Source organism: Cupressus sempervirens, chromosome 2, assembly GCF_028749045.1.
Source record: "Cupressus sempervirens isolate cs-2001-9-10 chromosome 2, ASM2874904v1, whole genome shotgun sequence".
Classification (NCBI taxonomy): Eukaryota; Viridiplantae; Streptophyta; class Pinopsida; order Cupressales; family Cupressaceae; genus Cupressus; species Cupressus sempervirens.
In genome coordinates, this window is record NC_143119.1 from 541,533,858 (window position 1) to 541,605,946 (window position 72,089).

Sequence of the window (72,089 nt, forward strand, 5' to 3'; positions counted from 1 at the left end):
TTGGAGTGGAGTTTGACAGGAGGTACTGAAAGGAGAAAGTATCTCCAGATTTATGCTATTGTAATCCCTTAGGGCATGTTCTGAAGTTTATTTTCTCTGTACTATTTGTAATAGCTTATTTTATCATTTAATATAATTTTCCCTTTCTGTTGTGTCCATTTTGTTCTTGGGTTGTGTCCCCATCAAGTGGTATCAGAGCTGGTTTTCTTGAGTGTGTAGATAGAACGCCGACTGTGAGGCAGTTTGCACCAGGACTGTGTGGTTGTGGGTTTGAGTTAAGAAGATGCCTCCATGAAGAGAGTGTGGTGGAAGGGCTAGAGCTATTAATCTTGAGGAGGTTAGAGCCCTCCAAAGGCAGGTATAAGCATTGCAAGAGGAGCTTCGTAGAGGAGCAAATGTTGTCGCAGGTGACGATAGTGAGGATGACAATGAAGAAGAAGAAATGGGACCAGAAGGGGAACTTGACGGGGAAGTTTTGAATCCTGTAGAGGAAAGGCTTTTTAGGGCCATTACTAAGTTTGGGAAAAGACCTACAATTGAAGTGGGTGTATTTTCAGGAAATCTGAAACCAGATGAGTTGATCGATTGGATCAATGAACTGGAAGAATACTTTGAGTATGAGGATATTAGGGACCCAGATAGGGTTAAGTTTGCAAAGGCCATGCCAAAATCTGGTGGCAAGAGGTTCAATTGGAAAGAAATAGAAGAGGAAAGGAGAAGATCACAAGATGGGATCGCATGGTGGAAAAATTGAAGAAGCAATTCATTCCTGTGGACTACAAGCTTGATCTATTTAAGAAGATGCATGGGTTAAAGCAAGCAGGAAGATCAGTCCAAGAATATACAGAGGAGTTTTACCGACTCTTGATTAGAGTGGGGCATGCAAAATCAAATAAGGAGAAGGTTGCTCGTTATATCAATGGGTTGCGACCTAGCATCCAGGAGGAATTAAGTCTGGTAAGAATGACCAGCATTGAAGAGGCATACCAATTTGCCCTACAAGTTGAAGAGAAGTTGAATAAAAGGTTTGAAGGAAGAAAAAGAGGGTGCGGTCAAGGAGGAAGGGGAAGCAGTAGATCATCTGGAGGCCGCAATGAAACCCAAAAGAAAAATGAAGATGTGGGTACTAGCAGAAACCAGAGGAATGAGGGTTTCAACCGCTCCCATGATCAAGACTTTAGAAATCAAAGAGAAAGAGGTAGAGGATGTGGACAAGGAAGAGGAGGCTTCTGTGGTACCTGTTTCCATTGCAATGAAGAAGGTCATCGTGCCTTTGAATGTCCTCAACAACAAGGAAGGACAGATAGGAGAGCTGAGGGCCAAGCTAGGGTTGCTCATGTGGATGAGGATGCACAATCATCACATTCAGAGGATGCAGAAAGAGGAGAGACCTTGGTAAATGAAAGAGTCCTACTAAGTGGTCAGATTGAACCAGGACAACGAAGGAGTTTGTTCTGTACCAGATGCAAGTGTGAGGATAAATGTTGTGACATGATCATTGATGGTGGTAGCACTGATAACTTGGTATCAGAAGAGATGGTCTCTAAGCTAAAGCTCAAGAGGGAGAAACATCCCCAGCCCTATCGGATTGCTTGGGTAAAAGATGATCATAAGGTCCTGGTAAGTGAACAATGTTTAGTAAAATTCAAAATTGGGAGTTACCATGATGAAGTTCTCTGTGATGTTATTTCGATGGATGTTTTCTATCTATTGTTGGGTAGACCATGGGAGTTTGATAGACATGCAAACACATACTCTCTGACAAAGGATGGAGTTCACCACAAATTGAAGCCCATGAAAAGGGAAGGTGAAAAGGTATGTAGCAGTGCTAAGATTTTTCTTGTTGATGAAAGGAAGTTTTTAGATGGCATGAAACATCAGCATATGTGCTATGCTTTGATTCCTAGGAAAGATAAAGAAGGTAGTAGTGAAATGCCACTTGAAGTTTTAGATTTACTAGGGGAGTTTGGAGATATTATCTCTGATAATGTTCCAGATGGATTGCCACCATTAAGGAAAATCAGTCATTAGATAGATCTAATTCCAGGAGCTAGTTTTCCTAACAAGGCTACTCACAGGATGACTCCTACTGAAACAGAGGAGCTAAATAGACAGGTTCATGAGCTATTGAGGAAGGGCTTGATTCAAGAGAGCCTGAGTCCATGTGCAGTACCTATAGTACTTGCACCAAAGAAGGATAGAGAGTGGAGGATGTCTACAGATTCTCGAGCTATAAATAGGATCACCATCAAGAACCGATTTCCTTTGCCAAGGATGGATGATATTATGGATTGCTTGAGTGGAGCTCAGTACTTCACAAAGATAGATCTAAAGAGTGGTTATCACTAGATACGGATTCGAGAAGGAGATGAGTGGAAAATAGCCTTCAAGACCAAGGAGGGTCTTTATGAGTGGTTAGTCATGCCCTTTGGATTGACGAACACCCCAAGCACCTTCATGCGGCTCATGAATGAGGTACTTAAGAAGTTCTTGGGAAAATTTGTTATTGTCTATTTGGATGATATTTTAATTTTCAGCAAGACTTTGGAAGAACATTTATTGCATATTCGTAGTGTCCTTGAAAGGCTAAGGGAAGAGAAGCTGTTAATTAATCTGAAGAAGTGTAACTTTGCAAAAAGGGAGTTAGTCTATTTGGGGTTTGTTATATCACCTGAAGGTCTCAAAATGGATCTGGAGAAGGTAAAATCCATCTTGGAATGGCCTACTCCAAGGTCTGCTACTGAGGTAAGATCATTTCATGGTCTGGTTAGTTTTTACAGGAAGTTTATTAAGAATTTCAGTGGCATATGTGCACCCCTAACTGATACAATAAGAGGGGATAGAAAAGAGTTCAAATGAACTGCAGCAGCTACGAGAAGTTTTGAATTGCTGAAGAAGAAGGTGATAGAATAGCCTGTGTTGGCACTTCCAAATTTTAGAAAGGTTTTCCAGGTAGATTGTGATGCTAGTGGCAGCACTATTGGGGCTGTATTAAGCCAAGAAGGTAAGCCTATTGCATATTTTAGTGAAAAATTGAATGATACAAAGAAGAAGTATTTTGTTTATGATCAAGAGTTCTATGCAATAGTTCAGGCCTTAAAGAAATGTAGGCATTATTTATTGCCAAAAGAATTTGTTTTGTATACTGATCATCAGGCATTACAGTACCTAAATAGCCAAGGTAAATTGAATCAGAGGCATATGAAGTGGGTAGAGTTCTTGCAGAGCTATACATTTGTGTTGAAGCATAGAAGTGGAAAATCTAATAGGGTCGTAGATGCACTAAGTAGGAGACAGTTGTTGCTTACAGTAATGCAGGTTGAAGTAGTTGGGTTTGATGAACTCAAAAATTTGTACCTCGAGGATCTTGATTTTGCTGAAGCATGGAAAGCTTGTAAAGAACCTGTTGTTGTAGATAGAACCAAGTGGCTAGACTATTTGATTCAGGATGGTATGTTGTTCAAAGGTAGTCAATTGTGCATTCCAAGGAGTTCCATGAGGGAAAATCTAATTAAGGAGAAACATAGTGGAGGGATGGCAGGACATTTTGGTTGAGATAAGACCATTGCCATTCTTAGAGAACATTATTTTTGGCCTCAAATTTCACAAGATGTGAAGAATTTTGTACAGAGTTGCCAGGTTTGTCAAGTTTCCAAGGGGTTTAGTCACAATACTGGCCTATATCAGCCATTGCCTATTCCATCAAGGCCATGGGAGGACATAAGTATGGATTTTGTTCTTGGATTTCCAAGGACACAAAGGGGTAATGACTCAGTATTCGTGGTGGTTGATAGGTTCTCCAAAATGGCACATTTCATTCCATGCCACAAAACTCATGATGTTGTCCATATTGCAGACTTGTTTTTCAAAGAGGTGGTAAGACTACATGGTCTTCCAAGGAGTATAGTTTCTGACAGAGACACTAAATTTGTGGGGTATTTCTGGAGGACATTGTGGAAAAAGTTGAGAATAGACTTGAAATTCAGTTCCACACATCACCCGCAGACTGATGGCCAAACAGAAGTGGTAAACAGAAGTCTGGGCAATTTGCTGAGATGTTTAGTTGGGGATAAGCCCAAGGGATGGGATTTGATTCTACCACAGGCAGAGTTTTCTTATAATAACTCTATAAATAGGAGTACTAGAATATCACCATTTCAAATTGTATATGGGAATAGCCCAAGGACTGCACCAGAATTGAGGAAGATAGAACAAGGGGAGAGGACAAGTGCTGAAGCTGAGGAATTTTCTGAACATATCAAGCGTCTACATGAGGAGGTTCAAGCATACATTACCAAGATGAATCAAGAGTATAAAGCTAGTGATGATCAAAGGAGAAGACATAAGGAATTCCAAGTAGGGTATCTAGTCATGGTGCACTTACAAAAAGAAAGATTTCCAGTTGGTACTTACAACAAGCTAAAAATGAAGAAATTTGGCCCCTGCAAATTTTTGAAGAAACATGACTCAAAAAATGCATTTGAGGTGGAGCTACCAGATGGTATTCACATTTCTCCCATTTTCAACATTGTAGATTTAACAGAGTATCATGATGATGGTGTAGATGAGGAGTTGGTGTTAGAGCCATGTCCAATTCCTGCTTCTAAGAAGGAGGAGATAGAAGACATTCTAGATCATCGTGTGGGTAGGAGTACCAGAAATAGGCAGTATGAAGAGTATTTGGTCAAATGGAAAGGACGGTCGATCGAGGACTCAACTTGGATTTCAGCAGCTGAGGTTTCCCATTTGGGATTTCCTCTACCATCCATAAAGTGACAGGGTCACTTTTCAATCTACCCTGGGTGTCTGATGCAGGAGCATCCAGAGGTATAAGGGCAATCCTGTGTCACCCAAAAAAAAAATTACTTAGACTTAGTTTCCGTTTCATGTCTTTACATTTTTGGATACCCATTTGGGTCAAATAAAGGTTCCAACTCTCACAGTTCCACTATCAATGCGTTTGAAAATCCTAAAAAAATAGGAGCATATTTGGGCCATCATTTTGGTAAACTAGAGGGTGTGAATTGGCCAGATGAATTTAATCATGATTTAGAGCATTCCAGAAAAAGAATCAGGTCAATAGGCCCCACGGTTTAAAAGTTATTGCAGTTTTTCGAGTTTTGGAGACCTCCTAAGAATGCTTCAAAGTCAGGTTTGGGGCATTAAATGACTTTGAAAAGGGTCTAAAAATGGGGAATGAGAAAATCTGGTCCATAGGGCTATAGAGCACTTCGAGAGCTTTCCAAAAATGTAAATGGTTCGTCAATCAGAGCTACGGTTCAAAAGTTATGCCTCCCGGAAGTTCGATTACCATTTTTGGATTCTTCTAGATTTGTACCGACTTCTAACGCAGCTTCTAGAACCTTCTATTTTGTCGGTGGATGCCTACTAGCACTTTCTAGAATGTACTCCTAGTCCTTAACCCTCTGGGGTCTATTTAAGGAGATTTTTGGCATTGTAAAAGGCAGTTCGGAGTGAGTTTGAGAGGAGGTACTGAAAGGAGAAAGTATCTCCAGATTTATGCTATTGTAAGCCCTTAGGGCATGTTCTGAAGTTTATTTTCTCTGTACTGTTTGTAATAGCTTATTTTCTCAGTTAATATAATTTTCCCTTTCTGTTGTGTCCATTTTGTTCTTGGGTTGTGTCCCCATCACCATTTGTGATCCATTGTGAAGCTCATGGTTAAGGGCGTTAAATGTTGTAATTGTGTTATTTATGTATTTGTGAGTTTTGGTGTGTATGTATCACATTTAGCCTTCGTTCTCCAAGCTTGGGGGCAGTATTATAAAGACCTTTGATGGGAGGTGACCTCTCCATGGTTACCTTTGTTCTATTTGTATATTTGTCCCATTGTTCTAATTGTGGATTTGGGTCTCAGAGTGCAAGTTGAAACAAATGGAATTATGGCTTTTGTTGCATAATTTCAAGTAATTCTATTGGTTTAATAAGCATTGTAAAAAAATAAAATTTAATTCATGTATCATTTATTTCAATATGGTAGAGGAAAGAAAATGGATGTGATGTACACATGTTGGTTCATGTCATATTAGTGAAAAAGTGAGTATGTTGTCATATGATCTTGAAGTATTTCATGTTTAAATAAGAATAGGGGTAAGATCTAAGCTACATGGTATTAATGTGAGAATAATGGCAACAATGTTACTAATTTTTGTATCATAGTGTTGATTATATGTATTGTGAAGAAGAAGAAAAGTACTTTCTTAAAAATAGACCTTGACTACATCATGTTGCTATTTTTTTTAATATGTGATTTTATACATTTGACTCAAGGTTCAGGTTCAGATTTAAGTAAATACACTCATCACCTTTTTTATACTAATATGATGATACTCTCTCTTCAAAACAATCTTTGTAAAATATTTTGCTCCACTCAAATAATCCATTATATCATTCATCCATGGCATAGGAAACCCATACTCCATTTTTATCTTGTTAATAGCTCTAGAATTAGTACACATTCTCTGATTACCATTCTTCCAAGGTGCCAATACAAAAAGTACAACACATGGACTCAATCTTTATCTGATCAAATATCATTTCTACAACAATTCCTACACTTGCCTATTAAGTTCTTCATTTTTAGTAAGTGTCAGTCTATAAGGTGATTTATTCAGAAAAAAAGCTCCAAAAACCAAATCCAAATAGTGACGTATACTCATTATTGGTGTCAAACCATCAGGTACATTCTCTAAAATAATCTCCTGATACTCAATGAACAACTTTTCAACTTCTGCCAGAACTCGATCAATACTATCATTACTCAATGCACTAGGAATCACAACAAAACAAAAAAATTCTTTCCTCGTATCTTTCAAAAATCTATTTCTATTAACCACACAAACTCATATTGGTGTACAATGATTTTTATCAGGTGCCTCTATCAAAGATAACAAGACTTGCCTTTTCCATTTACCCAAATAGTATATTGATTCAATGTTCGATCATGCAATGATTGTCTATCATACTACCATGGTCTAACCAAAAGTATATGGAAACAATCCATAGGCATAATATCACACATAAATTCATCATAGTAATTCCCAATCATTAATTTCACAAGACATTTTTCTCTTACTAGTAATTTATGTTCATCCTTTATCCAAGCAACTTGATAGGGTTTAGGGTGTGTGATCCTCTACAACTACAACTTATTAACCATATTCTAATGCCAAATTCTCTAAACTACCACTGTCAATGATCACCTTACAATATTTTCCTACAATCTTCCATTTGGTCTTCAAAGAGTTCTCCTCGAGAGGGATTTTTTAGCATTTCTCTCATACACAAAGTTCTCCTCACCAACAAATTTTCTCATTTTTCATATCCTTTTGGTGGACTCATAGATTCTCCTTGGACTACAACATTTTTGTTACTACCTTCACTTTTCTTGTATTCAAAGGCTCTATGTCCTTCTTCCCCACATTTTAAATATGTTCCATGAAATCCTCCTCTTCCATAACATCTCTGTAAGAACTACCACTTGGTCTTGCTTTTCTCATCACTTTTACTCACATATTCCCTTATCTATGTAGTATTCTTAGATCTTGTATTTTCTCCATAATATCTACCTCTTCCTCTTTGAAATCTTCCTACTCTACCTCTTTGTCTTTTTTCATACTTCTTTGTCAACATCTCCTCAACTTTTAAGGCATATTGATATGCTTCTTCCACACTATCCAATTTCACAAAATTGATCTCATCTTGAATTGCAGTTCTCAAATCATTTAAATACCTAGCCACTTTCTCTACCTTATTATCAACATTTCTAAATCTCATGCCCAATCTATATAAATTTTTTGTATACTCTTTCACTCTTATAACTTTTTGTCTCCAATTTTGTATCTTCCTCAATAAGTTGACTTAGTAATTAGCAAGGAGGAACTTTTTCTTCAGTTTATTCACCATCTCCAGACATGTCTTAATCTTCTCTTTATCCTTTCTATGTCTATCAATTTGAAAAGTTTCCCACCAAAGTGAATTATGGCCCTTAAACTTCGCGATTTTTATCTTTACCTTCCTATTATCAAGAGTGCCCTTAGCTTCGAAGAATTTCTCCATCTCAAAGATCCAATCCAACAGAGTGTTGGTGTCCATCCTTCCATCATATCGTGTAACCTTAACATTAGGCTTAGAAGGTTCCCTAGATAAAACTCTCAATAATCTTTCCTCATAAAATTCCACCTCAGGTTCAGGGTTTGGGTTTGGTGCTCCAAATTCTCCCTCACCATCACTAACATCATCAATATGTACTCCTCTCCTTTGGCCCATCTCCAAAACATCAAGTTAGGTTGTAATTTGTCTCAACACATACATAATAACATTATCAACATTTCCTCTACCATGAAAGTGTTTGACAACAAGTTCCTACAATATCATAACCCTCTATAAGTTTTAGCTAAAGTCATAGATATGTCATCCTATAACCAAATCTACTTAGGGTTCTACCTAATCCAGTTGCCACAATGATGAAACCTTCACTCTGATTCCACCTAACACAAGGTGGGGTAGATAACTAGGGCCAAAGGCATGCCTACTGATCAGCCAACCTTGTTGAGTTAACACAACCAAATAAAATCATGAAGAAATAATGCCAAAAAGGAGAGAGAACAAGTAATCTTTCATTATTTCATCAAATTTCATCATACATGTCTAGTTGTGAGGCCTTCTAGGTTACAACCAATACAAAGATTTGAATACACAAGAAATAATCTCCAACATGCAAGATCTATGATCTTCATTACAGATTCTAACTCCTCTTCATCGATTGATACCTAGATCTAGACCAATACTCTCTATTTATACTTGTCAAAATGACTTATAGAATATTCTAGATCTTCATATGGAGAAGGTCGATCAGATAATAGTCTACTTGCATCCCAATGATCAATCTAATACATTAAATTATGGCCTCAAATTAAATACACAAGTTAGCTTGCAAATGAGAACCAAACAAATAAATCAGTGAAAGAAGAACAAGACACAACTGAAAAAAAGTAGCAAAGGTCATCAAGGCACTTGGTGAGTGCAATAGAAACACTCATCAAAATAAGAACCTGAGCCACTAGGTGAATGAAGGAAGAAACATCTCCACTGAGCCAATACACAATGAAGTGAACAAGAAGGTCCATAAGTATAACTAAGAACACATCTACCAAGTATGATAGTAATGCAATCTAGGATGCTCCTACATCAAAATCTTTCTTACATTAATTGGTTTGAAGTTGGATCAAGAGAATATGTTCCCTAATGAAATGGTGAATGGAAATGGGTTTTTTTTGTATTTTCATGGTTTTGACCATTAACTCCCTTTTGCACACATTTTTGGATTAGTAATAGAGTTTTTAATATTATTTAGAGCCAAATTATGTAACTTTATATGATCATTAACAATTAACTGCACTTTTAGCATTTTGCCAACACCTTAACTAGCCATCATATATAGATATTCACCTACTATGTAGAGACGCAAAAAAACTATTTTTATCTTTTCTTCTAACTTGGCATGAGTAACATAACTATGTTTAAATATTTTTCCTAAAACTTCGAGCCTGGATAACATTCTACAAGCTAGGATAAAAAAAGAGGATTTACAAAAATCACCCTTTACATGCCTGATTCCACCATTATCAACTTAATAAACTAGTTTATGATGTATCAATTATAGGCTCACCTAATAAAATCGACAAAATAACAAGACTATAAACTAAATAGTCTACTCCTCTGGACACTAAGGGGGAAATTTACTAAACATCAGGTTGAGTAACTACCGTTAAGTGGGCATGTCTTCCACCATGTTGAGTGTAACCATGACATGTAACTTGGACCGAGAAATCTACTCCAACACCCTCTTCAACTTCTACAACTCCATTTTTAGACCCAACCACATCTCTCAACATTCTTCCAAGTATGACTCCCTATCATATTTCCACACCACCTTATAAAAGGGATAAAACCATACTCTTTGGCATCTTCTTCATCTGAAAAACATTTTGAAATAGCTATGCCCTAACCTTAAAAAAATCATTCTAGAACTGAATCCATGTCCAATAACACATTATCTTTAAACAATGAATGTATAGCCCATTTCATGGTGTCATCTTCTTCCTCAGACTACATAACCCACACCAATTCCATGGAGACTATGTCAATGTCTATCTTTCATTTCTAGTGCTCTTGAAACTTATTCCCTAACACCTTTCTAACCACATTCACCACCTTCCTTATTTTAATATTTAATAAAACTGTCATTCCTTGTTTGGAAATGGGTCCAGGAAGTGATTTCTGTTATAAGTTAGTGGTTACAAAGAAGTTAACTTCAATTTTTCTAATCAACTCGTCTCACACATGCTAACTCTATGATTAGTCTTAGAAGAATTATAATATACCCTCCCAATTTAATGATGTTGTCTGTGTCTAAAAAATAGGATGTGAGCTATAAAATCACTCATGTCCCATGTGCAATGAAAATACATTATTTTCTTCAAGAAAGCCATGCCAAATATTGATGCTACCATTTTCATGTGGAAAGCAAAGTTTTTATAATGAAACATATCATCAAGATTTCCAACATCATTACATAATTAATATTTTGATGCTAGGTCCTAATCTAAATTTATCATCAATATCCTCGGCCAAGTCATCACTCTCAAACCATGTCATCTCTTAGATTTTTGTGTAGACTAAAAGAGTCGTTGTTACCCAACATTTCAAATTTGAACTCATTTATTCTAGGAAAGAAATATCCCACTTAGATAATTTATCAACATCAATGTTGTCTTCCCAACAAATATGAAACACCTTACAATTTTGAAACTTGAACAAAGCATCTTTAAATCCATCAACAATAGGTTTTAAGTGTCAAGCCAAAATAGAATCTCATTCAATAGAATCCATTATGATCAATGAATCACCTTCTAAATGAATTTTTCAAACCCCATCTCCTTTCCACAACACAATGCCTCTAAAGTTGTCAGCACTTCATCCACATTGTTTGTAACATTGGCTAGTTGAAAAGCTCCAAAAGCCAAAATGGTTCCCTTACAATCTCTAAACATGAATCCAACCCCTACCTTGCCATTATCTTAAATTGAGGCCCCATCAAAATTTTATTTGGTCTATCCTTGATCATGTTTTAACAATTTGACCTTTGATCTATCCAATTTCCTTATGCCTTTGGCTTCCATTTTGTTGATTTTATATTTCACGCTTGGCCATGTCGTTTGCTAATCTCTATCCAAATTTGTAAAAGCAATATGAGCTAGGGTGGAGCTAGCTATAGCATTAAGAATCTCTTTAATTAAGTTATAAATTCTCTACAATATCCCACCCAAAGGCTCTTCAACCCCTCTAAAAATGTGTCAGTACACTCCTTCCTTAATTTCCACACTATGATGGAAGGAAAAACGTGCCAAATTCTAGAGAAAACAAATTTATGATTTTTATGTGGCCAATAGCAACAACAAAAAAAAATCCATCAAGGTGTTAGGCAAGGGACCATGCCACCATAATTTTCTTTGAGTTGTAGTCCAAGCCTCTAAAGCTATCTTATAATTAAATAGTAAATTATCAACATCCTCACATTTCTCCTTGCATAAATTGCATCTTGATGGGGCAAGAACTTCTTTTTTTCCTTCTATCATCTATAAGACTAAGAATCCTCCTTTTACTTTTCAACCATGCAAAGGCACCGACCTTTGGGAGGCAATGTTTTCCCCAAAATAGATTTATTAGCCTCAACTCATCTCTTACCTCATTAATTAGGATCTGATAAAAAATCTTTACTGAGTAACCCCCACTTCTTATAACATGACATATCAATTAATCCTCTTTGTGAGTCTTCAATGCCTTTCTTGAATCCAAAATATCTTGCAAATACACCTTTATTTGATTAATGATAATCAATCTTTACTGGGTAACCTCCACTTCTTGCAATGCATCATATCAATTTATCCTCTTTGTAAGTCTTTAACACCTTTCTTGAATCCAAAATCTCTTGAAAATACACTATTATTTGATCCACCAATCTAGACCCAATGGGGTTTCAACTTGAACCAAATAATTGACGACCTTAAAACCCCACTGTTGTTCCAAAATCACACAAACCTCCCCAAAATCTTGATCCAAGTATAGAATTGGATGACTATCCAAAGAATCAGTCTATAAGTTCACTTGCAAATGATCCCTTACTTGTTAAGTAAGGTGATTGGTGATCAATGGTCTATATTATAGAAAAACGTTCCAAATGGATGGACCCCTTGGTGGATCCCTTATAGTAAGGATCCAATTATCCTATTGAGACTCTAAGGTATTTTTCCTTAAAAACTTATAACCCATAATAACTCCAAATTAGCACACACCATCCACACAAGCTTCACTCCCAAAGCCCCATTCATTAGATTCCAATTTCTTAATTATGACTCCCCAAGAGATTTTGGTTTACATATATGTTACCAAGCTAGTAAAGACATGTCTCCTCCTTACTGCATCCGTTCCAAAATAACTTCCTCATTCTTCCTTCAATTTTGTCCAAATTTTTCTTAGGGATCTTAAGACAACTCATTGAGAACACATGGATTGCATAAATTATTGATTTGATTAATATTATTCAACTTGTGGAGGTAAGTCATTTTGTCTTATTTTTGCCACAAGTTAGCCTTAGAATCCCCTTAAAACAAAGGGATCCTCAGGTATTTACTTGGGATTTTTCCAATTTGTATGCTTATAATATGATTTATTTCTTATTGAAGCCCAAGAGAAATGTTAAAGAAATAAATCTCAAACTTGTGCCAATTGATTATTTTACTTGAAATTCTACTATTTTCATCCAAGAGGGATATCATCACCTTTTCCACCTAGTAAAATAATCACTTGAAAGATAAGTTTCATTAACAAATTGTAACTATGTGAGGGGATCTATTCCTTCAATAATTCTAATACCCTTCCATGTACTGTCTCTTCTATATTTTCCAATTATTCTACTTAAAACTTCTACTATTGTGATAAATAAGAATGGTGATAATGGACCCCCCCTGTCACACTCCCCTAGTTGATTCAAATAATCCTTGAGGGTTTCCATCAAGTAATATAGAAAACCTAGGAATATAAATGCACCTATTGATCCAATTAACCACAAAATCCAAACTTTTCCACACCCAAATAAGAAGCTCCCCATTGACTACATCTTATACCTTTCTAATATCTAGCTTTTTCATCATCTTAGAATGTTTACATGTCTTCGCTGTGTGTATTACCTCATGGGAAAGGATAACCCTTCATAGATAGACCTATTAGGGGAGAAGCCACTCTACTCCTTAGAAATGATCAGATTTAAGATTTTCTTTGATATGTTGAGAATAACTTTAGCAATACTTTTATATATGGTTTCGCAAAGAGAGATGGGCCTAAAGTCATCAAATAAAATCCTTTCCTCTCTCTTATGAATTAAAACAATAAATCTTTGTTAAGATATTTTAGAATGAAACTACCAACCCTAGAGTCCTCCACCACTTCCCAAATGTCCTTACCAAATATAGTCAAAAGAGTTTGGAATAAATTTGGTGGAAATTCATCAAGTCCTTGAGATTTGTCTCCTTCCATGTTGAATACTACTTTACTACTTTCCTTACTTCCTCCAAAGAGATAGAAGCATAAAGGGATACATTATGTGCATCATAGATAACCCTCATAATGATCTCACCTATATTTGCAAAGGATGTTGGATCCAAAGGGGGGGGGGGGTTAGAAGGAAACTTCTGGAAATAATTGACAATGCCCTTGTCAATTTCCTCACTAGAGGACAACTGCAAACTATCCAAATCGATAGAGAAATTCTATTATAGGATCTATTAACCTTGATTGATTCATGAAACAACTTGGTATTCTGATCCCCCACATCCAACCAGGTGTCTCTATATTTTTGACACTAATTTATCTCCTCTCTAGCCAACATCTCCAAATATTCTTTGTTTAAATCTCTTTTTTCATTAGAAAATTCCACCTCCCTCATTCTCGAGTGTATAATCCCAGAATTGAAGTTAACTAGTGCATTCTCAAGCTTGAATTTCTCCACAATTTGTTTTTGAAATGTCTCCTAGTTCCAAATCTGAATTTTTCTTTAGTGAACTATAATTTCTTAAATAATTTGAAAGTATTCTTCCCCTTTTTGATAGGAGAAAGAGTCCACCACAATTGAATAAGGTCATGTAGCCATCATATCTTGACCACATTAATTCAAATTTAAAGTAGACTCTCTCTACTGAAGAATCGTCATGAATCTACAAACTATAAGGCAATGATCTAAACCTATGATGGGAAGGATTTATGTAGAGCACATCCATTATGTGGCAACCCACTCACTTGATAGCAAGAACATATATGACCTCTTTAAAATATTAGAAAATCCACACCTCCTATTTGTCCAAGAGAACTACCCATTTTGCAGTTGAATCTCAACTAATCCATTATTTGTGTGGAAGTTTGTAAAGTCTTCTTGAGCTTGACTAGCTCAACCTTTCCACCTTTCCTTTCTTCTAGCTTGAGTATGGCATTGAAATACCCTCCCATCACATCATGAGATAATACTTGTAGGGGATCTCTACTCTTCCCATTTACTTTCTAAGCTAGTGGGCCCATTAACATTTATCAAACTCATATTGGTCATCAATTGTTTGGAAGAAATGTTCATCCATATCCAAGAAGAATCATGAACCTTAATAAAGGCATCACTAATTCTAGGATTCCACCAAACACCTAAACTTCCTGAGGGACCTATAGCATCAGAGAATTTACATTTCCAAAACAAAAACCTATGCCTAAAGCTTTCCAAATCATTTGCCTTTAATTTAGTTTCCTACAACAACACTACATCTAGTCTCAAATGAGCCAACCATCTTTTGTTTAGGAAAATTTTATCAAAGACATTGCATCTCTTGATATTCCACAATAGTACCTTCATGGCTCTTTGGAAAGGGTATAACCCTTTCATGATCTCAACAATTTAGCTTGGTTAGATCCATTCCTTGCTATGGAAAGCTTAACCTAAGCTGATTTGGGTCCTCTTTTCTTTCTTCCCCCTTTGTTGTGCTTACTAATATTTGATTGTGTTTGAAAAATAATTCTCTTCCAAAATATTTGGAATATTTGAGAGCCTAAAGTATCCTCCACCTCAACTTCATCCATTAACCCATCATCTAAATTTGATTCCAAGTTCCCACTTTTATCTCACACACCTTCAAATGAAGACCCTAGGTTCCTGATAGGGGAGGTAAAAATGTCCTTAAAAACTACTTCCTGATTATTAACCCCTTCATGATAAGAGGGAAAGAAATTGATAGTCAACCAAAATATATTGCTACCCTCAGTAACACCACCACCAAAATATGTTCGTTCCAAGGATGTTCGAGTGGGACATTACAGCCATAGTGTATCTTGATTCATGAAGGCTAATCATTGTAACTATAGTGATATATGGAACATCAAATGAAGAAACACCATTTCCATCAATTAAGGTTTCTGATTCACCTGTGTGAAATAAATTGCATTAACAGTTAAATGAAATGTCGAACGAAAAATTCCAATGCTTATTCAATGGTTCAAGTGAGGCAAGGCATCGAAGAAATATATAGAGAAATCAAGGTAGGGTTTGAATGAAACTGTTATGCGTACAAACATATTGGATTACATAATGAAAACATGGATGAAACGGTTATGCGTGTTCGATATTAGGACTCGTTACAATATCAACATATGGATGAAACTATAATGTGGTTTTGATAATACTGATAATGACCAAAAACACTCATCAAGATACTAATCCTAACCTAATTGTGTGATAACAATATCCAATTATGAATGAAAATATAATGCATATTTGATAAAACTGAAGCTGCCCAAAAACATTCAACACATATTGTATAAATGAAATTACGTAATGAAAATATGGATAAAATTGTTATGCATTTTCAATATCTCCTCCTTTTCGATCACCGAAAACATTCATCACCATGACTTATAGTTATACAAAACCTCTATTGCTCATCACTATAATGATTATATATGTTTTTGTTTGCTGATGATCATTGTATGTTATAGCAATAAGCCTCCTTTATCACTCATCGCTATATTGTTTTTGCAGTTTCCTTGCATAGCAACAAAAGGGGTCGCTATATGTCATGGGAATATGTTTTCTTCATCACTCATTGCTATGCCAAGATTAGGCCTTCTCTGTATAGTGATAGAAGAGTTTGCTATGAGTTCACTATATTCTATAGCAATATAGTACCCAAAATCTCTTTTGACCATACTGCAATTGCTATAGTGTATCCTGAATCATGAAGCCTAATTGTTGTAACTATAGCGGTATATGAAGCATCGAACGAAGTATAAGCCATTGCAGCTTCTCAAGAGATTAAGTTTGACTTAAGGTTAAGGTAGCAAAGTGGTGAAAGCTTATAATCATAGCTTTTCTGGTCAGGGTTGGAAGAGGCAACAAGGTCAGGGTTTGAGTCATCGCAACATCACAAAAGATGAAGATGTTAAATCCTTAACTATAGAGAAGTTGCAAAAAGGTTAGTCTAAAAGGTTTCGCTACTTCGCAGGTGAAAGTGATAGTAAAGAATGCAGACAACGATGTTGCGTTGAGCGGTTTCGCGCCTACGCAAGTGCTAGGATGTGGTCAGTTTCTGAGGTAGTGATGTTGTGAAAATGGTTAATAGTGTTTTCATTGCTACTTTGTTGTGGTCAGTAAAGTGTAAAGACAAACAGTAATGGCTAGTTGGAGGTACATAAACAGTTATCTAACTTGATGCAACATTAATAGGCCCATGAAACCGCATCGAATGAGGTTGCTTTTCTAATATGAATTCATACGAAAATAGTCCACAATGAAATTCCACCGAAACACCATTACTTGGCATCTATACGACTCCATAATTAATAAAAAAACACACAAATCAACTATCAATTTAATGAAACATCCGTCAGACACACCCACAGGACATCAGACGACACCCAGGGAAGAGCATAGAAGGGCCATCGATATGGGATGGATTTCCATGAGATGACCATGCCATTCAAAAAGGATGTATGTATCATGCATTTTTGTGTACTTTTCCTATACGGTGGGATGATTTATCTGGAGGATAGTTGCATCCCTAGTTCTTACCTACTTCGATCAATGTTATTTTTGGTACATGTCTAATCATGTACATTATCTATTGAATTTTTAAAAATTAAATGCATAGGCCAGCGTTGTACATCTCGATTCCCAACGTTTTTGTTAATGTAAAAATTCGTAAGTTTTTATTTAAACTTTTTTGTTTTTAGAAGGTAACTTTTATAATATTTTTCAAAATAAGAATTTGTATTATAAGTTAGTTACTACATGCGTTATTTTAAACAAAAAATGATACTTATTTTATAATCTTTAAAAATAAACAAATATATATATATATACATATATATATTTCATTTAATGAAAAATTAAATAATTTATATTAAAATATTTATCAAATAACATATATTATATGATTTGAATAATTGAAAGAATAGCTTAGAAGACAGAAATATATATCATCACCAACTATACAATATTTTTTTAGCTTTCTACAATACTTATAATAAAATTAAGAAAAATTATAAATTTTAAAATGATAGAAGATGAATGTTTATATGTTTAAAAATATTTTAAATTCATATTTTAAAAATAATTTTATATTTATATTCTAATACTTAAATAATAAATGTAGATTTTGATTTGAATTCAAAAGTTTAGTTATATTTAATGACCTGCACAAAATTGTAAAAAAATATTATAAATAATTTAAGTGTGTGTGTGTGTGTGTGTGTGTGTGTGTGTGTGTGTGTGTGTGTGTGTGTGTGTGTGTGTGGAGTCAAACCCAAGACCTCTCCTGATAAGAGGCTCACAATTTACCATTGTATTCTAGGCTCTTGCCTAAAAAATTATATTTTTAATATATATTTTTTTGAATTAATTTTTTATAGATTGTTATTTAATATTACAATTTATTTGCTATTATTATATATGGGATGTTGAGGGGATGTTAATTTATTTAATTTTTAAAAAACTTTAACTTATAAAAAATTTCAATAAAAGCTTGTTAAAATCATTTAATATGAGCATTGGGTTGTCAAGAGGGGTCTCCAAGGCATAAGAAAGGGATGGGCGATAAGGAGAGGATAAGGAAGTGGGTGTGGGTAGGAGTGCATATTTATTTTTAGTTTTATTTTTTATTAATTTTAAAGTTTTGTGTGCTTCTTAGGCTAGGTACCTTTTTTTTAGGTTATTGTTTCTTCCTTTTCTTTGCCTTGTGTGCAATTTATGTCCTAGTTATTTAGGTACTTATTTATATATATTATTATTTTATTGTCTATGTGGGTTATTATTATTTTATTGATTGTATTAGTTTGTTGACAAAGGAGAATTTTACATTTTTCCCATACAAAATCCAAAGAGCAATTGTTCTCTTCCATATTTTGCTTCCGTGTGTGTACTTGCAAAGATAGTTTCTACTTGATTCATTTCCCTAACTTAATTATGTTGTGACAAGGATTTGGGTTGGATTTTTAGTTAGTTGTTAACTCTATCACTCTCATGATTATACCAACTTGATAGTTCTATTAAAAAACACTTGTGATGTTATAGAATGTAAACTAAAACTTAAAAATTTGTTCAACTTGATATTTCTAGTGAAAAACTCTTGTGATGTTATAGAATGTAAACTGAAACTTAAAAATTTGTTCATACTTGCTATCCTACTTCAATTCCATACCTTATATTTGAACAAGTTCAATAATGACAACAACTAGTTCAATCCTTATAAAGAAACCTTTAATGCAATTTTTTATCAACTAAATACAATAGGGAATTATTTTACATAAGCCTTCATATTTGAAATGCAACGATTCAAACAATGCACATGATTCACATATGCATAATCAAACCTATGAACATTGAGTACAAAGAACTATCTATTTGAAATGATTTCTTCTATATTCCAGCTACACCACCAAGACATTCATCTCTTCATTACATTACATATGAATGCACATCACTAACAATGATTCAATTTACATCTCTACAAAACCCTATATTTCTGATATGAAATCATGCTTCACAACAATGCAAATAAGGTTGAGTTTCCTCCATTACAATGCACAGTAAAAATGACAAGTTCTCCTTCATGTTACATCATCACAATGAGAAACTCCAAGCTTCTCTTATGAAACCATTGAGCACAAAATCTGCAATGTCTTTTAAACAAGAACCATGGAAGCTCACCTCCCATCCTAGGCCTCTATGATGCCACCCCCAAGCTAGGGGAACCAAGGCACAAATGGGTGACAATCAAGCAAGCTCACATATGCATCAACACCACACACACAATATTGAATAATCCCAACCATGGCTACACAATGGCTCACAAATGGAACCATAAACATTGGGTGAAGGTGGGCTCTCCAAGAGGAGAATTGCCATACCAATACAAATCACATAACTTTCAAATTACCATGCCTCCACAAGACCTTCACAACACATTCTTTCTTCCACAATAACTTCACAACACGGATTAGTATTACATAATTCACATTAACTTGCATACTAACTTATCACAATGAACTTCCCTTCCTAACCAATATCATATGAAATATTTGCAACATGAAAATATCAAAATCTGCATAACAATATTAATTTATATTTAACATAAGATAACATTAAGTCATACTAATTATGTCTTAATCATCACAACTAATATTCTTTCAATTTAATTGACCATAGGGGGAAATCACTAATAGCATCCAAATACCATCATGAGATAACACCTCATAAGATAAGATCAATTAATGTCAACTAACTGGAATGCATGCATAATAAGTTCAAAAAAATCAATCATCAGACAAAACCAATACATCTTATTTGTCAATATAATGTAATCTCATCATCATCATATTAGTTTATCATCCCATAACAACATATCCTCCTAACATTGCTTGCATAATGATTGACTCAATTCATTTACATCATACCTAGTCCTACCTGGTAGGCACTTATCCAATTCCAATAACTACCTCCACCTACATTATTAATAACTTCTCACGAGGGTAAATGTTGAATCATTTTTCCATAATAACCATCTAGATCAATTATCTTAATAGAACATAAAACATAATGAATCCAATGACATAGTTTCTAGGCTATGACATCTCGAACTTTTACTCCATAAGGTCTTATCAACCCAATGTAACCGAATAGGTTATTTATCATAGCAATAACTAAAATCCATGCCAGTGTCAAATGAGAATTCAACATATGACCTGCATCCTATTTACAAAAGATCGAAACATGTCATTTAACCTCCTAACTCTTTCTATCTCCTAATCATGTATGTATCATTTAGATCCATGATAGGGCACTAGGGAAGGGGCTTTAAATGAGCAAACTAGTCGTGATCAAAATTAATTCTCGCCTAATGTTCCATATTTAGTTTTTTTAAATTTTCTTTTAGAAACAATATTTTTGCATTATTTGCATCCAATCTAATTCACTATTATCCCATTATTATTATTTTTCTTATATTAAGGTTGCATAGCACAATCGATGAATCTCTCTTCTATGTGCTAAGTGTCTTAGATGCAAACAAGTGATGTGAGTTATGGGGTTCACCTCTCAACTTTCACATCAATTGCATTAATTAGGTGTCTAATTATTTCACTTAAATTTGTGTAACATTGCCTTAAACCTATTGAGATCAAATTCTCACTTAACAATGTGTGGAAAATGTTTAATAGGTCTAGGGGTGGAGGGTGTATTCAAATCTCCATATAGACAACTTGTATATCTTTTTACATTTTATATTTGTTTTGATGCAAATAATATGATTAAAATTGTACCTTAATTACAGGAAATAACAGTTGCTTAAGAAAATAAGGTGGTGGGAATTATATCTAATTAAATTTATTTTCCATTACTTTGTCATATTATTGTACATATTTGGACTACATTAATGTAACACTTTACAGTACAACTTTTTTTAAATGTATTACAATCATTAAATGGCATTCTTGTACATAGTTGATCAACATAAAAACTAGAAGATAAACTTATTTGTAGTTCTTAATAATCTTTCATAATATGGAGAGTTGCTTTATGATAGACAACTTAGATTGCATTCAGTTTCAGCATGGTAGAGAATTTGATCCAAATTAAAAGAACTTCACAAAATGTCTAAATGCAAGTGTTACATTAGCAATGTAATTATACCTAGTCAAAGTAAATGGTTATCACTAAAGCAATTAGATGATAACTATTTTCCACACTAGTTGAAGGCAATATTATTGGACCTTTTTTGAATAATCTATTTTAATTCCTGAACTACTATCTCCTTGCATATATGTACATCTTCAAACGGAACACAATGAAGTCATGATCCAAATCTGATTTTAATAAGAAAGCTAAATGTAATTGGCACATTAAAATATCTGACCCACACCAATAATTGATCAAGCTACGAATGTACGTGCATAAATTGCTACCATTCCAATTAAAAATGTAAATATATTCCTGGCAAAAAGATAAATTGTTGTTACTTGCAAGAATTCAAAGATATTTTAGGCAAGAGCCTACTACACAACGGTAACTTGTGAGCCCGTTATCTAAGAGGCCTTAGGTTCGATTCTACTTAAAACCTAACAAATACTAAAAATGAATCTCAACAACTACTAATTAATCTGGGCTAGGCCCATTACTTTTATATATACATTCTAAGACACTCCTCACCTTGAGCCTTGACATGTTGCAACTAATTTTATATATACATTCCAGAAGTCATACAAATTAATTCTGCTAAGCCCATTAGTTTTATATATACATTCTAAGACACTCCTCAACTTGAGGCTTGCTGTGTTACAACTAATTTTATATATACATTCCAAAAATCATACAAATTAACTCCATATGGAACATGGTAGATATCACTCCATCTGGAACATGAATATGCACATTCTATACAGCAACTGCTTGTAGCAAAACTAAGTTCGACAAATTTAAATTTGATAATTTTTCAGGATTTAGTTATGTTTTAGGATTTTCATCCCGAGCGCTAATTTAAATCATGGACTGTGCAAATCTGATATCATTGCAAACACAACTTTTCACATTTAATTTCCATTCACTTCAGACTACCAAAGATCTTCCCAATATTGTACCAATTTCTGGTCATCTGGTCGCACAGAGCTCCAAAAACCTGTGCCAAAAAATGCATACTTTTCAAGTTCGATTTCCAATGATTTCAGACTTCCAGAGGTATTTCCAATATGGCACCAATTTATGGTCATCTGGCTGCACATCCCTCCAAAACCCAGTGCAAAAGATTGCATAGGCATCAGCAGCATACCTGGATAACACAGCCAACCATTTTGCACAAAGTGGTTAAAACTTCCACCCACAGCTCCCTGGAATAGGAAGAAACAAAAAGCATATAAAACGAGCTCTCTTACTTGCCAATCCCATGCAATTGAGAGACGTGTGTCCAGTCATCTCTAAGATACTCCTCTGAAAATCTTTGTATCATTATTGATCTTTTTTTCTGCAAACCTAGACTGCTGATTATTCGTTCAATCTCTAACACGTCAACCTTCATTGCAGAACTTGCATCTGGACACAGCATAAATAGATCGGATATAACCTGTCTTGCCTGCAAAAAATAGCAGCTAACATCTTGAACAAAGATTATGTGTTTAAATGCCCTGATTTTTGAAAGGGATATTCATACAAGATTTGTTTAAAGCATAATAAAAAAAGGTAATATGCAATCAACTCTTTTTCCACACGTTGCTTGAACATCCCATATATATCAATATTAAAACAAACTTCCTTGGCAATCTTGCATGAACTGTATTCTTGAGTCCTTTTAATATTTATTTCATTTCTTTGTTAAATCCTCTATCATCATATTGAGAGTGAATCCGTGATAAATCACTTATAATCTCTTAAACCATAAGACGATGTCAGTCAATCTCCACCAGGGAATTTGATGACATCCTGGAGTGACAGACATAGCATCCATATGTGCAACTGACAATTTCTATGAAACTGCAGCAACTATCCATTTTCTATGGTAACTTGCCAGACAGTGATCTTTGATTAGCAGAAGAAAAAATTGTCAAGGTGCAAACTACAAAGTCATAGTTCATTACAAGCTACCATTAAATCTTTAACAAATCGAACATATGCTACAACAATCTTAATTGGCAATCCAAAATGATAGAACTTGATTTATTCGTAGGATGAGCTTGTTTGAAGCTGAATTTTCTGTAGTTTCTTAGTGGAAGGCTCCATAACATTGTTTGTGTTGTAGATGAATTATTATTTTTTAATTGACTTTATTTCGACACAAGCTGAAGACTCTTTCTGGTTTCTAAAACCCAGGTCCTGTGTTCAATTCCCAAAATTCTCAATATGCTAGCATTTTTTAATAATATTTATATTTTGTTGTTCAGAAAATATGGCAATCACAAGGACTGGAGTTTTAAACAACAAAATTAATTTGAATGTATCCCAATTCATGCAATGCCCTGATATCTCACCCAAGTGGCTATCAATCTAGTAAGAGATATATGAAAAATAAAAACTTAGATGAACATGGACAAAGAATTTACAGTCATAGTTGACAACACACTTGGTCATTTGTTTTAGGATTGTGTATTGAATGACAATCATTTAGATTCAAGGTGCCCTGGAGCTTGAGATCCATGTTCAAGTCTCTCATGGTAACTAGATCTTCTTGAAAACATGCTTGCCCTTTTTGGGCTGATTCTATTCTTGCTTAGTAGGGTGCACCAGAGCATTTTCCAACTTCTATTTCACTCTCACCATTGTCAGCCTTGCATATTGAGGTCTTCCCTCAACCATAGTAAGCTCAGGAATTCCATTACTTTACACTGTTTTGAATACCATTGCAAAACAGCGATAGTACTGCTTAGATTATATACGACAAAGATTAACCATTTCCTAGTAACATATTAGAAACTTCTATCACAGGAGTGAATATTCAATGGTGGATCTATAACAGAAACATCATCTTTGGATCCATCTCCACTATGAACATCTCTACATGGTTTATGTAGAAACTGGTAATGCCAACTCATATTTTATGATCTCCAATAAGAACTTATGGTAATGCCAACTCGTGTTTTATGATCATCAATCCGTTTTCAGCAGATTCCACACATGTTTACACCAGTGCTGCACAGTTTGAGCACACTGTACATGGCACCATCCAAACTCTATTTCATTGTCATCATCTTTGTCGAGTTCCCTTAAACCTACAGGTAGAACTGCAAAAGACCACCAGAAGTACTAAGGTCTAGCATCTCTGATCTATTGTTCGTTACTCTTAACGGCTTAAGAGGACAACAGAAAGTTAGATCTTCGAGAACTTAACACTCAATAGAAGAGGAATCATTGATATAAACTTTTAACTTTTCACAATGTTACTCCATATTTTATACCAGATTTTATCAGAGAAGGTAAAGCTCCAACATGAATTTACTTAGTAAGCTCATTGGAGGTATACACTGATCTGTAAATTAGCCTAGGAAATACTTTACCAATTTGCGTTTCTTGAGGCTTCGACCACGAGATATAATTAAAAAAACAATTTTAGTTCCTTTGACTAGGAGATATTTATTATTAAGGAAATCACTGTTATTCAGGAAGCATGCTGTGAAAGGGATGTTAATGTTTTAATAGCGTCAGTTGGATAAAACAGAGTGTAAGCCTAAAGGACATTATTATAGATATAACCGTGTAGATATATTAAATATATATTAATATATTAGTATAGAAATATATACTAATTTATTAATATATAATACCAAAGTATATATAAATATATCTATAATTATTATTATTATATAAATCAAGGTTCTTTGGTTAAGTATAAGCCCAATCAGGCACGCTAACCAACCTCCCCTTCATTAGCAGGCCCAGTGCTCAATTTGACTAAGCACAGACCATTTCTCCATTGTGCGTTGGGTCAGATAACACCCTGGCAAATTCGGTCTCGAACATATTGATGTAGTCCCTCTTTATTTCCTGTATCATATCGGAGATTATACGAATTTGTTCAATAACTAAATCACTTCACCGATTCCTTTTCATGTCACGTGGAAGTGGCGTATTAACTTGAGTACTTAGGTAATATTAATATGATTAAATCTCCATTATCAGCCAAGTTGATAGGTCACATCATGGTCTGTACGATGTATCGGTAAAGGTGTAAAGTCACACCCTCTTATTTATAAGATATAAAAGGATAATCAGAACCCTCTCTTGGAAAACATAGAAATTATTAAATGCTAATTACAAGGAGTTATAAACTGAAATTATATATATAATAGTAAATTTAGAATCTTAAAAATATTTTATAAATCTGATCAAAATTTCAACACGGTATCAGAGGCAGTCTAAGAAACGATCCAGATTAGATTTATTTATTCAATGCACTCAAATATTCTTATACCTTACTTATCAAAATGATAAGCAGAATGAGGATTGAAGATGGATTTGAAGGTGCTTCAAATTTTGAAGCTTGGAAATTGCGTATAATGATGATACTAAGAAAACAGAAGTTAATGACGATTGTGGAAAATCCTCCTAAAAATAAGCAGACTGGTGAATGGGAAACTGACAAAACCAAAGCAATGGAATTATTAGTAGATGAAGTAAAAGATCATCTACTACCTATTATCACAAAATTAGACTTTATGTATGATATGTTTAAAGCTCTAGAAGACATGTTTGAGATCAGCAACACTAGCAGAATTCTCACTCTAAATAACAAATTTGTTCACGTCGACAAAGTAGTGCCTTGTATTGCATCGCTGATCTCTTTTAGAGATGTTTCTGACCGGCACGGGTTGCGTGGTACTCATCTTTTGGGTTTATGGGAAGAGATCAATTCTTATTCGTCTTTGACCACAGCTCATACTTTATGAAGATAACAGAGTTAAGAAACCAACTATTAACAGTCTGCAACAACTATGATAGCAAAAAGTCAATTATGGTTTCATTAAATAGGCTGCCTTTTTCATGGGAAAACTTTAAACAATAGAATAGGTGCTCATCCTGAACGCCCCAAATTCGATCGACTAAAAGATGACTGCATTCAAGAAGGGTGTAATTGAAAAACTAGAGGAATTGACATAGAATCGACAAAAGAAGACATTCAAGCTCTCACCATAAACTCAAAAAGGAAAAAGGGGAAGTATGATAAAAAACCATTCAAGAAACAAAAGGCTCTTTCTCATGTAGAATGTTATAGATGCGATAAATATGGTCACACTGCAGCAAGATGTCCTGACAAACTTAAACATCAGGCTTCTTTCGCTGAAATCAGTAATTCAAACTTGCATTCTAAAGAACCTCAACATATTACAAGATTTTGTGAAAATCCAGATTAAGAAGGAGTTCCTTATCATCTGCACCAAGCCTCCAGCAAAATAAAAGTTGGTCACTTCTGAGGTAATCTTGGTATGTTGTAAAAACTGAGAAGAGTCTCAGGATATTTTATTGTACTAATGAATTACTTATTAATAAAAGTTATTTCATATGGGCCTTGTGTACATCATGAGCAAGTGACGACTTCTAAATGACTATCACTTGTATTTGCAGAAGTTATTGAAAGATGACTATTTTATATTATGGTGGATGTTCATATGGTAAGTATTATGAGAATGCATGTGCTCATACCTCATGAACATTTTGAGGTACATGGTGAATGTTATGCAAATTGATGTTCGGGAGGCCATTACACGGAGTACTTGGTGATTGTTAAATAATTGGCATTCTAGAGGCCATTACTCATAGTACTTGGTGAATATCTTGCAACTCAATATCGGGAGGCCATTACTCAAAGTAACCTAGTGAATGTCAAATGAGTTGACATCTAATAATCTAGAATGCCAAATGAGTTGTCATTCTAGAATTTCAGATGAGTTGACATTCGAGTTGACATCCACTTTTCAATATTATGTTGAGATAATATTTCTATGTTTATCCTCCCTAGCTAAGAGGGAGTGTTAATGTTTTATAGTGTCAGTTGGATAAAACACAGTGTAAACCTAAAGGACATTATTATAGATATAACCGTATAGATATATCAAATATATAATAATATATTAGTATAGAGACATATACTAATATTAATATATAATACCAAAATATATAAATATATCTATATTGATTATTATTATATAAATTAAGGTTCTTAGGTTAAATATAAGCCCGATCAGGTACATTAACAAACCTCCCCCTTATTAGCGGGCCCATCGCTCAATTTGGGCAAGCACAAACCACGTCTCCATCGTGCGTTGCATCAGACAACACCATGGCAAATTCAGTCTCGAACATATTGATGTAGTCCCTACTTATTTCTCGTATCATATTGGAGATGTATACTAATTTGTTCATTAACTAAATCACTTCACTGATTCCTTTTCATGTCACGTGGAGGTGGCGTATTAACTCGAGTACTTAGGTAATGTTAATATGATTAAATCTCTGTTATCAGCAAAGTTGATATGTCACATCATGGGTTGTATGACTCAGTGGTAAAGGTGTAAAGTCACACCCCCTTATTTATAAATCTGATCAAAATTTCAACAAGGGATAATACAACAAGCTTCTCTAAGAAAGAGAGAAGATCCTCCAAGGAGTTGGAGGTACAGTAAATTCTGGCTCGCTCCGTGCCAAGCTTAAAGATGATCATTATTAATAATTTCATTGAAGCACGTGATGCCTTTTATGTTGCAGGTTTTTGCAGAGCAACCCTAAAGGAGTGCAAGGGGTTTCCTTTGCTAGTAAGGTTCCACTGAATGGACCTTTTAGGGCTTAAAGGAACCTGAATGACGATCTAAAATCACCCACTTTACATGCATTCTTGTGGTTTCCCATGCTTTCCAAATACATTCAAACACATTAGACCCTGCCAGAATTATTTAGAGCCTCCCAAATAGAATGTAGTACAACGGGAGATGTTTCCAACTCTTGGCTTGTTCAGAGACAGCATTTTGTATGTTGTTCAAAATAAGCATTTCCCAAGTTTACCGGCCAAGGCTTTATAAATCCCATTACTAGCAATGATCATATCATGTTTGTTTAAATCCCTTAAGCCTATACCACCTAGTAATTTACTGCAACACCACGTATATTTTATATAGTAAAGTGCTCCTTTTTGTTGCCTCTTGCAGCAGACCATAATAAGCCATCTTCATTAACATCTTATGACACATACCTATGGCCCATTTTCTCAAAATTGGACATGGATCCATTCAGTGCAGGCTTACCTGGTGGCACATTTCCAGGGTAAAACAAGGCATTCCGGAAGCCACAAGGTAGAGAAGGCCCTTGTCGGCCCCCAAACACTGAGAAAACATGTAGGGGGAACAGGACGGAATGAGAAAAGGGGGCTGCCAGCTGTCCCCAGTTTTCTAATGCAATTTGAAATAAACTCACTCAGACAAAAATAAATATATATACAGAAATATCTGAGTTTTTGGAAACAAAGAACTCCAAGCCCTCAAAATCCTTTCAAACAATCCTTTGAGTATATCCGAATTGTATTACCTCAAAGCAAGAATTGATTAACAAATCCAAGCACTCTGCACCATGTTTATGTAATTTGCACTTACATGAATCAGCAATGAATAAATGACAGCCATAACAATCTGTATGGTGCAATGGCAGCCTTCACCAGTGCTGTACCAAAAAGTATTCCTTAGATAATATGGCGACTTCTGACAGGTCTGCAATTAGCATCCAATCTCCCATTAATGTTGACTGTAATGCATATGAATTTATGGATTTCAACTCTTATTTGAACTCTCAATTCAACTCATTTTGCTATGTACAAAGTATATGATGAATGATTTTAAAATGTTATCATACGCATATTTGAAATTTTTCTATATATTTTAATGTAAATTTCCTTTAATATTTATACAGCCATCCCCGCTGACATCCCACGCATCCCCAAAAAAGAACGATAAACTTAAGAGTTCCTCAAACTTTCTTTCAAGAAATTTAAAAACATTGTTATGTACAACCACAAGTCTCAACAACACTCAATGTAGACACTTTTGTCAATTAGGTACAGAAACTTTTCTATCCTACAAAACTGAAATATTTCATATGGCAGAAACCTACTACAAAGTTGCAAGAAACGACAGTACTATTTTTGACAAAATGACACAAATTTTATTTTATCCATGCTTCTAATAATTGAGTGGTAGAATGTGCTTAGAATGGACTTATTTAATATACAAAACCTGGAAAAAACAAAACAAGTCTGTGGCACAAAGAATATTAACTTCAAAAATGTTGACAAGACTAACTAGAGATGGCAAATGCACAGATTCCTCTCCTTCATCCTCTATGCTTCTAATACTTGAATTGGCTTCAAAAGGCATAGGTTTCAGAAAGTGGTGGAATGTGCTCATAATGGACTTATTTAAAATACAAATACCTAGGAGGGAAAAAAGAATAAGGCACATGACAAAAGAACTTTAAATTCAGAACACTGGTGAGAGAGAAATTAAGCAGAGATGGCACAGGTTCCTCTACTTAATTCTCTACAAATGAATGTAGCTAATAGCTATCATTTACAAGGGGGCAAGGCAATGTGAAGGGTCCACATTTAGAAATACAGAATATGGAGAACAATCAAAAGCATGATGATTTGTTAATTATTGTGCTAAGTTGCTGGTTTGTGATACAGTTCATCATATGGAAGATTTATCTCCAAGGATTTGTGCAACCAGAAATGGCAATACAGATATTGAAATGGTTGTATCTCGAATAATTGTCAAATCCTCTTTAATCAACTACCTCTTCCATGTGATACAAGGGTGTCAGATTTGGTTTGGCACCTTACAGATTCTGTGCTACATGGAACATCAAAAGTGCAAATGATGGTCAAACATTCAGCAATGTTCTTATTGCTAGGGCTAAGCCCTAGGTCAATGGAGGAGCAAATCTTTTGTAGACTGGGAAACCTGCTCAAACACAGCAAAAATGATGGCAATGAATGTGGGCATATGGCTATTTTGTCCCTTGTTCTTGATGAGAAATGGTTGGCGTTCTGGAAAAAAGGTAGCTCTAGTTTAAATTTTTATGGCTTATTTTTCTCAAGTGAACTTGTGATGTTTTCACATTCACAGAAATTCTCTGATGATTGCTTATATTCTCTTTGGCTCAAAAATATGGGTCATTTTGTAACATTTTGTCGGATGTTGCAGAAAGATCTCATTTTCATTTGTTTTAAAAACAATGAATGCACTGGTGCAAAAGAGAAAAACAGGGCCCTTGCAAGTAGCAGAAAATTTGCAAAAAACACAATTGAATTTCCAATTGTGTGGAAGGAATTCTGCGATAGATCCCATGAAGTCAAGGTGAAATAACAAGGTGAAAAAAATTGATGTTGCCAATAAAGATGACAGTGATGTGGTATACCTTCAACAAACTGCATGTATATGGAGAATTTTAGGAGTGAAATGGACTAGGGCTGAGATCCATAGTTGGACTCCTGAGAATTGGAAAGAAGAGGTGGTATGTTAGTTTCTTGTCAAAACATTTTCTCATGGTGATCTGACAAGGAAGAAGACAAAGCTATGATTCTGGAGGAGGCCCATGAAATAGGGAAGTTAATTTCGATTTTAACCAGAAAAGAAGCCCAAGTTTCAATCTATAGAACATGGTTCCCTTGAAAAGCCCTATTTTGATCAGACTTAATATTTTACCTCTTGATTATTGGTTAGAGGATTGTTTGAAACTAATTGATGATGACCTTGGTCTTGCCCTCAAGGTAGATATGGGTGATAATGAGTTGGGTTTGTATGTGCAAATCAAAGTTATCACAATCTAGGAGATTCTATTGAAGATCTGAGCTCCAACTTCAGCAGATGAACGATTTCTATATAGAAATACAGGAATAAAAAATTAAACCGCTTGTGATCTCAAAGAAGATCCCATCCAAGCTAGGATGTCCCTACCCTAGGCTCTAAAAGTGGGTGTAGAAGCTATTGCCATAGACTGAGGAGAGATCAAATCTCTAATAGAATGGATCTTCAAGTGATAGTGACCTCCCAAATAAAGTATTTCTCAAGAATGAAGCTCAGTGGCATACCTAAGCAAAAGGAGAAATACTCTGGATTAGCACATGAAGGTTAGATACTCTTTCTCTCACAATTGGCATCACAAACCCAATGCTTAATAAAGGGGTTGAAAGCTGTAGGTTTAACCCTCCCAAGGCTATCCTGGAATCTGAGTTGTCATTTGATCCTATGGTCAAGTCTCGTTCCAAGCAAATGTAGGTGGTGTTAGAACCAAATGGCTTTGGAAACGAGTATAATGATTTGGTACCCTTTGATTATGAGAACGAGTGTTGAAGGGTGGATGACCTAGGTACTGTTGTGACCTTTTCACACCATCACTCCACTGCATATGGGGACCCCCTCTGTTCGCCTCAGTTGTCATTAGGCGATAGTGTAGCAATAAGTTGGCAAAATTTTGAAAGCTAAAACCTCAGGCTAGTTCTTCTAATTTTCGAACATTAGAGGCTAGTTATGATGTTTGCACCTTAAAGAAGAAAGAGAAGAGTTCAGATTGATCGTGATCAAGTAAAGAATGGGCAATTCATGAAATAGAGGTGATTTGGTCAAGCCCATTAGGGAGGAAAGAACAAAGTTGAGATTGATCATGATCAAGTAAAGAATGGGCAATTCATGAGATACAGGTGATTCGATCAACAAATTCCAAATCAAGCTCACTATTGATTGAAGTATTATCAAGAGCAATAGTCTTTTGATCAAGGTGAGTTTGAACAGTCATGGGATAGATGAAATTTGAATGTGAGATGATCAAGAGAGAAATATGAAGCTTGTACTTGGCTTGTGACCATGGATTTATACTTAAGAAATTTTGTGGCGTGTTTAGTATTGTCTTATTTGATGATAATTTGATCGACTATTAAGGTGATAAGTCCAAACCTATGATGCACATGATCAAGATCAAACTTTAGTACAGGTGCAAAGTGCCTTATTTATTCCCAATTTCTGACCTGACATCAAGCTGTGTTATTTGCACCAGAATCCCATTGATCTGATTTCGGACCTTGGCCTTTGACCATTTGCCTTATTTGCTCGTGATTTCCACCCAGCACTTAGTCTATTTGCCTTATTTGCTTAAGATTTTCACCTATGCAAAGGCATGTTTGATGATTGGTGCCTTATTTGGGCTGAATTCTGCCCCTCCTCAACAACTTGAAGTGTGTTCGCATTATTGACATGAAATTTCCAACTTGGGTCTCTAGTGCCTTATTTGAGTCTAATTTCTGCTCTACGCAAATGCAAACACCTTATTGACATTTTATTTCCGCCACGATGTCATGACCAATGCCTTTTTAGTATGAGATTTCTGCCCAGCCTAAGAGGGCATTCAAATTGCATTCGACATCATCGATTTGCATTAGAGAAGGTTCAAACCTAATTTAAAATCAAGTACATTAGGCACAATTTAAAATTGCAGAGGCATGAATTACATCCAAGAGGCTCGATTTGAATGAAGCAGGCATGAATTTAAATGTGAGGAGGTGTGAAGTTCATAAAATAAAGTTCAATTTGATTAGAGGAAAGCCGGAATTAAATTGGAAAAGACCAAGTTGGCCTTGGTTAGAGACACCACCTTTGGTTTAACCACTCTATTAAGAAGGATGTTGAAGCTGTTTCAATACCCAGCTCTCACTTGATCATACATAGCTAATTTACAGGCGCAGATCACGCCTTATATGCAGCAAATTAGGCAAGATATTATTGGGAAGATCACACAAAATCAAGAACAGATCTGGACTTAAACGACTAGAAAGATCAAGACAAGGAGCCAATATCACCCAGATTTTGGTTAAAAACTGACTTTTGTAAGAGCAAAGTTTCATGTGTCTAAGTCTTAGGCTTAGATATTATTATCAGCAGCGAGGTCAGTATCTATCCATATGGTATTTCATGATGAGTTGCAGAATGTAAGTGTGTGATTAGATGAAGATTTGGAATGAAAATCAAGTAATGGTGAAATTGTATGAGTCTGAACTCTTCATATCATTTGACCATGATCAAACTTCTAAAGTTGAAAATTTGATAATACTTTTCTAAGGTTGTGGAACTTAAATTTGATTGAGTAAATGATTGAAATGTTACAAATTCTGTTCAATTGCAATTGAGTTTTACAAGATAAAGAAGTTAGTTGTGCATTTCAAATTCAAAGAATATGCCCATCACGGGTTTTAGTTTCCTACCACCGAATTTTTTTTTATTGGAAGTGCAAGTTTAAAATGTAAGTACTAATCTATAGTATTGTATTGTGGCTCAAGTGCAAGTATGATTCCAAGATCAAGGACAGCTTGGGAGACATGAGTATCATCAAGCCACCAGTTGTTCACCACACACGTGAGGTGGTTCTTTGTTGCAGAACAAGTCAAGGTGTAAGCCTGAGATCAAGTTCAAAACACCAAAGCGAAATTCAAAGAGCAAGTGCAACATCATAATCAAGACTACAAGTGGAGGAATTCATTATAAACTTGAATTTTATTTGGAAATCCAAGTTCAAGATTCAAGTACATGAAGAACCTTCATCACTTCTACAAGTGCAAGAGAAAGGGCAGCACATCAAGATTTCAAGTACAGGTGCAAGTTCAAAGTCATGACAATAAGAAAGGTTTCAAGATGAAGAGTTTCAATAGACGAAAGACTTCATGAATATGGAGCAATTTGGGAAATAAGCCATCAATAATGGATTTAGGATTTGATAATGTTGAGTATCAAGAGGTATTTTCCCATCACAAGGGATTATCTAGTCTATAAGATAAGCATGACAAGGTGATGCTTCTCATCTTCAACCAATCAAATCATGTCATGTGTCCCCATAGAAAGTGTCCACATAGAAGAGCTTAACAATGTTATGTACAAATTCATTGAATTTGCAAAAGGATAAAAGGTCAACGGAAATTATCTTCTAAAAGAAGATTTGTTGCTAGCCCATGTGGCATTTTCTCATTGGACCATTGATTGGCGTCTTCTTCTATAAGTTTTTACATAAGCATTTTCTTATTGGCAAGTAAAAGCAATGTAATTTTTGCACTGTCCCACAAGGTGGTGCTTTGATGTAATCAGCTTAGCATTTAATGCTTGTAGATGGTAGTTGGGGAAACCCTAATTAAAGCTTTGCTGGATTAATCTTGTCGTTCATTGTATTTGAACAACTATAAAAAAAAGCAAGGCCTTCTTAGTTGTAACTCGTTAGTTTTAGATTAGAGAGACAATGACATGTTAAGGTTGTTGCTATGATACTGCCAACATTGGCCATAATTTATTACTGATCTTCATGGTAGAATAATTGTATTATTTTGAAGTATTGCATGGTTTCTACAATTCCTCACTTAGATTAGTATTTTATTAACGTTGAATAGAGGTAATTTAATTGGATGAAAGTAACTGTGAATCAATCTTTGTGGAACTCACCTAATCAATACCACTATTTGTTTGTTGGTTGTAAGATTGCCTTGCATGGTCAACAAGATGTTTCATGAGCTTTTCTTCAATTATTGCTTGCACATTGACATGCATTCATTGATGGTGTTAATGAAATGGTAATACTTTGAGCATCTTATGTTTCCCTTGGAAGATCGCACTAGCTTGGTGGAGTTGATGACAATACTAAGTCTAGTAGAGTCTCAAAGACATTCACAGATTCTTGCATTCTAGGAGTAGAATAGCTTTTCAAAAAACCCTTGCATATTTGAACATTATTTGTTTAGAAGTAGTTGAACCCAGTTGAGTGAATAATGTAAGTCCCTTTGTGATGCTAACATATTACAACCTTACAACCGAGTGAAAGTCCACAACTAGAAGGAAACTTGAGGTCTTCTCATTTGATCACACAATCCATATACATTGTTTGGTGAATGCACTTCCTTACTCAGGAGAGAGTTGGAGATTTGGTGTTTCGTTCAAATTCTCAAAATACTAAGCATTCAATTTTGCATGTTGAAATGGTCATAAAACGAATATTGTAGATCTGCATTGCATTAGGTGATAAAGCACTAGGAAGAGAGAGGAAGTCAAATTGATCGCTAAGTAGGAAGACTAAAAAGAAGCGTCAACAGGAAACCTTTGAGAAAGGGCTTGTCACTGTAAAAGCATACATGATAAGATGTCGTTGAATAATTTGAAGTTGGTATTGGCATCTTTAATTGTACAAAACAAAAATAGTTTCACTTTTGGAAGGGACATCATGGACAACATCATCCTAGCCGACAAAGCCATCCACTCTACCTCAAAGGATAGATCAAAAAACATAAAAATTAAGCTCAATGTCATTAACGCATATGACAAGGTTAGATGGTAAACTCGCCTAAAGGCTGAATTTTTTTGGGTCAACAAAAATTGTACTAGAAGAATGTCCTAAGGGAGGTCTCATTGCTGGGATATTCAACACCAACTCATCAAAGAGAACAAGATCTCATTACAAGTATTGATTTCGTATCTTGGGCACCTTTCGGAGGTTTACTAGCAATAAAGGGATCCATTTTTCCCTGAGCAAATTGAGAGAATCTACAAATTTGTCAAAATCTACAAAGTTGTGCTTTGCAAAAATGGAGGAACCATGAATAGGTCTTTTCAACTATTTGAACATTGTTTAGTGGAGGACACTAAACATTTGGTCCTCGCTAGTGTTATGTTATATATATATATATATATATAGGAGCTGCCCATGACAATGCTTATCTAAAAAATTAGATGCACAAAAAGGATACTTAGTTTGCAATGTTGGCAAATATGTCTTTCAAGCCTTTGCTATGATTCTACTATAAACTAAACGATATAATTGAAATATCTTTACCGAAATGTCCAAGGGATTGAGCTTAATGGCTAAAGCATTGAGTTCTTGTTGTAGATACTAGAGACCCAACTTCAAATCTCAAAGGGGCGTCTAATATGGAATTCTAAGTTGCAACTCTTGGCTTTCATATATGTGTTACAAGCTAGGGGGGTTGTTGAACCAAAAGATTGACCTGTCAATGCCTAATACAACCACCAGACTTATAGAACACAAGAGGGGTTAAGCCATGTCACAAATCTTGGGTTAGTCCAACAATCCCCCCCTTAGAATTACCCGAGGAGATTTATTCCTATGACTAAGCTCTAATACAACTTATTACAAGCTACAATTGTCGTTGCACCAAAAGATCAAACTGTCAATGCCAATATAACCACTAGACTTATAGAACATAGGAGGCGGTTAAGCCATGTCACAAATCCAAAAGGGGAACATTGGCAAAAGTCTGACAATATGTCTTCTAGTGTGGAGATGGATTCTAGTTAGGTTGCTAAGGAGTCGATGAGAATCTCGTGGTTGTGCTTAAAAGAGCTTGCATTGGTCTCATGTTGATGCATCCTATCTCCACCAAATGAGTTCAATTGAGTAATGGCATCCTATCTCTTTCTATTGTCTATGTTTCTTGAAAATTTGGGTGAAGTTATAAAAACAAAGGATGAAGACACTAAAATCATGTTTCCCACATTGTTTTATTGTCATCTCTCAAACCATCACTATAATTATTATTAATCCTTCATTTAATAATATATGTTTGAGGTCCTAATGTACACTTCAAGGGCTACCTATCCAATCAAATTGGCAAACTAAAAAAATCAACACACAATCAAATCCATTGACAAATCAATCAGCTTATCTAAAATTATTTAATAAATCAAATAATTATCAACTCACCAATCAAATAACATTAGTATTCTAGTGTATGTCCTGCAATAAGGTTAGTATCACAATATAATAAGCATAAAAGCCAAAAATACACAAAGAGAATTCCAATTCATTACTATAATATTCAACATATGGGGATTCGTTAGACGAAATATCCTACTTCTTGTCATCATTGAGTACCAGTTGGGAGACTCTACAAGACAACTGAAGGCATTCCACTCAGCCCAAGAGTATGGAATGACAACCTTCATCTACCCTCCCAACCCCACTTGAGGTATCTCTACTAGCATGGCTTCCTAGCTACTTGCAATCTTTTGTATGTACCATGTCTCCCTTCAAAAAAAGATACCCCCGGCCAAAAAACCCATGTTTCTGAGACAAAGATGTCCCGGGGACAGGTAGGGGGCATCCCCCAACCGTCCCCAAAATTTGCAAATAACCAGAGGACATCTCCAAAACTTGGGGACTTCTGGGAAAGAAAAGCGGGAAGGGTTGTCGTCCGTGGTACGAAAAAGGGACATCTAGAAGTCCCCTAACCGTACCGGGGATGGCTGGCCATCACCGTTTTTTGTGAAGCTTTAAAAAAAATTAAACCAAATGTCCTTACTTGGTCGTCCAATGGGCTCTACCTCTCCAAATGCCCTAAAAGGTCAAGAAAGACCACATTGTGGTTGTTTTGTCATTTGTTTGATTTTTCCTGTCAAGTTGGAGTGTGTTGCAATTGGCTAAGGTTTTCATTTTGCAAGAAGAGGTGATTTTTTCGCTTCCAAGAGCATGAGCAGCAATCTACTTCATTTTTCTATATTTTGTTTTCTATGTTGAAATTGAACATGATGATGAAATTTTATGACAGCCCTCTAGCCTTTGGGCATATTTAGATTTCCAAATTTTTATAATATTGTCCACTGCTAAACTTATATTTAAATATTTTGTTCACATATTGATAATTAAGTACTGAAAACGGTTATTATTTCCTAGACGGCATTCAAAGGGTGTATGTTAAGGTTCTATAATGTTTAAATGACATGTTTTGTGCTTAGTTTCATATGAATGACATGTATATTTGCAATTTTCAGTGTATATTTTAAAAAATTAACTGATGTCTTATCAATCATATTCACCAATAGTTGTGCCTTGATAGTCTAAAACATGCACCCTCCCCTTTGAATGCAAGAATATAGCTCTTGAAACATTTTTAAGTACTCTTGACAAAACAGTCATGGAATAAACTTGTTTGAAGACACGTCAAATAGGAAGCATATACATTTTACACTCCAGGCATGAATCGCACATCTGAATACACATAAGATATGAGTTGCACACATGAATACATAAAGCGCATCAAGCTTGAATTTACTTGAGTCGGTAAGTATACACATAGCACATAAAACATGAAGCATACATATGAATTCGCTTAAGCCATAGAATTTAGAACTTACATGTGAATATACATAGCGCATAAAGCATGAAGCATGAATTTGCTTAAGACATATAGCATACATGTGAACACAAGTAGTACATAAAGCATGAAGCATACACATGACTTCACTTAAGTCATGGGTATACATGTGAATTCACGTAGCACATAAAGCATGAAGCATGCACATGAATTCACTCAAGTCATGAAACATATATACGAATACATAGAGCACATAAAACATGGAGTATACATATGAGTTCACGTAATTCATGAGAAATGCACACAGTGGACAAAGTATGAAGTATACACATGAATACACATATGAATTGTGCCCCGAAATACACGTAAAGCATAAGTCATGCATATGAATACATGCAAGGCATAAAATTATAAGCAAGAATACCTGACTATGCATGTCAAGGATAAACAATAAATACACATCAAACATGTAAGCATGAAGTAGTACATAAATTCATGCCAGCCATGTAACGCATGAAGCGATACACTTAAATACACATCAAACATGCAAGAGGTGAACATGCATAAAATACACATGGAGTAAGCAAAGTAGGTCATGGCACAAATATATATATATATATATAGAAATGCAATGTTGTTCTTCTTAATTATATGTATACCTACTTTAAGAAAGGTTGAATATTTGACCCTAATTCGATGGCAATAAAAATAGGCCTGTCCCACAAGGTGACAAGATGTCGAGAACAATGCTCTGATACCAATTCTAATGTCCCTACTGGGGACTTAATCTTCCCAAAAATTCTCTTTTAGGGTTTGGATAGTGCTTGAGAGTGGAAGTTGTCAATTTACTATCCTAATATAGGTCTTGCAGCCAGATTAGTATCACAAATAATATTCAACAAACGAGATTCAATTGGCGTTCTATCTATATCCAACTTATCATCATTATGGAGGACCTTTTGGGAGACCATACAAGGCACATCAAGCCATTCCACCCAACCCAGCAGTATGGAATAACAAGCTTCTTTCAGCCTCCCAGCCCCACTCAGGGTGTCTCTTTAGCAAGGCTTCCTAGCTACTTGCAATCCTTCATATGTATCATGTCTACGCTCCAGAATGATATAGCCCAATAGATAAGAATCGTTAAGGGAATTGTCATATGTGTCACATAATATACAGGTAGATATAAAGTTATACAGGCAGATATAAAGTAAGTTAAGAACATATATGCATAACAATAGCAAGTTGGGATATTATACATCAGATGCAAGTCTATTAACTATCATGCAATTCATTATAATATACATAATACAGAGTGTTGAAGATTAATACAAATATATCTTCTAATTCAAAACTTGCTTTAATTATTCGACCCTTTGGGTATAGCAAACTACATTGCTTCTTCTTACCAAAACATACTTATTATTTCCAACTTTTATACTGCTCATTGACTAAATTACTCATATCTGAATTATTAGCATCCTTACCACATTTTCTTACAAAATTTATGGGTTACACAAACCATAAAGTTGCACCCCTCCATCATCGACTTGCTTCTCAATGTAAGTTGTCGAATCATTGTGATGTATTTTAACTATCTTTAGTCACTGCATTTGTTAACTTGTATTGCTGCCATGTGATTACTAATTTGCTGCATTAGTTGACCTGTAGTCTCTTTTTAAGACGATCACTTGCCATATGCTATCGTTGTGCAATAATTAATTGTTGCTTTATTTCATTTGTGTCGTCCATTTAACGATAGCCACTTTACATGGACAGTTGGGTACATGATAGAAATCAGTAGATGTATTGATGTGGTTTAATGTCATCCTTGTAAGATGATCAAGGGAGAATTAGGCGAGGCGTATGACAAAGCAAAATTAGGCTAATTATTGTTTCCTTTTGCTATTAGGATAGCATACCAATCAATATGAAAGAAAATGTTATACTCAAAGGCATTAAGAAATGCACTTATTATGGCCACTAAAGTTTACGGCACAAACTCCTAAGAATTTGGACATTTCTAAACTTTCAAATGTTTCTAAAAGCACAATTTACTTTTAAAATTTGTATAATGCCTGCCACAAAATTAAAAAATAGTGTGTTAATATGAGTTCAAGGAGGTAGTACTAAAAATAAGTTTTGAGAATGTCATTCAAGTTGTGACTGTTAGAATGGGGTTGTCTTTGCACCAAAAGACCGATCTGTCAATGCCCGATACAACCACTCAATTTATAGTACACAAGAGGCGGTTAAGCCTTTGTCACAAATCCCAAGGGGAGCGCTAAACAAATTTCGAAAAATCTCCTCCTCAGCATTACCTGAGGGTCTGAAGATTCGAAGATATGACCAAGCTCTTATACTACTTGTTAGAATGGGGTTGTCGTTGCACCAAAAGACCGATCTTTCAATGCCCGATACAACCACTCAACTTATAGTACACAAGAGGCAATTAAGCCCTTGTCACGAATCCCGAGGGGAGCACTGAACAAATTTCTAACAGTGACTAACAATGTCAAACCACTCATAGTAGCACAACACTTTTTCGTGATAAAGTCCTACCCTTTTTTGGAGATTGTGCCCTACTCATTAAATTGATCTTATGTTTCATTCCAAAAATTCGGACAGATGTAAATCTATGGTTGAAGGTGCAACGGACATACAATCACACTTGAGTACTCAATGAGAAAGGATATACAATGAACCATACAATCGCACTTGAGAACTCGATTAGGGAGCACAACAAAGGAAAGGAGTTTTTTGTGATCAATAATCATCTTGATCAACAAAATATTCATCAGATTGCAGAGCATTGCGACTAGACTGCTGACTTTCAAAGTAAATGCATGGGACCAATTGATGGTTATAGCCTGCATATCCCAAGGAGGTAGAAAAAGAAAATGTTGTGAAGATAATATTTGATGACATGCTTGTGAAAAAAATATAAGAGATCTTTAACATACTACCTTGAAATAGTTCTAGAACCATAAACTTGTACCAGCATAAAAAAAACCCACCCCACATTTTCAACTTTGACTAAAAATATAATATTTTAAAACAATGTTGATAATATCTAAGTAACTTCTCCTCTAAGCAAACATTGTCACTCTACTTGAATCATTTTCCTAGTAACAGATGAGAGTTTATTCCTGATAAAATTAAAGGAAAAAAAACTGAAATTTTCCTATCTCTCCTCTTTTGATATTTTTGGTTTTCAACTTTACACCTATTAAGACTATCTAAAATAGATGTATAGTTGTATTTGTCTTAATTTTCCAATCCTGGGTCATATGTCATTGAAAAAACAAAATAAACTAAAATCCCTATACTAGAAACTTCTAGAAAATGTGAAAGATAAGAAAGGTGTAATATGGTGAATACCTGGCGCCCAGTTGTTTTATTGAGTAGTATACATATAACTAAGACCTTCCGCGGGTCCTGATAGTAACTCTCTTGAAGTAATTCATATCTTGATTTTGGAGGAGTCCAGTAATTATGCTCGCTTTTTCGTCGATAGGCTTCCAAAAATGGGTTAAATCTATTGTTTTTACTGCACCCTTCACCTTCCCTTCTAATGGAGAAAAGAGATGATGAGGAAGATAACGAGTTTCCGGAAGACTTTTCTATTGCCTTTTCTTTTACCACTATCGTAAATTTATCCTTAGGGTAATGGCTATTATCAAAATAATGCCTATTATCGAAGTAGGGAGAAACAAACAATTCTTGCTTCTCATGATGTACCTTCTCAGGGTTAAGTATATTGCGTTCACCTAATCCTTCACCTTCCCTCTCAATGGAGAAAAGAGATGATGAGGAAGATGGGTTTGGAGTGCCATAATGAGGAGTCTGTCCTATTGTCTTTTCTTTTACCACAATCTTACACTCTTCCTTGGAGTAATTGCTATTATTCGAGTAGGGAGAAACTGTTAGTAATTGCTTCTCCTGCTTTTTCTCCTTCTGCACTTTCTCCTGCTTCTTACCCTGACTGCCATTATTATCAGAGGCTAACAGAACTTTTGCATTGCCAGTCTTCTTTAAAGCAATCTCAATCTTTGTCCCTGAAGGATAGCTATGTTTAAAATAAGGGGAAACGACAATCTCCTTCCCCTGACTTTTACTATCAGAAGAGGCCAATAACGCTTTTGTTTTTTCAGTCTTCTTCGATGCAATCTCAATCTTCGTGCCCGGAGAATATTCATGATCAAAAAAGGGAGACACAAGCTTATATTCTTCATTTCTATCTACTTGACTGTAATAGTGTGTGCCCTCAATGCGAGACGAGCGCACAGCCTCTTTTTCTATTGTCTTTCTCTTTCCCTTTCTACACGCAGAAAAGGTATGGTTGTCCATTTATGTAAAGCCAAAACAAAACCCTTTCCAGTAATGCTATAATAAGCTCAGTGAATTACGTACCCTCGTGTGTGCGCCAAATCGATACCCTCACTTTTGCAGGATGCAGCCGGGATGCTCAAATTCCCATCCCTGTTTCCAGGTTTAAAGATAAATCATTAACATCTAGGGTTTATTTGTTTCTAATTTTCGGGAGTTTTTAATTTATTAGTACCTGTCGTAGGCAGGTTTTAGGCAGGGTACTATTGCTTTCGTTCAATGTAAAACTTTTTTAAATGGACCAATGAAATTTGAGAATTTTAGAGTTTGTATTTATATATTAAAGTTTGAATATTTAAGTTTATTTGAGAATTTTAGAGTTTGTATTTATATATTAAAGTTTGAATATTTAAATAAACTTTTTTAAATGGACTAATGAAATTTGAGAATTTTAGAGTTTGTATTTATATATTAAAGTTTAAATATTTAAGTTTATTTGAGAATTTTCGAGTTTGTATTTATATATTAAAGTTTGAATATTTAAGTTTATTTAAATAATTTAATTTATGCTGGTTTTAAAAAGTAATGAAAAAATTAGATTTAAAATTTTAATTAAGATCGTACATGCTTGTTGAACAAGTTATGTAGTACAACTATAATGTGTGGAATTTCTCGAGCTCTAGCTCATTCATTTATAAATTATTAAAATGATTTCTCCCATCTACTTATTAATTATTAAAGATCTTCATTCACATAGCATCCAACTATATTTCTTCAAGCTTGTGCATTTCTGGAATAGGGGCTATCAACAAATTGAAATTGTTTTAGATTTTCTACCCCATTTTGAAGGTTTAAGAAAGCTTTAATTGATTTCTTTCATTTGCATCTTTAAGATTTATTGGTATACTTTATCTCGATGTGTTTCCTATTAATTGTGCATTTTGAAGGTTTAAGAAAGCTTTAATCGATTTCTTTCATTTGCATCTTTAAGATTTATTGGTATACTTTATCTCGATGTGTTTCCTATTGATTGTGCATTTTGAAGGTTTAAGAAAGCTTTAATTGATTTCTTTCATTTGCATCTTTAAGATTTATTGGTATACTTTATCTCGATGTGTTTCCTATTGATTGTGCTTTTTCGATATATCGTAGTTGACTACACATTTAATCTCTAATAAGAATTTAAGAGTAACTAGCAACATTGAATTTTTTTTTTAATGCTTGAACTTTCAACTTTGTTTCTATTTCCTTGAAATACACCACTACATGAAATAAAATAAAATAAAAATTTATATGTTCTCATTAGTTCCTCCCATTTTTAACTTGTACAATCTATGTAACTTCCAGTTTCTTGTAATTCCAACATTTCCATCTCAGATGCACCTTGACCTCATCCAAAGATATTAGGAGAGCAACATATTAGAAATTTGTATACACAAATTCTTCCTTCTCCTTTGGATGCCTTAGGTATCATAGTTTTGCATTAAAAACGTCTTTCGGTGAATCTTGGATATTATTTCAGAAGTCTAAGGAAAAAGGGATGACTTTCTCCTGATAGTTTTGGCCAAAAAAGACCAAAAAAAAAAAAAGTTTGAAGCTTTTGCACAGATTTCAAGGTAAATTATTACTTAGATTATCTCTACAAAATTCTTGTGGTTGTGAAAGGATTCTAATTGCACTTTTTTTTCTCGACATTGGTTTCTTAGAAATACAGGCCTTCCCTCTAAAGTGATTTACTAGTGGAGAATTTATTGGTAGCTTTCCTAACTAGCCAAAATTGCATGCTCTGATGATCTTACTCTATCATATGCTTTGATGTAGGGCAAACTATTTAACTGGCATTCTAGCATTACATTCTCATGCTAGGAACTATTGTGATTATTCTAAGTCTTCTGGTTCCTTTGATAGGTGGTAGTAATCTAAGTTTGCTTAGGATTACAATGTATGTGTTTGACCTTCTGCTAAAAATGTTGAAGTTTCTCTAATATATTTGCCCCTTCAATGTCTTGATTTCTTTTGTCATAAAGTATGATAAAGCATAGGTAATATAGAAAACAATATCATAACCTGCAATTGCAAGTGGAAAAAATGTCATCGCTTGTAGCATTTCAAAATTTTATGTTCTCCTAAGATTTGTCAAATGTTTTATTGTATAAAATTGAAATTTCAAAAATTGCTATCTATGTAAAGAATTATAGCTAATCAATCCCGTTGCAGTTCGAGATGATATATGTTTGCAGTTGCTCTGTAAACTCTAACCATTAAAGTTTAAATGCACTAAAATGAACCTACCGAGAAAGCCCAGCTAAGTATATGGCCATCGCCTATGTTGCTCCCAATCGTATCAAATACAATATCACACAAAAATCTTAATTAGTTTTCACCAAACCCAAAGAATGAATTCGATCGACCATTTAGATGAATTGAAGTTTGAAATCTGTGCCTTCTTCTAAAGTTGTATTTGATGAACAAGCTTTCAACTTTTTGTTTCATTTCATCTTCATGATCATTATCAATGGGTGTAGTCATATGCACTTTGCATGGAATGTTCATTTCTTCCAGTACCACGTAGTTTCTTTGAGAGCCACGTAGCTATTCAAGTCTTCTGTGAATTAAAAATGTTATAAATACTTTTGACATATTCACTTTCCTAAACAAGAAAATTGGAGCATGACACATCTTAGCATTTGACAATTGTTTAAAAACTTAATATTTTTGCTCCTAGCTTTGGTGGTCAATTGCCATATTTGGCTAGACGTGCAAATGTTCAAATAATTTTGAACACACCACCAAAGGTAGGTACTTTGGTGCTTGTGCCTCTTGTTTTTTATTTATATTCATATTTGAGACGTGCAGTTTCATACTCTTGTCGGACCATGCTAATCTTGTTTGTAGTTTTATATTGATTTATTTGAAGCTTTACTTTGATTTATTCGTGTTTTTGGTTTATCTAGTAAATTATTTTATTTATCAAGATATTTCTTATTTGTTTGTCATTCATATTTTTCAAATAAATATTGCTCCTTTTAAATTTAAATTTCAAATATAAGAATTTACAAATAAAGAATTAATATGGTACAAATTAAGTGGTAATGAAAGTGTAAATAAATTATAAATAAATAAATAGATTAAAGAAAAAGGAAAAAAATTAAAGTGAAATTCTAGTAACTATTAGGACAACTGTAGAGCACGAGAAGAGACATGTGCTTGTTTCAAACCTATGAATTTGCTCTTTAATAACATGAAGATTAGGTCTGTAGATTTCAAGTGATGGCATAGATAAAGAAATTATTTTCTAGAGTTTAACCAAACAAAATTTAAAAATAAAAATTATAATTTTCTTTGGCATTCACCATGACTAAGGTAAGTAGATTTATTTTATATTTGTATTTGTTGCATTTGACAAAAAATCAAGAAGGACTTAGTTTATTTTATATTTTTTAGAACTAGATTAATCCTACATACAACCTATTTTTTATTAATGCTTTCTAAATTAACATTGTGATTTTCAAATTGGTCTTTTTTATAGTTATGTTTCATTTTTTGAATTGATATTTTTATGTTGATATAAAATGTGTGGAAAAAGCTTGGTTGGAGAGAGATGGAGAATGACACACATGGTTTAGGGTTTAAGCGGCATTGAAACCTCATATACAATGGCAATGGTAGTTGGTTATACTCATTTAGCAAAAGGAATTAACGAAGATTTGGGGTGTTGTGTAATGGGTTGAAGGTTTGTCGAATTGTCAAAGAGTGCATGATGGTTCCCAATGGCAAAATAATGGTGCAAGGAAGAATGCTTAAAGTGACATGGGGTGATTTGGGATGAGTGATTACAGAGGATTAAGAATAAGGGGTTGATTTTCTTTAGAGACTATTGACAATAAATTTTGGCACCCTAAGAATAACATCCTAAAGGTCAGCAAAATTCAAACAGCAAGCACTGATAGTGATTATCCACTAGTTTAAATTATTTCCATAGATAATAAAGGATGCAGTGAGACCATAAGTTCCTTGAAAGAACATGCATTTTTTTGTGAAATGGGGTGGCATTTGGCATGCTTATCCTAGAATCAAAGAGTGGTGTTTAAAAAAATTAGGACAAGGTTGTCAGGATAAACCAATCTCCAATGGTTTTTTCTAGTGATTGTGGTTGCATCAATAGATAAGAAATGGTTTATGAATAACAGTCCCTTCTCATGGATAGAAGAGGTATCTTGGTGGTTGATTGGAGTCCCAACTTCAATCCTTTAAAGGCAAAATTTGGCATGATCTCAGTTTGGTTACATCTTCTTGACATCTCTTTTGAATATTTGAATCCACCCACAATGAAAGTAATCAAAGACAAAGTAGGATGTTATGTTAAACATGAAGAATGGGTAGATATCAATGATCTCAAATGTAATGCCTACCCCTAGTTGACTTTTCATGTCATATTGTTGGATTCTTTTAGGCCAATTTTATGATTAGCGATACATGGTTATCAAATTTGATTATATGCATTTCATATTCAGTTGATATATGTGTTGAGTTACTTAGTTATTTCACGTGTTCATGATTATTTCGATGATGATATATGTATGTTCATTTAGTGACTTTGAGTTATTTCATGATGTTAGATGGATGGATGATTTATATGCAGTTTCTATGGATACTTACCCCATACTTGCATGTGTGTGGTGTACTCGTATGTTTTACTTTATGTATGATGTTTCTGATGTAGTTGAGGGAGGGATTCGTAGTCACCTACAAGTCGGGATCTACATAATGCACCACTTCCCACCATTTCCTATTTAATATAGATTATATGTGTATGTACATGCTCGAATTTTATGCAGATTGTAGGTACTGGGCATCGACTTCCTTGAATTGCCAGGATGAGTGTGCCCTATTGCAGTATCTCAATGGTAAAAGAGGGGAGATAATCTTTGAGTCCAAATCCTAACCTTGAGCCAATTGTCCTAGAAAGTAGGACAAGTATCTGAGTTTTTTTACCCTTCTAAATTTTTCAAGTGACATGAATTCATGATTTTGACCCTTGAGTTTGATTTAGTATTATGTACTTTATAATGGGTTTTTGTATTTAGTCTTGTGGGTCTATTGTGATTTTCAGTTATAATTAAATCAAATTAAGAGATAATTTAATGGTTTAATTTAATAAAGAAAATTCAATATTTAATTATCTTTAATTAATTGAGAAATTAATTAAATAAAAGAATTAAATTTAAAGATATAGTTAAAGTTCAAATTTTGGTGTAATTATATTTATTTAATTTAATAATAATTTATTTAGGAGTTTCATTTTTATAATAAACTCTAAATATTATTATTAGTTAAATTGATAAATATTTAATTAAAGACATCTTATGATTTAATAAAAGAGAAAAAGGAATTGATTTAATAAAGTTTATTTTAATTAAAATGCAAAAATCTTGCACATGAAATTAAATTTAATAAAATAATTAGAAAAAAGGTTACGTGTGATTGCAAAATTGAAGCTTTGATTTGGGGAAAGCTCTTTATTAAGGAATTAGAGCTCATTTCTACATATGCAAGTTTGGATGAGCCAATTTCCAAGAAGGTTTTCAAAGGAAAGAGAAATTGCTTGCGAGTACCATGCATTTGTTTGTTTAGCATCAGATCCAAGTAGGTGTACACTCAAAAGTGTCCCACTCTAAACCCTTCTATCCAAACGATTCCATGAGTTTGGAATGCTTGGATGCCGACTTAGAGCTCCCTATCCATGGAGTGCAAGAGAGTATATTTCAAGAATAAGAAGGCTCTCAGATGAGCCTTAGAGATACTCTTCTTGCTAGTAAACCATGCAATGGGAGGTTCCAAAGGCAAGATGCAAGAATGCAAATGTCCCAAGGAGTTCCTCAAGAATGTAATGCAACTAAAGATTAAACTAGAATGAATATGAAAAGTGTAGCTATTCTAAGCATGGATGAGAGTGTTACAATCCAAATATTAAGCTATGTGAGATAGATTATTGCAAAATAGAAGCTAAACTAACATGCAACATGAATCTAAGCTAAAATGCTATGGTATGAGAGAATGTAGACAAGAAATAGAAGTTCTCCACAAAGCTCCAAAGAAACCTGTTAGAAAACCTGCAGCATAACAATATTCAAAATGAGGATAGATGCTTTGAGGGGGAAAGCTCTCTCCCTTTTAAAGTCGTACAAATGGTAGAGATCAAGATGAAAATGGTGGATGATCAACGGTGGAATTCAAAAAGAGGAGTGATCCATGTGCACACACAAGTCAACCAATAGAATATAAGTTGACTTGTCACATAAGACAAAAGTCTCACAAACTTTTTCTTTTAATTGTAAAATAGAAAAAGGACTTTATGTGTGCACTTTAAGTGGGTTAGAAGAGTGGGATCTTTTATTTAATTAAAAGGGGAAATGTTCTTTTAATCAAATAATGAACTTAGGATAGCATAGTCAAACTATAGGTTATAATCAAATAAATTGATTATTAGCAATTTGGTCTAGGTAAGTGATTAAATTAAATTAGCCAAAATGCTGAGAAGGGGGCTAATAGTCTAGATGACCATTTTTAGGTGATTACATTTTCCCCTCTTTGACTAATGCGTGATCGATCTGGGAACACATTATGTTAAAGAAAATCGAAGCCAAGTAGGCAGTGGTAGATTTAGATGTCTGATTTCAAAGAATGAAATGTAGAAATAGATAGCCAGTCCTGAATGCATAGCCTGATAGCAGTAGTACTGAACACTAGGAAGATGATGTTAGGATCCGAAAAGAATTCTAACACCTAGCAAAGCAAATAGATCGAGAGCAAGTGATAAGGTCAAACAAATGCTCCTAAGAAATAGATAGCTGTAACAATCAGCAATAGAGTATTTCTGCTCCCTTGGGATCGAAATCGAAATGAGGTAAGGGGATGCAAAAATTGGCTAGACATGAGAAAATTAGAATATAGCAATGTCCAAGATGACAAATAGATGATTAGAACCCAAGAATGACTATAAGAAACTGATAAAAATGCCCCTGTTTGACTAGAGTTGACCTTGAAGGATATAGCATAAAAATTAGGTCAAAATGAGTAGAAAGGTGATTTTAGACATGAAACGGTGAATTGAAGTAGATATAAAATATGGAAATGATGAAGACACGAAGAAATGAAGATGCCCCAGTGATGATTCAGAGATTAGACCTCAAAAGGTCAGCTAACTGCTCAGAAGAAAGTAGAATTTTAAAAGACAATTTTGACCATCAAGATGAACTTGAATTTGGATTTCGATCCCGAAAAGGAATCCAGGATGTCAAAATTATTTAAGAGGTCAAAACTTTATATAATGTGATGATAAGATGGAAAAGAGATGAAGTGAAAGATTAAGAAGGTGAAAAGGCATGAACAGAAGAAAGTAAAGAAATATATGAAAGGAGTTGGCCGATATGTTTGTGAAAAGATGAAGAGAGAGCTCTCCCCATATGCAAGAATGCAAGACTAAGCTAGAAAATAAACTTAAAATGCAAGCTAATATGCAAAGTGGTTTACCAGCAAGAAGTGCATAACATTTAGACTCTTAATTTCATCATTGAGCATTTATTAGGGACATCATGAGATCATACAACCATCACTAGTATAACTATGAGGATATGAATATGATCAATATCATATAGAGATGTGGAAATCCAATCTAAGTATCAGAGACATGTAAGTCAAGATAACTATGTGATTAGATTCCCTAAGTTTAATTTAGCAAGATTACACCTGTATCAAGGCATAAGCGCCAGGATAAACCCCGAGTGCGGTCTTGTGAAACAGTCAAGGATGATACATTTGTAAGTCAAAATGTTGGATAGGACAAGCATAAATGCTTACAACACTATAGACAAACAAAGTATACCCACAAGTAGAAATCAAGAAAACGTGCCCCATGCCCCCAGTCTTCTAGTCAATGACATCCTTGAAAGACTATTAAGGATGGAACATATAGTAAAGAAATCATCATAGATAGCACACAAAGTAGATAAATATCAGCATAGCTCAATTGTTTAAGTGTTAAAGTGTGTGTGTGTAAGTCACTTGGCCATTTCTTCAAGACTTGATTCTGATAGTGAGAAATATCGCAACATCGAAGACCGTACGTAAACTATCTGAAAAGTGTTGAAAAACACTCGATGTCAAGGTGAGGGAAGTGTTAAGAAACATTGTTTTGTGAGTTGTCAAAGAAACCCTAATGCACAAGAATACCTCAATAGGCTAAGTAGCTATGCCCCCGAGATGAGGACAAGAAACAATTCCAAGCTAGGAAATGTGTAGTGAAATGGATGATTGAGACTGATAGACATAGCTGCAAGGGTTTCAAGTAGCACCTGTTTCCAAGTTTTCACCACTTGACAGATTTTTTTAGGACTTTTTTTCAATTTTTTTGTATTTTTTGATTTTTTTGGTGATACATCAAAGCACCTATTGCTAGATTTTCACTAAGATGATCATTTTTTCAGGGCATTGTTTTGATTTTTAGGTTTTTTTTTCAGGATCGTATATGATTTTTTGGATTTTTTAGAATAATTTAGAGATTACTAGTTCTCAAGCAAGATCACATCATTTTCTCCCAATGTCTAGCAAGGTGTAGGACATAATGGAGTAGAAAGTTGGTGGATAGACAAAGATGGATAAGAAAGGAGTATGAAGCAAGTGAAAGTGATCCTTAAGGACACACTCCTCAAGAGTACCCAAGCTAGGGAAAGATAGCCATATAAAGTAGGTTTTGGATAAGCAATGGAAGAAATGAACAAGATAGCATGTAGGATAAGCAGTGAAGCCAACAAGTGCAATAGCATATAAGATAAGCAATGGAAGCCAATGAGTAAGATAGCATGAAAGCGTGCAATCCAAGAGAGTAGACATGTCAAGAGGCCTATGAGAACCATGTTTTATATATTGTGATCAAGACTCATGGGGTCAACTAGATAGGATAGCGATGGGATAGATTAATAAGAATGAAGCTAGATGTGAACGATATGAGAGAATGAGAAGGATGGGGTGAGTGATAGATAAGATAGCCAATACACAAGGATAGCTCAACATTGTGAAGATCAAAGAGAGAAGAGGGGATAGATGGATGATGGAAGAATTACGCATGATGCCTGTTTACCAGGTTTTCATCATGGTACTTATCCAGGTGCCACAAGATATAGTTTTCATCGTAGGATGCATTTATTTCTCTTTACTTTTGCTACCAAGGTGCCACAAGAAGTAGTTTTCACCAAGGCACATTTTCATTTTTTTCATTTTTTCATTTTTCATTTTTTTTTTTTTGGAATTTTTTGAATTATTAGAAAGAGCTCAAACTTTTTGAATGTAGATAGTGCTCCTATAGGAAAGATAAGTCATGATAAGCCAAGACCATAGAAAGGTATGCTCAAAGATGTTGATAGGGTGATGAAAGAGAAATGGTAGTAGGAAGAATATATTGAGGATAAGAGTTCATGTATAGAAAGTAAGTGTAAGCTTTAGAGGATTTCATGAGGGTAGCTGAAATATTGGACAAGATCAACATTGACACACACCTTGAAGGGTATTGGAACAATGCAGGAATCATGGATGAAATAGCTTGAGATTTAATTGTATGAGGTGGTAGAAGAGATTTGGAAAAAAGTGGAGTGGAAGGCTTTGGAATATTTTTAGAAAGATTTTTGGAAGAAGATGGAATGGAAGCCTTTGGAAGCTTGAATGTCAACTTTGAAGTATTTTCAATATTCAAGTCTTTTAAAAGAGACTTGGGAATCCATATAGCTTTAGATTTTCTTTTGGATACTTCAAAACACATTTCTTCAATAATGGGTTTAGGAACCCATATTTTCTTTGATTTAGCTTTTTTAATAGTAGACCTTTGCAGTCTCTTTTGTGCTTTCTCCTTCTTAGCATTCACATGTCGATTAGATGGGACATAGTGATCTTTCTTTTTCAATGGATTCTTATGTTTATTCTCACTTCCAAAGGACTTGGGATTTGTGGATGAATAAGGATGATATGACTGGTTTAGATGTATAGATGGGTGAAAAGTCACCAAGGATGAGTGTCTTCGTTGATCTTGAGGTATTATAGGAGAGCTAGGGAATGAGCTATGAGTGAATGTAGGAGATGGAGGAACATAAGACCCCAAAATGGATGGAAGGTTTGAATGCTTTAGCTTAGATGGATAAGGACCAAGGATAGATTTAGAAGATGCAAAGGGATAGTGGGAAGGGATATCAACATCTTTAGAGTGAGCAACATGGTCAAAGCCATCAATAGACTCAAGAGTACCTTTCATAGGAACAACATTTTTAATAGAAGCACTTGAAGCTTGAGCACAATTTTGAAGTGGATGTGGAGAAGTAGAACATGAGGGGATGCTTTGATCTTGACAAGTAGCTTTGGATAGCATATGAAGAGAACTTTTCTCATAATTTTCAGTAAGCTCAAGGGAGATAATGGAAGTGGTATCTTGATCATACTTAGGAGGTGGACAAGATATAGGATATGGAGGGGAAAAATCTTGAAAGAGATGAAAGGGTGCTTGATCTTGATCTTTCTTGACATTTATAGCTTTTTCTTTTTGAGAGTCCTCTTGACATGGAGCCACTTCTAAGGACAAGGGAGAATGAAGAGTGAATGGAGTAGTGCTTGGATTAGGCATAGTAGTGCATGAAGGTTGAGGATGTTTAGGATTAGTAGCATGGAAAGGTTTGTAGTCAAGTGAAGGTTAGCTTGAGTTTCTTTTAGAGGTAGCCCTTGATGATACACATAGTCAATGTGGAAAGCATTAGGTTCTTTATTTGATGGAGGCATGTTGGAAAGCTTTGAAGTGTTGGGACATGCACGAGTGTTGGAAGAAGTGGAAGATGTAATAGAGCCGCTACTAGACATAGGTTCATTAATGTAATCTTGCTCAAGAGAAGTATCTTCACGACATGAGTCACTAGAGGTTCCAATATCAACAATCTCATCATCAATGAGATCTTGGATTTTATGTTTTAGCTCTATACAATCAAAAGTAGCATGGTCATTAGATTGATGATAAGCACAATAAGCATCCAAGAAAGGATTTCCATACGAGCTAGACTTAGGCAACATGATGAGCTTAGTTTCAAGAAGTGTTTGCAAAATGTCATCATAAGAATGTTCCAAGGGAGTAAAAGTCCTCTAAAAAATATGTCTAGGATCTTCTTCTTGTTTCTTAAGTGAATAGCATGCGTTCATGTCTTCATCATTATCTTCGTCAAAGATAGGTCCATCATGAAATTTTGGCATAGGCTCAAGTGCTTGTTCTCTACAAAGGTCTTTAGATCTAGAAGATGAAGACATTTGATGTCTTGAAGTAGAGCATGTAGACCTAGAAGAAGAGGATGACCTCAAAGAAGGTGACTCACATGCATGTAAAGACCTTAAGGAAGATTCGTGTAATGATGAAATCTTCTCCTCTAACCTTTTCTCAAGTTTAGACTTCATTTCTATCATGCGCTTAGAGAGATGAAGGTAAGAAAGATCATTTGTCTCTTCTAGTTCTTTGTATTTCACATATAGATCTTGAAACTCTTTAGTGACATGGAGGATATCATGATCATCTAGATTCAGTTGAAGTTTGATAGCACAAGGTTTAGATCCCATAGTTTTAGATGCAAAGCCAAAACAGCCTAGAAGATAACTTGATGTTGAAACTATAGGAGGTAGAGTGTTCACTTGTCAAGATAGTAGAGAGAGATTAAAGTGACTTGTCAAACAATATGTCAAAGAAACTTACGACATGAATGACTCAAGTCAATAGCTAGGCAAGATGCCCAAATAGCCAAATAGATAGAGCAAGTGGGGTAACAAGTGAACAACTTTACCAACCCAAGAGTGTAGTCAAGAAATCAAGGTAACCATTTTAGCAAAAGGATAACTAGCAAGCATGCATAGACCATGAAGACAAAAAGACCAAGAGCACTAAGACCAAAGAGCCACTTTAAGCATGTTCAAGAATTAGAGACATATAAAAGAAAAGTCAAATGATGAGAGTCCTCTTAGCAAGCAACACAAGAAAATGTTTGCACTTGATGTTTTCACTTGGTTGACAAAGTTTGACAATAGTCGATAGCATAGCAAGTTTAATGTTCAAAAAAAAATCTTTCCAAGCAAGATAGTGACACATGGAGTAGTCTTCAAACAATCAAGCAAGGGACAAAGCAACCTTGCATGATACAAGCATATGTGAGGTCTTAAAAGAAAGCTATATAACTATCATCATGTGTATGTTCCAAAGATTTTCATAGGTCTAGCACATTCAAGAACACATCAAGAAATATCTACCTAGAAGTCATGGTTCATTACTCAACAACTTGGCCCACGCTTGATGCTCCTTCGCCTCACACCAAGTGGTTGCCCACAAGAGATATTGACTTTTTCATAGAAGTTCCATAAGCACAACTAAGGGAACACATATGGTGAGTGTAAAATCTTGGGGTGATCCGGGTAGGCCACTAGGGTCGATCCTTGCACCAAGAAGTTGAGCGGCTAAAAAGGGTAGTTACTAACTTAGGGTGTTTAGATAGGGCTTTCGTTCATAGTGTTCCTCTTGCTCCCAATTACGGGACACCTCACCTTGCGATGAGTAACCGATCTCGCGATCACAAGAGTACCTTAAGCATTCTTGCCTAGTGATCTCCTTATGGTCGAAATCCCATAAGCGATCACACTAGGCGAAGAGAAAACATTACGTCTACCAAGGTTTTGTGTCCTTGATAGCCTTGAGTTTATAGTGGGTTGGAAGATCCCACTTGGGTCGTTCCTCTCAGGTTGTCCGAGAGCAGGCCCTCTAAAGGATTCTAAACTACACAAAGAGTGGATAAACTTTTGGAAGTCAAGATTTCTAATTCACCACAAGGGTGAAGAGCATACTCTCCTATTCCAATCGTTTTCTCCCAAACACACCAAGAAGATTCAGTTACCCCTTGCTTTTGAAACCAAATGGCAAGTCAAGATTTCTAATTCACCACAAGGGTGAAGAGCATACTCTCCTCTTACCAAAAGGCTCCAATAACAAGTTTTATGTGCCTATGAAAAATGAAAAATTAGTCAATGCCGCACATAAAAACAAAAAAGCAAGAAATTTTGGGTTTTTATGCTTTGGGCAGCCCTGCAAACAATGTTAGTAGCCCTTGCATTTGAAGCTTTGACATGCGTTCTTTTTATGCAATGTTTCAATTTTTTCACAAGGATGGCAACCTGAAATCACAACTTGTTAGCACCAAAATTTAGTGTGAAATAACATAAAAATTTTGCAATAAAAAGTGGTTAGTTGCCTCAAAAAGCCAATTTATCTTCCAACCAAGTGCATGAAAAGAAAGTGCAAGTTAATCACAAATGCTCTTATTTTTACTCTTTGATTTTGACCTAGTCAATAAGATTGGACTTTTTTGATATGATTTCAGATCCAAAAATAAAAATAAAAAGAAGAGACCCTTGATAAAAAATCAGAGAGCTTTCCAAAAATGCAAGAAATTCAAAAAAAATTCTTCATTTGTGCCCTAGGGACCCATTTTGTCAAAATAGACCAGATTTATCAAATCGGGCTTTTGATCCCTAATATGACCTCAAAAGTCAAAACACAAAGAGAGTACCCCTCTTATAATTAAAAAAAGATTTCTAAAAATGTAAGTTTTTCTAAAAAATGCATTGATTTGCGATCAAAAATGGCTTTTTATGAAAAATAAAGAAAAATCATAACTCCTGCAAATCATATCAAAATTCTATGAAAGTTGGACTAAGACATGGTGGAAACATATCCAACTTGAAAAAAAATATTTCAGAACCAAAATCCAAGTAGTTTAAAAGATATAATCAAATCTTTAAACCAACTAGATTTTTGGCCTTCAAACCAATCAGTATATGGGTTGGCCTTAAAACCCAAGTGATAATTCTACAAAAGCACTTGATTAGATCCAATATGTTGTTGAAAAAAACTAGAGATGAAAAATAAAATCAAATGGAGCTAAAAACTTGATTCAAGCCCCACGGTGGGCGCCAAAAATGTACACTCGAAAGTGTCACACTCTAAACCCTTCTATCCAAACGATTCCTTGAGTTTGGAATGCTTGGATGCTGGCTTAGAGCTCCCTATCCATGGAGTGCAAGAGAGTAAATTTCAAGAATAAGAAGGCTCTCAGATAAGCCTTAGAGATACTCTTCTTGCTAGTAAACCATGCAATGAGAGGTTCCAAAGACAAGATGCAAGAATGCAAATGTCCCAAGGAGTTCCTCAAGAATGCAATGCAACTAAAGATTAAACTAGAATGAATATGAAAAGTGTAGCTATTCTAAGCATGGATGAGAGTGTTACAATCCAAATATTAAGCTATGTGAGATAGATTATTGCAAAATAGAAGCTAAACTAACATGCAACATGAATCTAAGCTAAAATGCTATGGTATGAGAGAATGTAGACAAGAAATAGAAGTTCTCCACAAAGCTCCAAAGAAACCTGTTAGAAAACCTGCAGCATAACAATATTCAAAATGAGGATGGATGCTTGAGGGGGAAAGCTCTCTCCCTTTTAAAGTTGTACGGACGGTAGAGATCAAGATGAAAATGGTGGATGATCAATGGTGGAATTCAAAAAGAGGAGTGATCCATGTGCACACACAAGTCAACCAATAGAATATAAGTTGACTTGTCATATAAGACAAAAGTCTCACAAGCCTTTTCTTTTAATTGCAAAATAGAAAAAGGACTTTATGTGTGCACTTTAAGTGGGTTAGAAGAATAGGATCTTTTATTTAATTAAAAGGGGAAATGTTCTTTTAATCAAATAATGAACTTAGGATAGCATAGTCAAACTATAGGTTATAAACAAATAAATTGATTATTAGCAATTTGGTCTAGGTAAGTGATTAAATTAAATTAGCCAAAATGCTGAGAAGGGGGCTAATAGTCTAGATGACCATTTTTAGGTGATTACAGTACGATCTTGTGGATTTTGTGCAATAGTTTCTTTCATTGGAGTATATATCTTCTCTATGTTTGAATGAAATGGTTTTCAGAATGTAATTAGTTTGAAACCCTTGTTTGTGAATTTAATTGTTCTTCATTCGGAAACCTCTGTAAACAAATTGATGATTTGAAACCCTTGTTTTATAAGTTTAGAGATTTGTATTTTGTTTTGGATAGGGTTTGGAAAAGAAATCAAAATTTGATATACAAAATTCAATTTGTTGTTTGTGTTTTCCCTATCAGACCTATTTTGTAAATTTAGAAATATATATAAATTAAATATGATATTAAAAATTACCACAGTAAATATTTTACTGTGATAATTTTTATCACACATTATATTTTTGGAAATCATGATGATGCGTTTCTGGAAGGAGGTTTTATGTTAATTATTTTTTATTAATTTTTGTAAAAATACATATATTTATATTTATATTATAATGGGGATCAGGGTCACCACTTCCCTCTCCTCAGCTACAATAGCAACTGAAGCTGCTATGGCAACCAAGGCCACCTCGACAACCAAGGGTTGCTAAAGTAGTGACCTTCAGGCCTTCTCATTTTTTGCTACATGAAGTTTTTTTATAATATTTTATTAATTAAAATTTTTAATTTAGTTTTTTATCATTTAAAAAAATTATATAGTTTTTTATTAATTAATATTTTAATATAGTTTATAATTATTATTAAATATTATTTTTAATAAAATATTACTATTATTATTTTATTAATGTTTTATATTAGTTAATTTAATAATTTTTATTGTTAATAAAAAATATATGTTATTTTATTTTATTAGTAATATAATAATTATTAATACTAATAATTTAACAATACTTAGTCAATTTTAATAATAGTATTAAATTTTATGGTGTTATAATTGTAATTATTTTAAATATAAATAATTAGAATAGACATGTTTTCAATTTGTTTTAAGAGAGAACTTTCCATTTGATATTTGGAGGTGTTAACTAAAAAATGGATTTAGTTTTTACGAAATTGATTTTTAATTTCTTTTGAGAACTTAAAAGAAAACTTTATCAATTATGATTTTTTTGGAAGAACAAAAAAAAACTGAAACCTTATTTGTATATCAAACCTCTGTGTTTTGAAAACCAAATGAACTATGAAAACAAGTGTTAAAATTCTGTTGAGATGTATGTTGTATTTCATATTGGGTTTTGGGTTTGACTTAGTACTTTGACCAATCAGGATGTTTACCAAAGGCTTAGGGGTTTTTGTTCAATAATGATGTTATGTATATGATCTTTTATACCCGACTGTGGTGATGTGTCTCATGTTTTCTATGATGAGTTTGATATGTTGTCTATTAATTCTTTCTAGTTGTGTGTATAGAATTGAGGTGAATGGTATGATTTTCCTAGTGTAACCTTTGAGCTTTCAATTGGTTATCTTCTAAAGCTTTCTAATTGCTTGTATAGGACTAAGTTGATTATTGTGTTTTGTCTTGTGATGCTTTCTAGTTGCTTGCATAGGACTGAGGTGAATGTTATGTTTTATCTTTAGGTGCTTTCCAGTTGCTTGTAAAGGATTGAAGTGAATACTATGTTTTATTTATAATTTCTTTCTAGTTGCTTGTAAAGGACTAAGGTGAAATTTTTTGTTTTATGAGTTGTACTTTTTATGAGCATAGGGTAGGTAATCTATGAGTACATTGGGAAGTGTCTTGCAATGGAGGTCGGAGCCCTAAGTGGCTACTTGGGTAACCCATTGTAAGTTGTTCTAATAAGTGATAATATTTCATTAAATGGGAATAAAATGAATTAATAAGAGTTAGTGTTTTTCATTGCACATGCCTTGAGTGCTAATATAGGCTGGGATGAGAGTAGTGAGGATGCTTGGTTGCAACCTTGCTTTGTTAGTATGCCTTGTCTATATGAAAGGATATTGGTGCCGCATAGACACTAGGGGTCAGAGTCCAAAGAGGTTGCTAGGGTAACCTTAGAGTTGGCTCATGAAATAACACTTGCCCACTTGCATAGTAGATTTCCTACATGTCTTTGTTGCCTATGGGATTAGATGATACTCGTGTCTTAGTACCCTTTTAGATAGTTTGCTTTTACATGTTTACTTGATCTCGATGTTGGTTATGACTTGTGGATTGTTATCCATTTGGGACTTGAGACTATCTCCTTAGCATAGTGGGAGTGGGCCATTTGGATTCCATGAGGTTGAGTGGTACTGTATTTTACTTATACCATTGAGATCTGACCGTTGGTTGTCATTGTTGGATGTACTTGTGCAATTGTTCCTTTCTATCTGATCTTGTATTTCTCTTGGATAATAATATTTTTTTGTACTATACTTGATTTTTTAGAGCTCTTATGAGATGATGTATATTTTTTGAGCTTTTCATACCATATGACTTGTACAGTGGGATCATGCATTCTAGTTATGCCAAGAGGCATCCTTTGTAATTGTATATTATTTAATTGGATTTGTACTTGTGATCATTCCATGATGTGGATTTTGGTTATGTGTTACAATTAATATTAGTATACTTTTGCATGTGTTTCAACGTCATGGAACCCTTAGGAGATGCAATATGTTTATGATGGTTGTATGTATGTGAGTTATTGTTTCCACTATGTTATCTCCTATTGTTATTATCTTTAAAAAAAAAAAGTTTGGCAAACTTAGTGAAACTCTAAGTTAATTTCGTTCGGGTTCCTTGGTGGGGTATTACATCAAAGTTTGTATTAGGATATTGGTGAACTGCAAAGAGGTGTACCCCATCCCTAATATTATAGAAATTTAAACTAGAGAAGAGATATGGAGTCAAAAGATCATTGTGGACCATTCTTCACTAGTTGACAGAGATAAGCTCTCGGACGGTGTGGGTGGAAAGGGAAATGGTTTAGAGCATAATGTCTTAGATTACATGGTTCTAGAAATTAATTCAAATCTATTAAAGGACATATTGGTGGACTTTTGGATGGATTTTCTCTTCCCCAGTCTAGAGAAGGGAGATTTATATGATTTATATGAGGATATTCAGGAGAGCTTTATTAAAGAAACTTTAGATAATTGCTCCATTGAAGGGTCTCTAAAGATAGCCTCTCCAAATTTACTAGCCACAAACTCAAGAAATGAAGGATCAATTTTTTGCAAAAGGAATAATGCAGTGAGCAAGGTTTGTGATATACTATTTTAACTAAGTTAGCAGTTGACTGGGACAAATTTGAAGTGGAGATAGGGGGAAATGAATTGCATGTTAGAGTGGGGTTATAATTACACTAAAAGACTAATCTATTAATGCACGATACAACCACTCAACTTATAGTACACAGGAGGCAGTTAAGCCCTTGTCACGAATCCTAAGGGGAGCACTAAAAAAATCTCTAACAATCTCCCCCTTAGTGTTACCTGAGGGTCTAAGGATTCAATCTTGTAACCAATCTCTAATACAACTTGTTAGAGTGGGGTTGTCATTGCACCAAAAGACTAATATATTAATGCCCAATACAACCACTCAACTTATAGTACACAGGAGGTGGTTAAGCCCTTGTCATGAATCCCAATGGGAGCGCTGAACAAAGTTCTAACATTGCATGGAGGATGAAATACAAGTCATGATTTATATTTTTACAAGTATGAGTGTAGATGAAAACATCATACTTTGATCTCAAAGATCACAATGGAAGTCTTAACCACCATCCCAACAACCAATGAATCTCCAAATGCCACTACCCGAACTGACACACACTAACCAAAATTGAACTCCCAAAAAGATAACCAAACAATGAATATAAAATCTATTAGAGCATGGTAATTTAAGTCATCCCAAAGGGTACTACGAACACTAAAAATTGATCCCAGAAAACTAATGGAGATGCCCCCTAGTTTCCATGTGAGGACCACAGATTGACAGGTTTTCATGTGAAGATGTGCAAAATTTCGTGTGAAGAAATACCTTTCCGTGCAAAGATGTGCACAATAGTGTGAGGAAGTGTTTGGACGTACCACCAAGACACCCCAAGACTAGTGTAGGGTTTCACACGAGAAAGTGCCAAGCCATGCAAAGAAACCCAATGCACTACGAAAGATCTTACATCCTCATGTGACGATGCACAATTTCGTGTGAATTCCTAGAACAACACGCAAGAAGCAAGAAAGCAAAAAGACTAAGTTAAAGAGATTTCTCCACGCTAGGGAGTACCAGATCCACATTTTGAGGCAAGAACACTCAAACAATATAGTAAAAGATGAAAAGCCAAAAAATTGCATCTACCATCTAGTTGAACAACAAAGGAAAAGAATAGAAGGAAACATCACAGTGTATTGAAATCAACATCGCATTAAACAAAAATAACATCACAATGACCAATACAACTAAACTAAGTACGTAGTTCCTCCCAACCATAATAACATCATAAGACCATCGTGGGCCCTAGCTATCCCTCATTCGTAACATCGTAAGCTACCAAATAGATCATCGGTACTATCATAAGAAGGATGTCACTACTAAAAACATGCTACATCATAAGCATAAGGAAATCTAACATGCTAAAAGTAAAGCATAAGATAATCCTACGAATATAAATAACATCATCTATCACATGCATATATCAAAATAAGGAAATGTGTCAATAAGTAACATCATCTAAACATGATATACAAGCATCCCAATGAAAGCATAAATCACAATAAAGCATACTCTAAAACTCAAAGTCACAAGTGAAAACATCCTACAATGGTCACGCTAGAACAAGAGACCATCTTTGTACACTAGTCCCTAGTAGTGGTATGGGTAGCTACAACTCCCAACCACGTGGCACTCGTAGGTCCACTCCTACCATGTTGACAGAGGTAATGATCCAACTACAAACACACACAACCACAATGTCCATGGCTAACACACACGCTAGACACTATGATGACTGGATCCAAGACATAAACAATGCAAAAAATATGGGTCCTGGTCAGGCACTCAATGGGCTACTAAGTAGGGGATAAAATCATGGAGAGTCTCTTGGCATCGACAAGCCCAAGCTCGAAAAGTGCAGATTCAACTCCGTCAAAGGAAAGGCTCTAGCACATATTATTATCTTAAGTTTTATTACCTCCTAGTATTTTATTTAGTTATCACTTAATTAAAACTTCTTTCACCAACCCTCTAGGCACAGTGATCACCAGGCTATGAGGTAGAAGCCCCTTCCATATGCTACCCTACCCCACCCATGCTCATCCAACAATGAGTGCCCGTAGGCATGTAGATTCCCAACCCAACCCCAATAATCATAATTTTTTAAAGTACCACAGAAGATCAGGCCTCGCAAGTCACCCAACACACACACACTCATGTGTGGCGCACCACTATCACGAAGATCATAACACAAGGATTGGATGAGAACATAAAGCATAAAGTCACTCAATCAAAACCAGAATTGGGATGACGGATGTGACATGCATCCCAATGCAACAAAGGTCTGACTGACATCCAAATGAATAATCTAGGTCCATGACCAAACTCATACCAAGAAAACCCAAGAAAACAGGGTGGCACACAAAATGAGGTAAAAAAGCCAAAATTTGGAAAACTTCAAAATTAAAATGCATTTGTCCTTTGGGTACAAAAACAACAAAAATCCAAAAATAATTGAGTTCAGACACTGTATGATAAAATGGCCAGCATAACGTTGCAAAATCCCAAAGCCCCATCCCATAAATAGGGAAAATGTTCATATCCGACCAACCGGGTAGAACCAACAAATAGAAATGGAGGGGAACACTAATTCTCAACCTCCTAACAAACAACTACCAAAAATAGAAGCTGAAACAGGGTAGAAGTGATAAAATGGAAGAGCCCTACCTCATAGCCAAAAGGGTAGAAATTGAAAACAACTCAGTAAAATAAATAATCTGCCAAAACTACTAAAAGTGATGGCAAAGCAAGGTCTCCCTGAGCCAGATCCAATGAGATTGATCTTGCAAAAATCCCACACTCACAACTCCTAGAATGAACAAAAACACAATCTTCTAGAAGATGATTTTCAGAAAACCTCTCAAATTTGTATTTTCAAAAAGTGAGAAGTGAATAATAAAATCCCTTTTTCAATACTTATTCACTTTTCGAGTGAATAGTCGATTAGAGCAAATAGCTAGCTAGACTAACTAGACTCCAAATCAACCCAAATGAAAATAGGTTATTGCTCATAATGAGAATTCACCTAAGGAAAAACTGCTAGAAATTAAATTTTCGAAGATTTAAAGCTCGAGAACCAAAAATCAAAGAAATTACTAAACAACTTTTATGACAATGTGAACCTCTAAATGCACAGACATGCTCACTGGTCTAATCACATAATGCAGATGAGTTTGGATTTAATAGTCACCGAAAGGTTTTAATTTAAACAATTAAAATAAGGATACGTTGACCATATAGGGACAACATTGGTAAAATATGAATAGTTGGATCAATAACTCCATGTGCCACTATCAGGGATATAATTCCTACACACTAAAAAACATGATCAAGTGCAATTGTGTATAATATCATAGTCGAAGCAATAATCCATTAAATTCCTAATTAATCCATTTACATCACTCACGTTTGCATAAAGCACAAAGAGACATAAATGAAGTAAATAACCATAGCATAAAAACCATCACATAACATAATCATAAAGTATGTCCAAATAACAGATAATTAGATATCACCATAGATTTACTGCCATCTCAAAATGACATCAAAATGCAAATATGATGAACCGAACAACATAGAAGTAAAGCATCTACGATACTGAATCAAAGTATAACATTTGACCCTCAAGTCAGACAAGGTACATAATATAAGAGTATCAAGTATCTCTCAAATCAAAATAGACAAGGTACAGATCACAAACACAAGAGGCACTACAATGGCGATCACAGAAATCTCTTTTGGGTACTATATCACTATATAATATAAAGAACTCTTCTATTGCTAAATGGAGAAGGCCTAATCTTGACATAGTAATGAGCGATGAGGAAAGTATATCACTATGACATATAGCGATCCCTTTTATTGCTATGTGAAGAAACTGCAAAAACAATATAGTGATGGGCGATTAAGGAGGCTTATTGCTATAACATATAGCTATCATCAATAGACAAGTTGTTTCTTCATTTTATGTTTCATATATTGCTATAATTACAATGATTAGGCTTGACAAGTTAGTATACACTATGGCGATCATAGTATGGTCAAAAGAGATTTTGGGTACTATATCACTATAGAATATAGAAAACTCTTATATCCCTATATGGAGAAGGCCTAATCTTGACATAGCGATGAGAGATGAGGAAAGTATATTGCTATGACATATAGTGATCCCTTTTATCGCTATGCGAAGAAACTACAAAAACAATATAGTGATGAGTGATGAAAGAGACTTATCACTATAACATATAGCAGTCACCAATAGAAATATTGTTTCTCCATTCGATGTTTCATATATCGCTATAGTTACAACAATTGGGCTTCATGAGTCGGCATACACTATGGCAATTATAGTATGGTCAAAAGAGATTTTGGGTACTATATCACTATAGAATATAACAAACTCTTCTATCGTTATATGGAGAAGGCCTAATCTTGACATAGAGATGAGCGAAGAGGAAATTATATCGCTATGACATATAGCAATCCCTTTTTTCGCTATGTGAGGAGACTACAAAAAAATATAGCAATGAGTGATAAATGAGGCTTATTGCTATAACATATAGCGATCATTGACAAAAGGAAAATAGATATAATCATTACAATGATGAGTGATAGAGATTCTGTATCACTATAAGTCATGGTGATGAGTGTGTTTAGTGATCAAAAAGCAGGAGATATAGAAAATGCATAATAGTTTCATCCATATTTTCATTATGTAATCCAATACATTTATATGATATGTGTTTAATATTTTTGAGTAGTTTTAGCTTCAGTCTGTTTTTGTTATTAATAAAAACATTCCTCCTTCGATGTCCCTAAAGAGGGAGCACATAATGTTGGAAATGATTGTACTGGGTATTTTTTTGCTTAATAGTCATCTAAATAAATTTATCAATACAATATCAAAATGGAAATAGTAATTATGTTTTGTTTCTATTCATCCAACTAGGTAAGTACTGATGCAAGTAATGGGTGTTAATCACTAAATTCTTCCCACAATCCTTTCTTGAACTTCTTCCAAGTCCAACCAATACCTAATCCCTTCCTTAGGACCTACTTAAGACTAGATTGGTGGTGAATGGCTTCTTCACATTTCCACTTCACCTTCCTATACCATCTTTATCATCTAAGTATCCTCAAACCTTCACAAAGGTAACCAAATCTTCTCCACACCTCACTCCCTTGCACCCTACAAGATCTCATACTATATTACACTCATTTAAACTCTTCTCCATCATTTTACCAAGTTTCAAAACCATCTCATAGGTTTTGTATTTCCTCCCAAGTCAAAACTGCAAGTTTCTCTAGGAGGCCTAATAGGTGTTCTTTCCTAGTAGCCTTGTCTAACCATTTTATTCATCAAACTCCCAAAAATCCCAAATAAATTTCCAAACCAATTATAGAATCACTTATGGGTTATGAAAACCTAAAAAATTCCAAAAGATGGCATTTGGGTTGACTCTCCTTTTCCCTTAACTCTCAAGCCCTAGTTTAGGACTAATAAGAACTAATACCACAATTTTTGCCTAACAATGATGTAGTAATTAACACTCCATACATCTGATTGCTAGAAGTAGAATGGACATTCTAGAATATTAAATTCCCCTTAGGGAACTCTTTAATCTCCATAAAAGTGGGCTTCTGGTGTTTTGGAGCTAAACTCCAGATTTCCATTGTTTGGGCATCAATGTTATACCTAGATCCTCATACCTTCCCTAGCTAATTCTCATCTTCAAATGAGATAGTCTTTTCCTACTTCCATCATTTGATTTAAAAAAATGAGGAACTAATGTCCCCACCTAGGAATAAAATCATACCACTCATTTGTATCAGCTCCATGGCCTCTTCTACAGTGAAGGTTTCACTTGTAGGGTCACACTGTTGCAGTTTTTTAATCATTTCAACTAGTTCATCTGAGTCCCTTGGTTATATCTATAGTGACAACTTATTTTTCTTCAACTTAAACAATAAACTCTTTAATTCCTCCATTTTGATGAAGTTTTCATCACCCACAAATTCATTGGCGTTAATGATTCTATCATCAAGCATTTGAGCTTGAAGCTCTAGCTTTTTGGCCGTTTTCTCATCCTCAATGACTTGAGCCAACAAAAAATTTCTTTTTGCAAAAATGGAAAATTTATTTTGATTTTATATGTGTATTGTGAAACCACATTATTACATCAAATTGCATTTGAATTAATGACCAATGCCTTGTCCATTATTACACAGAGTCAAACTAGTAACCTTAGACCTATTTAATTGACTTTTTCAATTAAACTTATCAGCTGTTAACCCTGAATTTCATTCTTATGATATCCCTCCCGTATACCTACAAACCCTATCAATTCATTAGAGCATTTACTTAACTCTTTTAATTAAAAGAAATCAATCAAAAGACATACAACCCATCCAGGCTACATTAAATTGAAATAACTTTTCTCATTTCAATCTCAAAATAATAGATACATGAAAATGGAGACAAAAATCAGAGACACGGATATGCAAAACTTTCCTTTGTATTAATTCTCCTTGGAAACAATACATTACTGGTATGAAACTCAAAAACAACTTAAGACATGAGAAAACTTGTCATTCAAGATTCATTGTATTCTTAGATTTGAAAAACTGAATACATCATACAATTGGCACAAAAACTGGATCGACTGTAAATAACATAAGCACTCAAATTCTACAAAATTTAGACCTTAACTCCACATCTTGGAAATCCTCTATAGGAAGGATTGCAACAAGTTTCAAATGGGAGGATAGGTGTTAAAAATCTACTGGAAAAAAATACAAAGATATTCTATATTGTTATTTTTCAAATATTCTTTGCACTTTAATCAAAATTGGGAATGCAATTGCAAAATTGGTAGGTGGGTCTTTCTCCAAGTATCTTTAGCTTGAATTTGTTTGTACTTTGATATTCTATCACTTTCCTTGCCTTTTCTTTATCTTTTTGTCTCTTTTGCCTTTAACTACATCTTTAAACCGCCTAGTCACTTTCCTCAGATGGTAGGTCTTTTATATTTTCTATAACTTCCCAGATAGCAATATTGGTGTCCACATCAGGCCATGTGGAATCCCTAACTCCATTTAATTCTTCTAGGAATTTTCTCCACTTTGCATTTGTTATAGCCTTAACCTCCACAGTTATCTTTGACATCTCAACTTCTAACTTATATAACACATCTATCAAATCATATACTACCACCACACTTGCCTCATCATTACAATACACCATAAATATGGGATGATTCAAAATATTGTCAAAAGAAGATGACCATTCCATCCAATCTTTAACTCCTCCATCACTATCTAAAATAGTGGGGACAAAATTAGGTGTTCTTGTGGCAATTGCTTTCATTTTATTCTAAATTAATTTAACTTGCCAACAAAGAAACCATTCAAATCTTTTACCTTGTTTACCATTTTTCTGACATTGATAATCATAACCTTTGGAAAATATTTATTTTGTCTCAACATAGGTACAAAATTAACAAAAAATTGGGTGTAAGGACCCCATGTAGTAAAAAGGGGAGAAAATAGAGAAACTATCTCAGAGCATTTGTATTTAACCCCTTACAAAGCAAGATAATTAGTATGCATATTTTGTGAAACAAATTTTAATGCATTTATCTTTTGAACCAAAAAGTTCTTGATATTTCTAATTTTAATATTCTTGCTAGACTCTAATTCTTCTTCATCAACTACCATAACTTGGCCTATGACCTCTTCTACTTCAAGTGCATATCCTTTTGGTTGTATAACCTAGTCTTGAATTTCAACAGTCGATCTGGTAGTGCTATTTAAAGCTACTCCTATGGAAGTATGTGTGTGTGTGTGTGTGTGTGTGTGTGTGTGTATGCATTAAATTTAATAATCAACAGTAACAACTTTATCTATTATCTGTTACACATAAACACACATTAGTATATTAGATAAATAATTAGTTCTACTAATGCTAAAACATTAAGACTCCCTCTTTAGCGAGGGAGAAGTAAATACCATTAGAATTTCAATATAGAAATTTGATCACTTTATCTAATCTTCATAATACAAAATATGAACACTTATCATAAGGTATAGTTAAAATCTCTAGTTGTCTGAAACAAGATCTAGAGAAACCATAATAAGAATGTTACCTATGATCTCTAATTACTTGAAGCAATGTCTAAAGATGTCCATAGGTTTTCATGATCTCTAATTTCTCGAGGCAATGTCTAGAGATGTTAATGAAAGTCTGTTACTCATGATCTCTACAAGTGCACTTAAGCAATGTCTAGAGATGTCCATGAAAATTTGTTACTCATGATCTCTACTTGCACTTAAGCAATGTCTAGAGATGTCTATGATAACAGGTCTATTATTTACAAGATCACCACCTTGTAAATAATTATCTTTTGAATAAATATGTCCATGAAAGATCATCACCTTTCATTACATATATGATGCTACTAAACAACACAATAGAAGCATAAACTCACATGAGTTAAAATTTAATTTAATATTCAATATTACAAATTAATCATACCAAGTTTTTCTCTAAAGTATTTCAACTTCACTTTAGTAAGAGGCTCGATAAAGATATTAGCTATTTGCTCATTAGTACAGATGTACTCTAGTTGAATGATTCCTTGATTCACCATATCTCAAATGTAGTGGAAAGGAATTTTAATATGTTTGGAGTGATTGTAGAAGACTGGTATATTTGAAAGCTTGATGCAACTTTGATTATCATAATGAATCACAGTGGGCTTCAAAGGTCTTTTAAAAAAATCTGCTAACAACTTCTGTAACCATATCGCTTCTCTAGCACCCAAGGAGGATGCAATGTATTGCTTTGGTGGAACTTAAAGAAACTGAAGTCTATTACTTTTTGGACCAAGAAACCATGCCAGATCCTAAACTGAAGCAATATCCAAAAGTACTTTTACATTCAATGGAACTGCCTGCCCAGTTAGAATCTGAATATCCATGAAGTTTGATGTCAAATTTCTCATATTTGATTCCCATTCGAATAGTACCTCTTAAATATCTCAAAATGTATTTTATTGCATGTAGATGTATCTTCTTTAGTGCACACATAAACTGACTCAAGGTGTAAGTAGCATAGCATATGTCAGGACGAGTATTAGCCAAATACATTATAGAGCCAATAATCTGCCTATGGTAAGTAGAATCAATAGGTTTAGATTGGATCACATCATCTTTCAACTTATGTAAATTTACTTCCATAGGAGTAGCTACATGTTTACATTCCATCATCCCAAATTTAGTTAAGATATCCATGGTGTATTTTTCCTGATTCAGAATAATGTAGTTATCCTATTGCCAAACATCTAATCCAAGAAAGTAGTGAAGTAGACCTAAGTCTTTCATTTCAAACTTTGTTGTGAGTTCTTGTTTTCATTTCTTTATGAGATGTTTATCACTTGTTATCAATAAATCATCAACGTATAGCACAAGAATAATCATATCATCACCATCAATTTTGAAATATAAGTTAGGACCAACCTCATTTTTGGAATATCCTAACTTTAGTAGATAGTTGTCTATCCTTTTATACCAAGCTTTGGGAGCCTGTTTGAGACCATAAAGTGCTTTCTTCAATTTACAAACATGAGTTTTGTTGTCATGAGTACTAAATCCTTCTAGTTGCTCGATATAGACTTGTTCTTCAATCTTGCCATAAAGAAATGATGTTTTGACATCCATTTGATGTATCTTCCATCCCTTGGATGCTGCAATAGCCAAAATAATTTTAATTGAAGTATATCTAGCAACTAGAGCAAATGTTTCTTCATAATCAATGCCTTCTTTTTGAGAGAAACCCCATGTTACAAATCTGGCTTTGCATTTTTCAATGCTGCCATCAGATACATGTTTAATTTTGAACAACCATTTCGAAGAAATGATTGATTTGTTCTTTAGTCTTGGTACAACATCCCATACATCATTTTTAAATATAGAGTTATATTCTTCAATCATTGCTTCTTTCCAAGATTGATTTGAAAGTGCTTCTTCAACATTAGAAGGTTCTGATTTTATAAGTTCAGTTAACAATGCAACATAACATGATTGATTTTTAATCTTTTTCTTTCTTGAATTACTTCATTTGGTTTAACCTGATTTTCTTCTATCATGTTTCTAGCCCAAAGAGGTCTCTTTTTAGTATTATTAATGTTTTCAAAATCTCTATGATTTGACATAGATGAAGGTTCAGAATCATTCTCCCTCTCAATTTTTGTAGGTTGATCTTCTTCAGAAATAGACTCTATAATATATTCATCACCATTTCTAGAAATTTTAAAAGCCTTGTCTTCTTCAAATTTCACATCTCTACTAATTTCAATTGTTCTTTGACCTGGAATGAAGATCCTGTATCCTTTCATGGTTTCACTATATCTAATAAATATTCCCTTCTTTCTTGAAGGTTCTAATTTTGTTCTTTTCTCTTTTGTTATGTGGATATAAACTAGACATCCAAATATTCTTAGGTGACTTGGGTCAGGTTTAATGCCTGTGGATATTTCCTTTGGAGTGGTGCTCTCTAATACTAAGTGTGGGCATTGATTTTGAATGTAGACTGCTTTGTTAGATGCTTTAGCCCAAAATGAATAATGAAGATTTTGATCGTGCAATATTGCTCTGGCTGATTCGACTACAAATCTATTTTTCCATTCAACAATTACATCCTATTGAGGATTATAAGGTATAGAAAACTCCCTCTTAATCCCAATAGTAATGTAGAAGTTCTTAAAAATATCAGATATGTATTCACCCCCATTATTTGACCTTAGGTATTAATCTCTTGTCCTGGTAGGTTTTCAACTAAGGTTTTGAATTTTTTGAATTTGGATAAGACTTCAGTTGATTCCTTTTGTTTCAAAAAATAGATTCAAGTTCTTCTAGAGTAATCATCAATAAAAATTATATAGTAGGGGCACCCATTAAGTGAGGGTACTGACATAGGGCCACAAAGATCCGTGTGAATTAGTTCAAGAATGGATTTGGATTCATGATCACTTTTAGGAAGGATTTCTTAGTATTCTTACCTAAAGAACATCCTTTACAAATACTTAAATGATCAGATTTTAGATTAGGTAAACCTTTTACAATTTTTCCTATAGATGATAATGCTTGATAGTGAAGGTAACCTAGCCTCCTATGCCAAATTTTAGTGGAATTTGAAGTTTCATAACTAAGAGTTAGGTTTAGATTCTGACTATTACAAAGTTTATAAAGACTTCCATCTCTAAAGCTAATGGAAATGGCTTTCTTAATATTAGAGTTCTTGGGCCAAGATAGAACTCTATCTTCTTGAAATGTAA

General features: G+C 34.4%; 1 protein-coding gene across 1 annotated transcript; it reads right to left on the minus strand.

The window, feature by feature from the left end:
- Positions 1–21,938: 21,938 nt before the first annotated feature.
- LOC149573532 (uncharacterized) lies at positions 21,939–42,801 on the minus strand. Its single transcript, XM_089814522.1, has 3 exons — positions 41,646–42,801; positions 22,534–22,730; positions 21,939–22,430 (listed from the first exon to the last, which is right to left on the minus strand). Exons 1-3 carry the CDS (start codon positions 42,612–42,614, stop codon positions 22,304–22,306), a joined length of 1,293 nt encoding a protein of 430 aa, XP_089670648.1. The 5' UTR covers positions 42,615–42,801; the 3' UTR covers positions 21,939–22,303.
- Positions 42,802–72,089: the final 29,288 nt, after the last annotated feature.

Bases quoted from the DNA above. Each gene is read 5' to 3' on its own strand.
- LOC149573532 (XM_089814522.1), bottom strand. From the start codon at position 42,614: ATGGACAACCATACCTTTTCTGCGTGTAGAAAGGGAAAGAGAAAGACA. The intron at 22,731-41,645 runs GTATTCACCATA...TATTTTTTGCAG, and splicing joins ATAAAACAACTGGGCGCCAG to GCAAGACAGGTTATATCCGA. The intron at 22,431-22,533 runs GTAAGAGAGCTC...TGTGTTATCCAG, and splicing joins CAATTGCATGGGATTGGCAA to GTATGCTGCTGATGCCTATG.